Here is a 52,351-nt window from a genome sequence, read left to right on the forward strand (position 1 = left end):
AGAGAGAGAGAGAGAGAGAGAGAGAGAGAGAGAGAGAGAGGAAGCGATGACAGCTCAGGTCTCCCATGTGGAACGGGAGTATGTATGCATCCCCTGAACATTCCATGATGAGACAGTGTACCTAGGGCACAGTGCCAGAGTGGTCCACCTTTCTCTCCAGCATCTGGACTTAACCACATCACTCCTCGACTAATATACTTGTTCATTCCTTTGTGCATTTAATCACTTATTCATTCATTTACTCAACCATTCACTGCTTATCACCTAGCCACCCTCTCACAAATCATCGATCCATTTACCCATCCACCTATGTGTCCACTCATCTACCTATCCATGCACCATTGACTCCTCTGTCCATCCCATCCATCCACGCATCCACCCACTCACCTACCCTTCCTCAGTCCATCCATTCATCCACCCAGCCAGCTTTTCCTTAATTACATGCACTGCCCATGTGTGTAGCCTTTTGCTGGAGACAGACGACTAAGACCCTGACCTCAATGAATTTCCACCCAGAGAGCAATCCCAAAGAAACCAGAGGATGGGCTCCTGTGTCCCATGTTGTTGGGGAAGGTGTGTCAACAATTGCTTTTGGTAAATGGGTCACAGGTAGGCAGAGGAAGTGATGGGCCGCCATGGCTTTGATGCCAGGTGGATGACCACTGTTCCTGGTAAGAATCCTGCAACCACATCCACCCAAGGCTGCTGAGCCGACAGACTGAGATATGTGTGAAGAGCAGAGAGGGGAGGTGCCAGGCCCCCAGGTGCTAGCCTGGACTCTAAAGGCTGTTCCCTAAAGGTCAGTATAGAGGGGGCCAGGGTTACTGCTCAGAGCAGGCTCAGGACACGTAGCCTTCTTAGTGGGAACCATACAGAATATATTCCGTGGTTATTCTGGTCCTGGAAGAGCCCTGTGGTAGACACAGGGGAAGCTAAGGACAGAGCTGTGTATACTAGGCAAGAAGAGAAACAGCACGGGGTAGGACCATCCACCTCCCACTACTTTGATCTGCATTAGATCCAGGGACAGGCCTTCCCTGCCCTAGGACCATTGACTGATGACTTCCTCCACAGATTCAGGCCTGGAAGCCAGGACTGCCTTAGAATGTGGAAAGAATGTGCATTCCCCTGGTCCAAGTTCAGTTCAGTGGGCCACAGGTCTTCCCTGTGGTCTTGATAGTGTTGGGAATGCTGACACATACTGTCTCAATCAATCCATACAAGCCAGTGGGACAGTTAGTGCACAACAGTGAATGTGCTCATAGCTTGGAATTAAAGTGCTTCAGAGTAAAGAGGCCAGGGAGGAGGTGGTGAGCGGGACTAGCTCTAGGGCTTTGTTTTTATACCCTAAAGCACCCAGCCCTGTAAGCCTATCCATGGTCTCCTCCTGCAAAGCAAACAGCACACTGGTCCCTGCTTGAGTGTATTAAAACACCCTCGTGAACCTCAACAAAGGGGCAAGCAGGCCCCACTCCAAGCACAGCACCTGTGGCTCAGGACCAAGCCACCCAGGAAGGAGCGCTGCCTTCAGTTTTGGGAGCATAAGCAGAAAAGCAGTTTCATGCTTCCGATTCCCCTTCATGGGTGCGTGCCTTTCCTGCTGACCTTCTCTTGCCCACTGTACTGGAAACTTCTCTGAGCATCACACGGCAAACTGAGTCACTTTCCCGGCAGCTGCTAGGGCGAGGGTGAGGGATGGTGGCGGAGGGGGTGGTATAGAAACTTGCTGAAGTAAGTCCTTGCATTGCCTGGGAACAGGGCAGCTGAGCATTCCTGGGAAGCCATGGGGACTCTGGGTGGGTTCTCCCACAGAGCCACTCTGACCGTTTAGATTTAAGCTCTAAACCCTGAGCCTGAGGGAAATGCCCTGATGTAAGTTTCAGTGACAAGTGGCTACAGAGTTAGGAACCAGACAAAGCAGAGACTGCCCCAGGGTCACTGGGCAGCCGGGATGGCTAAGAGTAAGGATACCCCCAAGAAATGGAGGCACCTCTGTGGGTGCCTGTGCTAATCTCACCAGCTGTGAGCAGCTAGGATGCTGGTATCCAGAAGGCTGCCGCAGAGGAACTGGGACTAGTGAGACATAACCCTCACAAGCAGTCAGGGAAGTTTTGTTACTCAGTGAAGGCAGCAAGCATTAACAGAAGGCACAGCCCAAGGGGACAGGCACCCAAGGCTCAGTAAGGCAGCCAAGGTAGATAGGGTCTCTCTCAGATGTGGCCACCTTGCATTCCAGAGGCTCTGAGGATGCCCTGCTCTGGGTTTTATGTCCTGAGCACCATGTAGCCCACTGAGCTTATGAGCTGCAGAATGATACCTGATTCTAGGTCAAGGGCTACAAAGCCTGGGGCTTCAGATACCCCGTCGTTGCATGCCGCTTGCTTTCCAGCTTCTGGCTGAGACCTGAAGGCAAAGCTAAGAGAGCGAGGCCTTCCAGCACCAGTTACTGCTCAGTCTGGAGCCTGCACCTGCCCTACTCCATTTGTTCTGCAACACTCTCAGGCTGCAGCCGGTCTTTGCTCTGTGACATCCCCCAGACTGGCTTGAGTCTTGGGTTCATAGAGGTGATACAGCAGAGGTAGCAAAGAACTCATCAGAAGAAACCTCGGGGTCCAGTGGAAGATGCCACTTCTACGCCTGCACTAGAGTCAGCCTTTGGGGCTTAACCAGAAGCCCTTAACCTGGTCTTGCACCTATCTCTGAGAGCATGACCAGAGTCCCTTGAAATTGTTACCTTGTTTCTCACAATGTCATCCAAACTTACCACACTGTGAAGCAAAACGAGGCTTTTCATCACTAGATGAAGTTAGCCTGGGCACATAAATGTCATATGATGACATTATTTTTCCTGAGCATAACACAGAAACAGAAGGTTGGAATGCTTGAAAAATCTACCTAGAGACATAGCTCCAGTTAAGAGCACTGGCTGCTCTTGTAAAGGACCTGAGTTTGATTCCTAGTACCAACATGGCAGCTCACAACTGTCTGCAATTCCAGTTCCAGGGCCTCTGACACCCTCTTTTGACTTCTGTGGGTTCCAGGCAGGCTTGTGGTACACAGACATACAGGCAAGCAAAAATCTTACATACACAAAATAAAATAAAACCACCTGACCAGACAGTCTTGACTGTCTTCCTATAAAGACAACCTTCCTATAGAGATTCTCCTGGAGTTGGTCTGTCAACTTAAGCAGAGCCTCCAAAGAACCATTTGGATCTGTGAGCTGGAGACAAAGTCAAGTTCAGTTGCTTCAAAGGTTTCTGAGAGAGATGAGAGATGAGCCTTTCCTAGCTGCACCAACAACAGAAAGATGAGAAGCAGGGTCCTGGAAACGAGATGCTGTGCATGGGACAACCTGACGTGGAGGTACAGACGCAGGAGCCTGAGTCTCGCCTTCTACAAAGGGAGAATTCAGACCTGTGCATGATTCAACAGGCTAACTGGCTACTATCCGATGCCCACCCTCACAGCACGCTTAGAGAATATGTAGCCTTTCAATAACAACTGAAATGTACCCAAGGACAAGCTCATGAAAACAAAAGTGATCCTGGCCTGAGAAGAATTGCCAAGTGTGACTTACAAGGCAGGAACCTATGTGCTTCTTCATTATAAAGTTAGAAAGAGTTCTGATTTTAAAGCTTAAGACACTTTAAGCCAAAACAAGGCTAGTACATTGCAAGGCAAGGGATTAATGAGGGAAAATAATTTACAAGGAGTGACTACACTTTTCCACTTTCCATAGGTAAAAATGTTTTACAGACAGTTATGCATGGTGGTGCACACCTTTAATCTCAGCAGTTGGGAGGCAAAGGCAGGCAGATCTCTGTGAGTTAGAAGCCAGCAGTCTATGTAAAAAGTTCTAGGACAACAGGGCTATGTAGACAGACTCTGTCCCAAAACCAAACCAAACTAAGAAACAAAAAATATTTTACAGATAAAATACTCGAGTTTAACGGTTTCATTAGGTGATGAACAAAAATGGGGCTGAGGGGAGGGCTCAGTGGGAAAAGGGCTTGCTGCACAAGCATGGAGACATGAGTTCGGATCCCCAGAGCCCACATCAAACCATGTGTGGTAGTGTGTGTCTATAGTCACAAGTGTTCCTACAGCAAAGTGAGAGGGAGAGACAGACACCCACTTGTTGTGCACAAGGGCTCAAACAGGGTGGAAAGCCAGGACTGGTTCTGACCTCCACATGTGCACTGGGGCACACATATACCTGCACTCACACACAAACATGCACATAAATAGTTTTAAAAGAACAAGCTAAGGACAGGCGCCATCACAGGACAGCAAGAACAAATGAGGCTGGGCTACGAGGTGAGAGAAGACATACACAGGTGACCTACTCATGCAGCATCGAAGGTAGGCAAGCCTGCTGCTGTGAAATGCTTCCACCCTGAGGATGGGAAGTCTCCTCCCTTCCTGGGGAAGCAGTTAGGTAGGAGACTTACCAAGTGCATCACTTGGCAGCCTCGGGCTTGTGTGTTCTCACAGATCTGCTGGCGTTTGTGCTTACACAACACAACGGGCCTTTCCTCAGGTGAGAATATTGCACCTAGTACTGATGCGGCTGCCCACTGCTCATGCTGTCTCCACTCCTCTGTGGCAACTTGGTATCCAAAGTCCTACAGCTGAGGGTACAGAGTGAATCCCTGCAAACCCCTTCTGAGAGCTAGCCATATGCAAGGACATAAAAGTGCATATGTGGTAGCCATAGTGAGACTGGAGTGCAAGCTTCTAGATTCACGCCTCTCGGAAGGAGGCTGATAACCTTGGAGGTCCACGTGGCTTGGTAGAGAAACAACCATACCATGCTAACACACACACATGCACATGCACATACAAGCACGTGCATACCATATATACCACACATACACACCACACATACATACATGCATGTACATACCATATACACTATACACACACCACACACACTACAAACACATCACACACACACATGTACACATGCATGCACACACATACACATACCCCATATACACACACACCATACACGCAAGGAGAAAAGCATCCAGAGGGATGCATGCTAACTCGACAGCAGCTGGTGTGATGCAGAGGCCAGTGATGGCGAGCCTTGGGAGCAGAGGGAGGACCACACAGCACAGGTCACTCCCTCTACTCCAACCTCTCCTGGGTGGAAGGGACCTGGAAGGAACCAAAACCAAAGGCCAGTGAACAGGCTCTGTGTCTTATGACACAAGTAAATGAGAAAAAGGTGGCAGTTACTCCCAGAGGTGTGAGGTCACCAGAAACATGTTTTTCTTCTTTGAACTCTGCTGTTGCCCAAGAGCACCCAGGAATAGGCACTGGCTTTACAGGAAGAGACACAGGAGGAGAAAGCAGGGCTTTGATTTCAATACTTTATTGCAATTATTCAAGTCTTTTCTGCTGTTTACAAATGTTTCATTTTTATGGGGCCTTTACAAGTTTGTCTTTAATAATGTGGTGTCTGTCCGTAGGCTCCCACATGCCACCTGCCCCACCCTCGGGACAGAGGAGGGGAGTGTGCATGCACAGGAGCGGGGACCAGGATACACGATTCATTCCTGGATGTCATGTCTGCCAGCTAACAGGACACCCATCCAAACCTGGTTGCCCAGAGAGCCAGTCCCTACCCAAGGGACAAAGATATACCCAAAAGGTAGATACGAAAATTTATGTGCACACATTACAAAAACAAAACAAACAAAAGCCATCAAATCCACCCCACGCCACACATATGCTCTTGGGTGTGTGGGCATGAAATGGAGCATGGTCAACCTACCAGCAGCTACTCTTAAAAGAAAACTGACTCTCCCTCCTTTCAGAAGCTATAGCTAATGATCCATTTTTTTCTCTAATTTGAAATCTGTTGGCACCTCGGCCACCAGGGGGCGCTCTGCAGTCAGACTGCCTGACCCTGAGGACCATGTGACTTATCTTAATGCAGCATTCTACTGACCGTGGACACTTCTGTGATATCCTAGTCTGTCTCTAATCAGACAGTACAGTAACCAACTCCTACACAAAAGCATGGTCAGGTAAACAGGTGGTTGAAATGACCACTGCATGGCAGGATGGGAGGGCACAGACCCCAAGAGCTGGGAGGACCCAAAGGGACCTAAGACCTAGTCCTCATTGTTGGGAAAAGCCATAGATCTAGGTGGAGGGCATCATCTGTGAACACATGGCCCTCATGTACCAAAGAGACTCCAGCTGGCAGGCCCCCATTCGGCTGGACTGGGATTCTGGGAAGGAGCTGAGCCAGGACAGGGTAGGGTGGCTGAACAAGAGCAGGTGGTAGAGGCTCTCTGGCTAAGCAAGCACCTGGGGCTCAGACCAGCCCAACAGAAATGCTAATGGTGTGGGATCCTCCCTACGGCAGGAAGGGATGGCGCGACATGTGCCTTTCAGAAGTGCGACTGGCTATGGCCACTGTAGCAGGGTCATGCTGTGTGTGAATTTGCTGAGGGACACTTGATGGGAACAGATGACACTGGGCATTTCTCCCAGTCATTGACACAGTGGAGGTATCCATGGTGAGCAGACTGGATGTCCTCACCACCACACTCATCTTCTGTGGGAGCACTATCCTCCATGGCAACTTCTGGTGCCACCAAAGGAGATAACATTTTTTTCCCATTAACAACCTTCAAATTACGTCTTTCTGACGGTTCATGGTACAGAGCAATAAGTGACAGGTAAACAGAAGTATGGCAACCCCACGGCAAGGTTAAACAATCAGACAGCAGCAGAGAGAAGACAGCATCTGGAAAATCCTCCACGGATCCCAAAGTTCACCTGAGCAGGTGGCTTTCATTGTGAGCCCTGACTTTACCTTCCTATCTGAGCCCCGAGATAGCATAACAAAGTCCTTTGTTAAATTCCAAGGCCTTCAGGGAGACAAACTGTGCAAACCCCTTGCAAATACTCCATTTGAGGATGGGTACAACAGGCTGACCAGGGTCAAGGAGAAGGTTTAGTGTAAGTGTGGGCATCCTGGTGTCTCTTGGAGCTTCATGTCTGGGTCCAGGCCTCTTTTTCAGCTGTTCCTGCTGTAACCGCCCCTCCAACTGTATCTACAGCTGGGACTTCAGTCTGTTGGCCACACATGTGTTGGCAGTGAACTCAGGCCACCAGGCGGCACGCTCCAGCACACCGCTCTGCTGCAGGACAGCTGCCCACAGGTTTTTATAGAGCTGCGGGAGACACACCAGGTAGAAGTGAAGGGCAGGGACCAGCAGGGTCCTCGGAGGACAAGTGGCCAGTATGATGCCCTCTCGTCTTGAGGACAGGCAATTCTCCACTGTCACTTTTTAGAAAATGTCATGATGGTGTACTTTATTTTTATTTTTCCAGTAGGAAGTAATTAACCTAATTTGATTATAAAGTGCCATAAAAGCAATCCTGGTGGGAACCATCCCCTTCTTGAATATTCCCATGGCAGCCTCTCCTATATCTGTATCCTTCCCCCACCTCCATCCTCACCTCCCATCTTCCCAGGCCATGTTCTGTCTTCTCTGAGCCCTGTCCCCAGCTACCCTACAGCTCAGGATGCACAAGCCAGGTGTGGCTGAAGAGCAGGAGGCTGCGGCAGGGGTGGAAGCATGGGTCTCCAATGGCCCCACTAGGGTCTTAGCTGTTCTTAGTCTCAATTCCTCAGTAGAAGACAGCTAGAATGGATGCTATCCAGGAGGCAGGTCCAGATCACACCTGGCCAGATCCTACACCTGCTACAGACATGGACACCTTGGGCAAAGGCAGCTAGGGCAGAACCACAACAGAACAGATGGCTCAGCTGGCCCCAGGCCATGCATGAACCTGCCCTCCTACACAGCAGACCTGGACCGCTCACCCACGTGTTGTGAGCTTGGCCATGTTCCAGGGTGCTGAGTGCTGCGCTGCCATCAGAGCTATCTCAGATTCCCAGCTGAGTTTGCACTCCTGAAGCCATGTCTGCTGGGAGAGCCTGGGAAGAGTACTGCTTCCTCAGGCTGAGGGGTGTGTGCAGTCATGCTGCCAGGCAGCACCTTGTTGCTGTGGCCTGAGCTGCAGTACTCAGCAACAGAAGTACCTGTCCATCCAGTGTCCATCCCGGGACAGTGTCCATCCAGGGACAGTGTCCATCCCGGGACAGCTCCTCCCTGCCTCTAGCAGTTCTTGACCAGAGAGCATGGGCTCCAATTCCTTCTGCAGGCGACAGGCCCCTGCACGTGGTGGTCCTGCTTGCAAATGCCTAAGAGGCAGATCTGCTTGGGGGGTGGGGGTGGGACCCAAGTGAGGCAAGCCTTACTCCTCAGTGTTCTCTTCATACTCAAAGTTCCTTGTCCATCAGTTGAGCCACAGGACCCAGATCTCTGTCCATAGCTGGCTCTGCTATGCATGGACCACATGGCAGGCTTCTCTGCACCTTGGGCTCTGATCATAAAAAATGGTGTGGTACACCGTGGGCTATTGGCCCTGCCTGTACATGCTCCTGGTGCATCTGGGGACTCTGCCCAGCCCTGCCTCATATCTACTCCCTGGATTCCCACTACAATGCACATGCAGCCTGAGTGTGCCAATCCTGGGGTTCAGACCCCCCCCAGACAAGACCCTCACAGGCTTGTGAATCACTGCATCCAGAGGACAGAGGACTCCATGCCCTCACCACTGATCGCCAGCTCACAGAAGACCAGATCGCCCTGGGTGGGTGGGGAGATTAAACCTGCCCAACAGCTCACAACCATCAGACCTAAGCACATAGCTGGAACACCTTGCAATGTCATGTTGCCAGAAGAATGGGGGTACAGCCCCACGGGTAGCAAGGCATTGCAGAACACCAGGCTGTGAACGTCTCCCTACATGAGCATCACCTTGTGGTGGGGTGTCACACAGGGCAGGAAGGTGCAGCAGGGGTAGAAGAGTCTAGTTGCATCTTGGGTGCCTGGTTGCTGGCAACGGAGAGCCCTAAGCCTACTAACTGCTTCTGAACAAACCATTCTAGCATTTGGTAAGAAATGGACACCAGGAAGCTAAACAAGGGCTGTGGGGCTGTAGAGGGGCACAGAGGAGCAATGGCTCCACAGTTGGGATGGTCAAGGAGTAGTCAACTGGGGTTGGAGGGCAGGGCAGAGGAGAACTTGAAGATGCCAAGGTTTTAAAAACAGACCAAGCAGATGGGGGTCACGCCTGACCACAGAGACAGGGCCAGGGTGGCTAATGTAGCTGTTTTGTCACGTTTATGGCTTTGACACCATGTCTGTGACCGAGCTGTAGGGTCTATGTGGAGGAATGGAGGGATGAGGAGGCTGGGACCTCAGTCCCTGCAGAGGACTGTATGTCACTCCAGGACAATGGTGCCACTTCCCTGTTCTGTGGGGTAAAGGAATGGTACCCAAGACACACAGCTGGAATGACAAAGAGCTGTGACACCACCTGATTTCTCTTGTCCCCCAAAAGCTCCCCAAGTGTGACAATTTCCAGGAAGGCACCCAAGACTGCTCACTACCTTAGGACCCACATAGACTCCAGCTGAGCCTCAGTGGCCACAGGGGGCATTCCCCTTACCTCACCGTCAGCTTTGCCAATTGGAGAGCCCAGAATAAAGTCGGAAGGGGCGATCACGTCCACCAAGGCCACTGCATCATCTTTCAGCTGTTGGGAAACAAAGTCTGTCCACTTGGCGACGCCCTACAGTCTCCAGGGCAACCATGGAGTAACAAAGCCCTGTGGCTGGTTGCTACGGTGCACTGGAAACCTGAGCAGGCCTCACCGGTCTGGGTTATGGATTCCCTGGGTGTGTGTTTGCATATTTCTACCATGTCGCCATTGACTCAGGACAGCCAGCATTTGTTGTTGCGGCAAGGCTGGGAAGCTGGCAGATATAATGAGTGCAGCCTGTTAGCGTGTCTCCCGAGGCTCATCCCCAGCCCACGGCTAAACTGCCGACTGCTTTTCTGAAGCCGGAAAGGAAATCCAGAAGACACAGGGGCAGAAAGTGCTCCTGAGCTCCTGCAAAAGCTATCACCTTCGCAGCTGAGGTGGTGGCTCCGTAACCCCTGCTTCCTCACACAGACTATCATTAAGCCCCACAGAGTAATCTACTGTGGAGATGCCCAAGGACTTTCTTGAAATGCATACATTTTTTTCCTTCATGTAACTATTGCCAAACATATTAATAACGTTTGAGTGATGGCAGAACTTGGTCGGACAGCCTCAGGGTGATGGTAGAGGCTGCAAACTATGGACAGAGAGGATTCCCAACAAAGGTGACGTGACTCACCTGCATACACAGCGTCAGGATGGCGTCCTCCATCGCTCTTCCTGTTTGTTCCCCAGAAATGTAGCCACCTGCAAGCACAGCCTTGTCACACACCCCTCAGCCCTGTGGCCATAGCACATCAGAAATGGCTTTTCCACTTAGCCCCATGAAGCCTTTTAAACAGAGATGTCAGGGTATCACAGCACTGACCAGCCCACTGTGATGTCTGGGAAGAAACATGCTGGCTCTGCACCAGTTCTGAGGCTCCCTGTTCCCATCCCACCCCTGGGTATGTGTCAGGCTGGGCTAAGGAGCCTTGAGGGAGGCAAAGGCCCTGAGGCTTAGGGGCTGAGTGGAATCTGACCACAGAGGGTAGTAACCACAGGTAGGCAGGTGTCAGCATCAGCCCATGCAGGTTCCCAGATGCACTCCAGGTAGATGTGAGGGGGCTGACGGCCTAGAAGGGTCCCGGGGCTATGGTGTGTGGAGCATGTAGGCCTCTGAAGCTATCAGGGGACAGAGTAAGGGACCAAGCTCACAGAAGCCTTCCTGTAGAATCTCAACAGTGGTCTGTGCAGCTGGGAATGTGTTGATGGCAGGAACTACTTTTAGGATGATTTTTCACCAAAGAGAAAGGTACCTGGTCACTATTTTCTCAGACAGTGGTCCAAGTAGCAGCCTCACCTCGGTAGAGCAGGGCCATGTGCTGGCTCAGGCACCACAGGCCATAGAGTGTGCTAAGCTGCCCAAGCACAGTCCGCAGAGATGGAGGGACGCTGGAGCTGTGTATATGCTTGTGGAATCGCTGCATCACAGTGAGCTCCATGAAGGCCAGGGCCAGGGGCTGGCAGCCATATACCTGCAACAGGACAGAGGCCTGGTGTGCTGGAGGCAGCTAATCAAACAACTCTATAGCTGAGTCTCCTAGGGGACATCAGGGAACTGGAGACTGAGGTCCATTTTGGAACACTAATTCTAGGTCAGCACCGTGAGGCTAAGCAGCATGGGGACACAGGATAGCAACCACAAAAAGAACCTCCAAGTGAAGCTTAGCCCTGTAAAGAGAGGCTACAGCATTTACATACTCCAAGATAGCCCACTTTCCCTTGGCCCCATGCCCAGCCCACCACTACAGCACCGTGAGGGGTGCCAGGGCATAGGACCTGTCCTCTGCTGTAGCTGGGGATGATGAAGTACAGGTTCTACTGGACAGGGCCAATGCTTCACTGTTCTTAAGGGTTTCTGAAATGCAAACCTCCCCTGTTCCTATACTGTGTGTGAGACTGGCAAGTAGCCACAGGCCTTGCAAGATTCCCTCTAGCCACGGACAGATCACCTCCCTAGGGAGGCTAGCCACCAAAGACCCTTTTCGGTGGCCTTCTCTGATACTCAAGCTGGCTGCTGGTGACTGCCAGCATATCTTTCCCCAGCCCCAATGCACTGCCTCAATAGAACTTTTAAACCCACAGAGAACTTTAAATCCACAGAGGTGCTGCTTGACTGTGAGCCCAAGCCAATGCTGCCTCTGAGAGTGGGAGACACCCAGTCAGGAGAGAGCAGGCAGCACTACAGCCCATTCCTACCAAGACACGCTAAAGACGGTGACTGAGAAGGAGGGAGGGGTGGGCCGTGGGAGGTGCTGCCCCACTGAAAGCCCTTACTGTGGGTCCATGTTCTTACAACCAACACCCCACTCCAGCTGCTGCCGGTCTGATTTCCAGCAGCCACCACTTTGCACAGTGAATACAGCACTCTTCACCTCTCCCACAGGCACCAAGGCTGGTACTGACACTCTATGGTGCAAGGGCGGGGCCTACCAAGGTGCTGACTTTTCCAAACAGTCACTGGAGCAAACAGGACAGACGTAAATGGTGAAACAGACCTACCTGGCTGTTGTTTCTTGCTTCAAAGTCACTCCCTCTGGACTTTTTCTCTTGACAGTATCTCTGATGACTCTCTCGGAGCAGGTAGCAAACAAGCCAGTGGTAGGCTGCCAGGGGGGCTTTGGAGGGACACAGGAAACAACTGAGAGCACCTATCGCCACATACGTAACCCTGGGCAGACAGCACCACTGGCCACGTGTACCCTGGTGGTCTTCACAAGGACGGCAGAGGATGGGGTGGTTTTGCAGACAGGGAAACCCAGTCACAGAGGGTAGCTGCCCGAGGCCCTTTACCAGGTGGAGTTGACGGGTGTCAGTGATCGACACCATTTCCACACTGCCATCACAGCTTTGAGATAGCAAATCACAGAGCCACTCGGAACCAGCTAAGACACAGTGGCTACTCTTTAGAGGGCGAAAAGGACAGGCACCTGTATTCCCATCCTCAGCCTCACTGGTCAGCTAGGGGGCTGTAGGTTGGTACTTGCCCTGCCAAGACCTTGGTCTGGCATGCTGCTCCCTACAGCTCTCACTGGCAGCAGACAGCCAGTTACAGAGAGGGGAGGGCCAGGGGTGGGTTGCTGGCACCTTGCCTGCTCATTCTCCCTGCCATACCTGAGCAGACTTCCCATACTGCTCAGGACAGACACTGATGAGCAAGGACACACAGCCTTGCATGGGAACTAGGTTCTGACCAGATATATGGTGGAAGCCATGCTCTCTGTACCCACATCCAGGGGGAAAAGGCCTAGGTCCTAGAGATTTGCAGGTTTCAGGGACAAGGAGCAAGGGGACCCCTGCTAGGCACCTGGTCATGACTCAGAGCTCCTGCGGAGAAAATAGGGGTCTAGTTCCCGTCCCTATGAACCATCACTCCATCCTACGCGCTTCAGTCCCCAACCCTGTGGATAGGCCCAGGGCAGTGGAAGGGAGAATGTTAGTACCTGCTGAGTCCAGCCAGTCAGCCTTGCTGGAGCCCATGAACTTCTGGCCCAAGATTCCAGGATAGGCTTCCAGAAAGTCCACTGTCTTGAGAGGGCTTGTGAAGTGAGCTCCATCTAGGGCACACACTTCTGTGACTTTGGAGAAAGACAAAAAGTCCCCATCCACAGAGTCTGGCCTGCTAGCTCATCCATCTCTGGCTAGGCATTCCTACTTGGCTGGCCTGCACCTAGGAAGCTGCCACTAAGTGATGACCTTTATTCATCCTGCAGGTGGCCCGAATTTTATTTTTGAGACAGTATCTTTTTTTTTTTTTTTTTTTTGCGGGGTGAGGGTTCAAGACAGGCTTTCCCGTCTCTGCCAAGTGCTGGGATTAAAGGCATTTACCACCACTGCCTGGCAAGACAGTGTCTTGCTTAGTAGCCCTCTAACTTGAGATGTTCTCACCTTGGCTCCTGGGCTACTTAGATTATGGGACTGTGCTACCTACTATGCCTGGCTTAAGGACACATCTGACCACAAGCTTGAAACTCCCAAAGGCTGAGAGTGTCCTGTGCCCTGCTGAGCTCAGCCACCCACGGAGGTGCCTACCTTGAAGAGGATGCTCCAGGAGGCTGAGCAGGTAGTTGCTGGTCTGCTGCAGCAGGACGTTGTTGTCACCTTCATAGGTACAGTTTGGATCGTTGTCATTTCTGAGGTCACCAAGCCGGTTCACTATAAAAAGCACCATGGTGTCACTCAAGATGCTCTGAGAGGTGCCCCTCCCAGAGCCCTGCCCAGCAGGGGGCAGGAAGTGCTCTCTGACTCCCAGCTCCCTTAGCCCACATTTGCTGGCTGTGCCTCTGCACAATCCTTAGAGAAGAAAAGGTACCTCCAGGAAGGTTGTGGGATGACACGTGAACATTCAGCACAGAGTTGGTGGCAGTGAGGATTGTCACCTTCCTGCCTATTGGTATTAACAGCAGTATCTCCGTCCACCCCTCTACACACACAAGCACGCGTGTGCGCGCACACACACACACACACACACACACACACACACACAGAGCCTGCCAAATGTGGGAACCACTCTCGAGACAGGACATGGGGCTACTCTCCTATAGCTAAATAAAGCCTTTAAAAGGCAATTTGTAACTCTGAGATGGCTCTCAAGTTGACACCACTCTCCTGCTACGTGAGCAGCAGGGGCCTGCATTCACTTCACTGGATGCACTTTGCCCAGGGCCTGCCTGAGGTGAGCTGTCCAGAACCAGCCTCTCAGTCTTCCTCTTCTGACAGAAAACATTCTCTTTGAGTCTGATGGAGGAACCAGTGGGGGAGGGCAGAGCCAGTCCAGCCCCTTCATGCTCTGGCTAACCCACTAGATAAAGAGCTGGGTGGATCTGATGTGGAACCAGAAAGCTGGCGTTTAACCTTGATGTGGTTCTTTACACTGCTGTCGATGTCTCAGCATCCTTACTGGTAAGTTGTGAGCTGTGGGTCAGTCACGTTTGCGTCTACAGTACTTCAAGATGTAATTTCCTTTTTCTATTTAAAGCCAGAACAAAGCTACCCTGTTTGTGTGTTTCCATGAGTTAGAACAAAAAAAATACAAGCTCTACCAAGAACACTGCAGAAAGGACAAAAACATGCAAATAACTCAAATACGGCCACTGGGAGCTAGTGCCAGTAGGAGACAGCATGTGGGGGAGTGGAGACCAGGCCAAAACACGCTGAGCGGCTGGGCCAGGCTACTGGGAGCATCAAATCAGACTATCTTGGGAACATGCACTGCTCCACAGGAGCCTGAATCGTCTCTTGGGCCACTAAGGGGCTGGTTCTGCGCTGTCTGCAGCAGCAGTGGACACCGTTGAGCTGCCAGTTATTACTGATCATTTATGACGTGTATAGCACTATATACTATAGTGCTACAGGCCAGGTCCTCTAACCATTTATATGCACTGACTCCTTGAAAGAACCTATATGCTGTGCATATAATTCTACCTCCTAATAAGAAAGCTGAGGGAGTAGTGAGGGTAACCTGCCCAGTTACCATGGAGACCACACCAGGTGCTGACCTGACCATGTACTCACAGTTATGTACTAGGTGCATGCCTAGTGGGTATGGCTGAAGTGTGTGCATGAGTGGGTACAGCTGTGTCCCAAGAACACCTTATCAGAAAAATAGGCGGCACTTTGTGGGACCCTGGCCCAGTAGCCCATGGGAAGACTGAGGATGAGAAACTCCCCCAAACTAACCCAAACTTACTGGCCAGATAGCCGTGTCCCCCACACGCCTCACGGCACTCCTGAATTCCCCGTTGGGCTGTCCATGAAGCTAGGGGCTTGCCAGCTGAGGCCAGTACATGGATCTCACGTCCGAGTTCTGCCTGTGGGGGAGAACCCAGTGAGAAGAGGCAAAGACAAGCTGGCACTGCAAGTCAGGCCCCAGCCTCAGCGCTAGTGTCAAAAGAAAGGAAGCCCAGCTATGATGAAGGGGGTTAGGAAGCACAGGAGGACAGAGCCGAGATGGATGTGCTCCATCGCACAGGCTCACAGCATGAAGATAAGTGATTTTGGCTCTTTGTGGAAACGCATCTGAAGGCAGCACATCTACCACAGGCACAGACTGCTGGAGGACGGCCATTAGACTTGGCTCCTACCAAGGTCATGGGTATTTAGTGAACATGACCATCTGCAGAGAGGGCAGCAGGGGCATAGACTGGCACGACACTGGAGCCAGTGCAGCCCTCTGAGGACCACAGCCATGCAGATGTTTGGCGACGGCTTGGCACCATGGCGCTCCTGGGCCTTCTTTCCTGGAGCTCACACCCGCTTCTCTCTACCTCACTGGGTACAACGGCTGCTACACAAAATGAGCCATTTAGCCAGCAGCATCCGTCTCAACTAACGACAGCTTCGGCTGCCATTGTGCCTGGCTGGGTTTCACCACAGGGTTTCAGAAAGAAGAGGAACAGGAGAACTATGTTGTCAACAGGCAGGTCAGAGACTTGCTAGCGGAAGCATGTTTGCCCCTTCATCTCGGCAGCACCCCTCAACAGCCTGTTCCTCCCAAGGGAACCGTGCCAACATGTGCGATGCTCCAGCTCTCATTCCAGACCTGCACTGTGCACCCCAGTGCAGCATCTGACAGGTGGGTTAAGATGGTGTGCGGAGCCCCAGTCTGCGGCACTAACCTGCTTCTAGACCCATGGCTTTTGATTGACATCTGATTTCCACTGGGGGGTGGAGATAGCACAAAGCCAGCAACGGACATCCTTGTGCGGAGCAGCTGACCAGTGGAGCTGCAATGCTCACTTCTGGCACAAATCCTGGGCTGTCAACTCAGAGAGCGTTTTCAGACCTCTGCAGGGTTGTTTATCAAAATCAAGAGCTGAGACATCTTCTGAGGGTGGCAATGTGGGGTGTGAACACCATCATGCTCTCTAAAGAAGCTGTGAGTTCTGCTCTGCCAGCACAGCCCCCAGACACTGGATGATGGACACAGCCCAAACTGCAAGACACTGGGCAAGCCAAACCCTAAGCTGGTGGGCAGCTGAAGGAATTCGCGCAGGCTCGGTTCCCACAGCAAGCTGCTTTTGTTTGGCCTCAGAGCTGAAACAGGGCTGCTCAACCTTGGCAACAGTAAAACAGATGCCTCACCAGCCTGTCACTGTGGTCTCCCCTCAGCTGGGCACGCTGTAAATCCATCAGGTCCAAGAAGATTGTCTTAGAGAAGTGGTCCAAGGCATAGGCAGCTGCCAGGTACGGAAGTAGGCGCCATTGCTGGGGGAAACAAGACACAACAGATATCCAGAGCGGCTGGCACAGACAGACAGCCTAGCCCTGACCACGGGAACCTGGAGTCAGCTTCCTTAGGAATGAAGGACACCTGTTGCCAATGCAGTCCGAGACAGGTGCCATTTTTAAATGCTAACTTACTAAATGTGTATGAATGTTTTGCCTGCATGTATTACATATATGCATTTTATGTGTGCCTGGGACTCAAGGAAGTCACAAGAAGGTGTCAGATTCTCCAGGCGCTGAAGTTACAGATGGTTGTGAGGCACTGTGTGGGTGCTGAGAATCAAACCCAGATCCTCTGGAAGATCACCAAGTGCTCTAAACCACCAGGCCATGTCTCCAGCCCTGGCACTGTATTCCTTGAACCTGTGAAAGGTGATCAATCACCTGGGGTGAGGGGACTCACACACCAGTACCTGACACACACAGCATACACTCACTGCTGGGTGTAGACAAAAGGATGAAGAGACAATGGACTGGAGGACACAGGTGGAGCCTGAACGGGACCCGATAAGCCACCACCATGGCTGTCAGTTGTTACCATGTGCCAATTCTGTCAGCACATCACAGCCCCTTAGGCAGTGGCAGCACCATCGAGGACCTGGGTTAGAGCTCCTTAATCACTGGACTTCCCTGGGCACCCAGAGTAGTTAATATGCTGTCACCATGAGGAACAAGGATGATAGCAGGGCACATGGGCCACCCAGGTATGGTGAGACACTACGTTTCAACATTCACTTCCTAAATAGGAAAAGCTCACTGCCAACGTAAGGCAGAAGTTAAGAGAAAGGGCAATTCTGGCTCATTTTCCTCTGACTGTCACTCAAACACCTACTTACGCAGCACTTGGCACAAGGCCTAAGCCAGATATAGCGATCAGGCTACCAACCTGACCCTTGTGCCCATAAAAAGGGGCCATGACTGCCTCTCTGGCTGCAAAGGGCACCCGAGCAGGGCAGGCAGTCAGACTCTGCTGGGGAGCTCAGGAGGTGGCTGTGACACGCCCCTTTCCACTCGTGGCCTCTGAGGCTGTGAGGCTGGGTGTCCCTTCTACTACTTTAAATGTCATAGTGTTTAAAGCACTGAGCTCACCTGCTGCTTCCAGAAATGGGTTCTTCAGGGCCATTTCTTAGGGATGGAACAGATGAATCAAAGAATGTGGCCTGATCCAGAACAGTCTCCCCTGGCAAAGCAGGGTGACCTCATCTGCACATTCAGCAGGCTTGTACCTGCCACCAGAGTCCTGGCTCTCCTCCTCCCACGTGCCTCCTTTTGAGCATACATACGCCTTTTTAATTAAAAGCCACCCCAAGGCCCTGCTGCCTGGCAGGCCCACTCCTGCCCACTATCCTGTTCTCAGGGCAGTCCCTGAGAACTCTCACCTACTCCCAGGGTCCAAGAAGAACAGAAAGCAGAAAACAATGCAGATGGCCAGTACCTGAAGTGGATATTCAAGGACAGGAATCTCTTCCTTATCCGTGGGTCCAAACTGACACCGTGTGGCTGAGAACCGGATGGCTATGGACACGGCCAGCTTCAGGTTGACCACAGACATGCTAATGATGGAGATGCGTCCTGAGGACAGGCTGCCCAACGATGCTCCCAAACGCTGCCGGACATCCTTGGGAAGAAAAACGGGTGTCATGCGTCAGTCAGATGGTGTGTGGCCTCAGAGAACATTCCAGAGAAGAAGGTGTACACTCAGATGTACCGAGAAGAGAGGGCTCCCAGCTGCCCAAGGAGGGAGCTTTGAGAAGCACTGTGGCTCAACTGTGCAAGCTTTTCTCCTTTGGCCACCTGAGGGCGCTGTGCCTTGTCTTTTCCTAGAGGGACACCAGCTAGATGCAAGCGTGGTCCAGCACGGGGGCTCTACACCCACTAGGCACTCTGCTGGTGCACTGACTCCTTGGACACCAGCTGCTGAGCTCCTGGGGACTGTGTTCTAGCCTTTGGTGTCAACACCACATCTATCCTGCCCTTCACTGTTTGACGGAAGCTTGGGCCGCTCTGTGGGGATGCTTTGGGATAGTCTGGTGTTCTTGCTCCCTGGACCCTGCTGCTGCCCTGCGGATACTGTTTGGGTCCTTCCTCCAAAATAGGGTGTCGTGTTCATGGCAGTCTTCCAGACAGGGGACATCTGTCATACTTTCATGTTGAGAGGACAGCTTTGTTGGTGTTAAAAATGTTCAAATTCAGTGTCACATCTGAGGCATCAAGGTAATAATGGTGGTTATCCACCTGTATCAGAAGCACAATTTCTGAATCCTCTAATGACCTTATTTCCCTCCATGTGTCAATAGATAGCTTTTCCTTGCTTTTCCTCTTTGGAACGACAGAGATCCTTTACATAAGTCTTTCTCTAGCTGGGGATATTGGATTGTCATTTCTCTGGATCCCTGCTGCCACAGCAGGGCACTCCAGGGCCTTCCGCTGAGGTCTTCCTCTCAAGCCTTTCACATCTTGGTAAATTTCTAATTGGCTGTCTTCATATTACTGTGTGTCCTGTGTGGCTTCTTCCCCCACAGGGCTAATTTCTCTTAAGTAACTTGGCTGGATTGATTCTTGGTTTTTACCAGGCAAAGGGTAAGGGTTGTCTGTGGAGTGTCCTTCCTGGGAAGTCTCTTCCTGGAGCCCTGTTCTCAGGGTCAGCCAACTGTCTGTCTGTGTGCTCAGCACTCCTCAGAGCTGTGGGCTGCCCCATGGTTCATCTCCACCTACAGCCTTAACACTCTGTTATCATGGCATCTGGTTACTCCATCTGTACATAGATTTCCACGCGCCCCTCCTGTGGGACTATGAATGAAAATGGCCCCCATCGGCTACATTTGAATATTGTCAGTGGAACTGTTTGGGAAGGATGGCCTTGCTAGATGAAGTGTCACTGGGGGTCAGGCTTTGGGGTTTCAAAACACTCTGCTGTTTCCAGTGTGCCTCTGTCTTGTAAATGAAGATGTGAGCCCCATGCTGTTCCTGCTGTCACGCCTTTTCTCTGCTGCCACAGACTCTAACTTTTTGAAACCACATGTTCCAATTTAAAATCTCCCTTCTGTAAGTAGCCTTGATCATGGTGTCTGATCACAGCATTCATAGCTAAGACAGTTTTCCCCTGTATGCTGTGGGAGAGTAGCCCCCTACCCGAGCAGTCATGGATATCCAGGCATAGCCAGAAAATGCTGCCAGATCCAGGCCACCCTTGCCCACCAACACTGTGGCTAAGTCCCTTCTCTGCTGAGGGCACCAAACCCAACCAAGAGAGCTGTGTGGTAATCCCAGGGCCAGCTGCTCCTGGGGTGGTCTTAAACACCACAGGAACAGACACATGCAGAGTTCTGTCCACAAATACCCACAGCTCACTGGTACCTTAAAGGAGGTGTTGTAAGTGCCCTCAGAGGTGACAGACCCAGTCTTGTCCAGCAGGTTCTGGCGAGGAATTCGAACTTTGTTGAACATGGCGAATCTGTGCAGGAGAAAAGGTGGGCTTTCATCATGCAAGTCTTCCAGGAGCCTGTCACATGGTTCCTGGGCCTTCCCCCTCTCCCCAAGAGCAGCTGAAAGTCACATCACCCCCCAAAACAAGGGGCATGAGTGTGATGGGGCCATATGGGGGCCATTGCAGCCCGCCTTTATTTCCTGGGGCAGATGTGCTCTCATGTCACTGGCAAAAAGAAGTTCCACACCCACCACCTGCCTGTGCACAGCAAGGGTCACACACCACTGACCGGAGGACAGGAACTGGTTCTAAAGATTGACACCTCTGATCCCCAGTACAGAGAGATACAACCAGCTGATGGTAGTTTCAAATGCTAAGTCAAGCTGGCAGTGGTAGCGCACACCTTTGATCCCAGCACTTAGGAGGCAGAGGCAGTGGATCTCTATAAGTTTGAGGCCAGCCTGGTCTACAGTGTGAGTTCCAGAACAGCCAGGGCTGCACAGTAAAACCCTGTCAACAAAGCAAAACAAAACAAAAAAATAAAAAGAATAAACAAATAAATAAAATGCTAAGTGAAATTAAAGAGCCTGTGGTCCAGTCTCTTCCTCTGAGTAGCTAGGACAAGGTTCTAGTTGCTATGGACACTGGGTACTAACAATCTAAGGCGCTTCGTAATGGATTAAGGAAGAAGCTTATATAAGGCTACATACAAATCTATGTCAACTGCACAGTAAATCATTGAAAATTTCAATGATTCCAATAGCAGTGTGACTAGTGGCTAAAATACTATGCAAACAGAGAGAACCCTGTCACTTGACAGCAACCACCTGTGCTGTCGGCCCAACCGCCTGCCGCTTTTCACCCGCATCTGACCTGCAGGCTCTGGCACCCTTGCTCCACCTGAGTTGCTCATTAAACAGTAGGGGTGAGTGAAGTATTTCAAAAGGGACACACCCGACTCAAGACCACCAGGTGGGTGTGACTTTTCTGCCCATCCTGCAGGGATCCTGAGGCAGACCTCTCTCCAGGGTAGCCCTGTGCAGAGTAAGCACTCAATTGTCCCTCTTTCTCAATGAGTCTCTTTCCTGCCAGTAGATTCTTGGAGTCCACAGCACCTGGTCCCTACCAAAGCACTTAATGACCAGGAACAGAGGTGATGGCGTAGGATGATCCTCCAAGGTGACAAAGCTATCCCCCAAAGACCATTTCCTGGGAAGACACAGAAGCCCTTCTCAGTACTCACAAGACAGGGCTAACAAGAGCCTTTGGGTGGCAGAATCTAACAACACACCTAGCTAACAGCGCACTGTTGTCGGGCGGCCACCTGGCCCACGCCCAGCCTGCAGGCTGCACATAATGCCTCATTTTTTAAGGAAACCCAGCCTTGGTGCCAACCCCGAGGTGCTCCAACTGTTTACTTGAAAGCCAAGGAATGCCTTTCAAGTACAATGCTATCAACGGAAAGCTCGCTTTTTAAGGAGTGGAAAATCTTCACCCCTTCTTGCCACCGAGGCAGAATGAGTGTGAGCACACTTGTGCTTCTGAAGTTTCTGCTCTAGCTTAAGCCTCACAGGTCATCTCTGGGTCACTTTTACATTCACGGAAAAGTCAGATGTGTCCAGCTGGGGAGTTGTTTGGCACGCTATGGTTATGGTCTCCAGGGGTCAGGGGATGTGTGTACAGCACAGTATGACACAGGGAGTGTGCAGCACAAGGTATGTGCACACGTGTGTGGTACGGGACATGTGTGTGACATGGGGCATGCACAGGTTCAAGTAAGTATAGTGTATGGGGATATAGGAATGGGGGCTAAGGGGGCTCCAGGGTGTGTGTGAAAATGAATCACAGGACAGTGACGTGGGTTATCTTTATGGTAAGAGGCATGTGGTGTGGAGAAGGATAGAGTAGGAGGCTAGGGAGAGTGTTGTCAGCAGTATGGATGACACAGGCGTGTATACAACTTGAGGCACGTGGACTGAATGTGAAAGGAAGTTGGAAGGGTGTAGAGGGCGTGTGTGTGTGTGTGTGTGTGTGTGTGTGTGTGTATGTGTGTGTGTGTGTTGCAATACCTTCCACCCGGGTCTCCTGCTGCAACTTTCTTCCCTGGAGGCCCCTCCAGCAGCCACCAGACGATCCCACCCCATGCAGATCTTCATCCTGGGGCTCCCTCTCCATCTTGTCAAGGAGGACTCCTCAGGCCCAAAGGCCCAGCCTCATCATGAAAAGTACTGTGGGAACACTGAGGTTCAGGCTCTAAGAGTCCCTGGGAAAGATTCTTATCAGTAGAACACGTGGTTGGAAATGACCCATGTAGCTGACTTGCTCTGGATTCCTAACAGTCATGACAGGTTTCAAAACGACAAAAGTTAACTCAGAAACGGTCCCCAGTCTAAAAGCTCACTAACTTATTTATGGTGCTGCTCCTGGAGCTGAGGCAAAGCAGCCACTCAGCTCTGGAGCTCTGGTGTCCTCTGCTGGTGGCCTGTGGTCAGTGCAGGCAAGAAGCTTAATTTAGTCTGCTAAGGACTTTTGGGTCTAAGAACTCAAGAACCTAGTGGCTAAGCATGTCATCGAGGTAACAACCGGCCATTAGCCTGGCCTCTGCTTTGCTAGAACAGCTGTTCAGGCTGCCCCACAGCGTGTCCATGGTGACTCTCAGCCAAGCCTTTGCCACATCTACAAGTTGGGACTCCTGTAAGTGGGATTTGGTACCTGTAAGATGTATCCCAGGAGACGATCCATTCTTTAAAGACAGGCACTGCTGTGACAGGGCCAAACACGTGCTCTCTGTGATATTCCAAAGTTACTCTAATGGCTTTAATGAGCACAAGCCAACGGTGCCTGCCAGGCTGCACACAGTGCCCTCAACAGAGGGGATGACAGCTCTGTGATTTCTGAGCCTTGATCCTTCTCCTTAAGCCTGGACTGCTAGATATTGGTGCTCCTAGCCCCCTCTACACTGTCAAGTACTGACTGCAGGCTAAGGAGGCTTCTGCCCTCCCCTGGCCCTGCCCCAGCCTTCTAGTGATAGCTAGACAGTGGTGTCCATCAGAGCCTTGGGAAGCCCCTGGCCCAGGTCAGGATTCTCCCTCTGAAGGTGGCTGGTCTTAGTAGCCAGCCACAGCAGTTGCTTGCGGTGACTCTAAGAGCCCAAATCCACACAGAACTGAGGTGGGCAAACATACTTAATGTGTCATACTTAATGACACCCTATTTTAGCCACTTCCATAGTCGTAAGTTATCTTGTGGGAAGAGAGGGGCCTAAGTGCACTGGGCCAGGCATCTTGGAGCTGGGTGGAGCCTGTACACACTGACCCAGGGGAAGGCGGGAAGGCCACGTAGGCTGCTCAGCAGGTCCTTTGAAGGCTAAGGATGAAAGCTGGACTAGGAAATATAGAGATGAAAGTGACCCCTACTCTGGGTGCCATGCAGCTGCTGCTGCCAACCTGGGTGTCAAAGACAGATGCTCAGAAATGCTGGGACCCCTCGGGAGCTGGTGACTATAAACCTCAGGCCATCCAGGTGTCCTTCTGAGCATGGGCCTCAGCCTGGTTAAGGAGTTAGCTAAGGTCCTTCCGGGCTCCATCCAGCCCCAGGTCTTCACTCCCATCTGAGAGCTCAGTGCACAGTGCTGTTTCTGAGCGGTACTAGGATGAGTCAAAAGCATCTCACTGACCATCATATGGTCCAGGACTTTGCCAATTATTGCCTTGTGGACTCTAAGCAAATATCATGGCTGGTTTCATGGTGGACAGCTAAGGTTGATTACTAAGAGACCATACAGAGGGAGGAAAGTCCTACATAGTTGGGCACCTCTGAGCCTGAGGTCTCTCCAGGAAGCAGAGGGCACCTCTAGTCTGACCTGAGAGCTGGAAAAGCCATACTCTGAGAAGCTGACCCATAGAGTGTGAGGGCAAGGTGGAGCTCTGGGAACTGTGCTCATGCTGGCCATGGCTGCTGTTCAAGTAAGTGCCCCATTGGTACCTACCACATCCACGCCAGGTCCTGAGGAGCCTGCACTCCAAAGTGAGTGTGGCACTGGCAGCCCACCCCAGCCTGTGGCTTAGGAACAATCCTGGAGCTCCAAAGAGGTAGCATTTGTCTGGTAAGGCCAGTGACACTCACCCATTATCCAGGCCGTTCTGTCCCAGCTTCTTCCCCATGTCACCGACCATCACCCCTGGCATGGGAAGCAGGGTCTTTGGGTCCCGGATCTGCACAGAGCCACAAGGAATAATGGATGCTTAAGTCTGTCAGCAGAGAAGAAAGCATGTCCAGACAAGCTGACCATTGACAGAGGTGACTCTGAATAGCTCTGAGTCATACTGCGTCCCCTGAAGTGATACGCCCAGGTCTAGAGATGGGGCCTTCTGTGGAAAATAGACCTCTGCAGCTGTAATGCGGCATAGAGCCCAACACAAGATCATTTGGATTCCTGAGTGGGCCATAAATCCATGATAAGAGTCTTTACAAAAGAGAAGTTTCATAGAAAGGCAGTGTGGAGGGGAGGCAGAAGCTGGCATGACACAGCTACCAGTGAGGGAAGCCAGGAGCTGGGGCAGGTAGGAGGGAGCTTCCTGAGCTATCAGAGAGCACCCAGATTCACGACTGCAGCTTTAGTGGCCAGTGGCTCTCCTGTCTTAGTTCTGGCTACAGTGTGACACTGTTCACACTTCAGACAGAGGACCTGCAGTGGTCTTCCAGTATGATAATACTGGCTGAGCACATATGTGCTGTGGGAAAGACAGTCAGGGCAAGGCAAGCTATGCCAATCTCCTCTTCCCCAATGGGTGTCCACTGAACATTCCCTACAGGAATGCAGACATGGCTGGCTATAGACTCCTGACCTAGGGGCACTGTGAAAAAGCAGGGTTCATCCCACATAAAGCAGGATCACCAACCTTAAAGCAGAGGCTCCACTGCTTCCCTTCCCATCAAGGGGATGAGGACGGTATCTAGAGATGCTGTTGTTCTAGGTGACAGATAACAGTGAGGACCACGGCTGCCACTTACCCGCCCAGAAAACACAGACACCTCAGGTTAGAAGGCCAGAAGCACTGAGGTGGGGAAATTTGGAGACTGAGATTAGGACCCAGGGTATAGTATGTGCTTAGCATGTGGGAGACATTGGGTCCAAACTGCAGAACCAAGGGAAGAAAACAGGGAGAGGGGGGAGGGGGTTGGTTGAATCCAGCATTTGGAACTTAGCTATTTGTTAAGAGCGACTAGCTTTTGTTTTGTATACCTGATTTTTATTGGAAAAAAAATACTCATCCATAAGGCTTCTTTTAATTTTCTAAAATCTTGCAATAAAGCTAGCTAAAAATTTAGACACAAACTTCTCTTAAACCTTTTTAAATAAATGCCATAAAATCCAGACAGCTGGAGAGAGAGCAGTGATGACCAACAGGAAGTTTTGAGGTTTGGATCCTGGTCCTCAAGGTAAAAGGTTTGGGCTTCAGCCAACGACACTGTGGGGAAGTGGGACACGGGTGGAAGAAATCAGACCACCGAGAGTACGTCCTTTAAGGGGCTATTGAGACCCTGGTCAGTTCTGTTACTTCTCACTTTGTCCCCAGACACAGCTTACTCAGTCACACACTCCTGTCAGGGTACCTGGGCTGCCACAGGCCCACAGCAGCACCAGTGTCATGACCCCATGGACTGAGACTTCAGAAACTGAGCTAGAACAGACCTTTTTGCCTTTGAGGTTATTGAGTTAGGGATTCTGTCACAGCAGCAGGAAGCTAACACCAGAGGAATAACCAGCAGGGTAAAAGCAGTTGGTGGGTTTTGTTTGTTTGTTTGTTTGTTTTCCAAAAGATCAAACAAAAACCCACAAGCAATGGCTGGAGGGATGGCGCAGTAGTTCTTACAGATAACACAGGTTTGGTTCCCAGCACCAACATCAGGCAGCTCACAACTGGCTGTGCTTCCAGTTCTAGGGCATCTCACTCCCTCTTCTGGCCCTCGCAGGGACTGCCTGTATGTGGTGCACAGACGTATATTCAAGCGCTCTGTACATACACACATAAAATAGATAAATCTTTAAAAAATAATGACTAGTGGCAGCTTCCAGTTCATCTGGAAAGAATTCCAAAGTGAAAAGCAACAAAAACTAAGGCCATGCTTAACTCAAAAATATTAACTATGCGAATTCACCTGTCCATTTCCTATGACATACACAAGACTGCCAACCCTACAGGGCAGCACAGGCGTCTACACAGGTGCTCAGGGGCAAGGGGATGGTGCGGTGTCACTGAGATGTCCTGAGTAAAGATGTGTGCCATTACAGCAGGCCTGCTCTCAGCATCGCTCACAGAGACTCTGGCATACTGCGTCCTTGTGGGCTGAAATGGAAGCACACTATAGGAAGCCTGCAGGAAGCCGAGTCAGCACAAGTGTCTTCCATGGCAGTACAGATCGCCTGAAGACACAGTTCATGTGTCTATCCATGTCAGCCCCGCCCAGGTCTTACCTGCACCAGGAAGGAATGCAGCCCCTGGCACTGGCCGTCTGGCATGTACAGCTGGGCAAACACCACTGCATGAGTTGCCGTCTTGCCCAGGTTGCCCACCCAAAATTTGGCAGCCTCGAAATCCGGGGAATGTAAGATGAATTCCTGTGAAGGGGAGATTGGCAGCCTTGTAGTCAGCAGGTAAGAGCAGAGAATGGGCTTTCCCTCTACAGCAGGCTAACCCCTATGCCTTGGAGCCAACAGGAAAAATGGACTAAACACTGTATTTCCTGCATGGGCCAAGCTGACTTTATTTTTGTTTCAGGATCACCTTACAAAGGAAATGGAAAGTGAGGTTCAGTCTCACACGATGAACTACTGGTTGTTACCCATAGAGGCTGACACTGGCCACATTCTCCCAGTAGAGTCTGTTTGACCTCTTGCCACATCCCCTTCTGACTGCTAACACATTGGCCTGCAAGGTCAAGTTCTGCTGAGTCAGCAACTGACCCACAGCCTCGGGGCACTGTCCTTGGCCAGCAGCCAGCACAGGCTTCCCACAAGTAGCACAGAAGCCACAGGCACCAAAGTACAATGGGAGCAGACAGGGTCAAGGAATCAGAAAATCCAAGATAAAAGTCTTTGTCAAGAAGCAGGCAAGAAACTATGGGGGCTTATGTGCTGGCAGGTATGACAGCCTGCACACTGGTCCTGCCCTGGCAGACTGTGCATGGTACGGTCCACTCCACAGCAGCCCAGGCCAGGGTCCACAGCCAGCCACGTGGATAAATGGACAGTGTGCAAGTGCTGAACTCTAAGCTTAATTTTCTGCACATAGACCTCTCTATCACATGCCAGCTACTAAGAGGGGTGAGTCCCCCACTCAGCACATGAAGGAAAGTGGTAGTGGGACACAGTCCTCAGATGAGTGGGAAAAGGGGCTTCCATACATCATTCAACACTGACCATCTCTGACATTTGAGACCTGTGGTGGCTTGAGTAGGAAAGGCCCCCTACTCATGTGTTTGAATGCCTGGCCCATAGGGAGTGGCACAATTAGGAGGTGTGGTCTTGGAGCAGTAGGCATGGCCTTGTTGGAGGAAGTGTGTCACTGTGGGGATGGGCTTTGAGGTCTCATATGCTCAAGCTACACCTAGTGTGGCTTACAGTCACTTCTGTTGCCTGTGGATCAAGATGTAGAACTCTCAGCTCCTTCTCTGGCACCATGTCTGCCAGCAAGCCACCATGCTTCCCACCATGATGACAATGAACTAAATCTCTGAAACTGTAAGCCAACTCCAATGAAATGTTTTCTTTTATAAGAGTTGCTGTGGTCATGGGGTCATGGTGTCTCTTCACAACAGTAAAACCCAAACTAAGACAGAACTTGTTACCAAGAGTGGGGTATTGTTGTGGTAGGCCTGACTGGGCTTTTGTTTGGTGGAATATGAACATTTTGGGACTTTGGGTTAGAAAAGCAATTGAACACTGTACATGGGGCTTAATGGACTGCCTTAGTGTGAATATAGAAGGCAGTGGTGCAGATGGTTACTTGAACTGTGGGGGCCCAGCTCAAGAGGTTTCAAAGGAGAAGAATTTTAGTATGTGGCCTAAAGACTGTTCTTGTGATATTTTGGCTGAGAATGGGAGTCTCTTCACAGCAATAAGATAAGACTCATGTCCCTCCCACCCTGAGAATCAGGAATTTCTAGAGGATCGGGCGTGGACTGTCTCCACAGTGCCTCCCTGCAGAGAGCAGTGCCCACACACAGCAGTGCACAGCAATGCTCCACAAGTGGTCAGCAGCACAGGTGTCACACGGATGCCAGAAATGTGGCAAGGAGCAGAGCATCTGGGCAGCAGTGGGCAGAGCAGCCTGCTCAGTCACCAAGAGGCCTACAGGAATACAGGAATAGGCAAGGCAGGCCTCAGGGCTGGGGATTGGGGAGAATCACCCTCCTTTGGGACACCTCACGAAGAATGAGTATTGTGGGTTGAAGTCTACCATGACAAGATGACCTTTGACAACTCTGGATATTCCTACGTCCCAAAACCTACATGGCCATGCAAGTGACATAGTTCCCACCTCTGGGACAGAATCAGCAGGGTGAGGGCTTCCATGAGTGTTCACAATTATTGTGAGTATAAGGTTTGTTTATATAGTAATGTACATATTCTCATGTTCCTCCTTCCGGAATGTTCACTCTGCCAAGGTTAATGAACTCATGATAATCAGAGACAGCACAAGTCCAGGAGGCAAGGGTGTGTCTAATGTCTTAGCAAAATGGTAAACACTGAGACCTTCAGGACAGCCCTTAAGGCTGTGGGAAAGAACTCTGAAAATATAAGTTCAAGAATATACAATTTCTCAACTATGCAAAATATAAGGATGCACTATGAATTGCATAAGGAGCTTCATAGACTTAAAGGAACAGAGGCAGCTGCACTATCAGTCAGCTTGTCAGAAAGATACTCAGGAAGGAACTAAAGAGATCTAGGGAATGGTGATCAAGGAACAAGATCCCACCCAGCTAAGTTTATTGTTTGTGCTTACAGAGGCAGGCAGATTCCTGAGTTCAAGGTCAGCCTGGGAAAGAGCAAGGTTAGATCCAGGCATGGTAGGAATGGTGATCTCAGAGCAAGATTCCACCCAGCTATCTTATTGTCTGTGCTTACAAAGGCAGGCAGAACTCTGAATTCATTTGCAATGTTTAGAAAGAAAAGAAAAAGTAATGTACTTGCTGTCTTTTTTCCAAAAATCAGGGCTCTGGGGTCAGGGGATGCTGATTCATAGAATAATCAAAGGGGAACCTGGGATGAACAATCAAATTGATATGTAAATAAAAGACTGGCCTTTTGGTCTACAATCCGGATAGATGAGCTATCCAGAAAGATTTTAGAATTTTTTTTTCAGATAGTCCACTTGAGAGCTGCCTCAAGAGGACTATCTGGAAAGCTGTCTCGAGCAAATCACTGACTTAGAAGAAAATTTTTCACTGCTTTCAAACATCTCTTCTCTCAGGAACCACTTTTCAAGCTGATGCTGGTCATTGGCACCCACCCTTAGCTCCCCAAAACTTTATAAGCCTTGAATCACCCGAAATAAAGTTGATCTCCTCCTGATCCGATAGCTGGTCCCAGTGTGGTCTTTCACTGAACATCACAGGGTTTCTGAACCCTCGCTCACCCATCTCTGTTCCTTCTGCTCTCGTGGACTGAATCAGCCAGGGATCCGTGAGAGCAGGGAGACCCACAGAGTATCTGACTCTCTATGGGTTCTCATACCCGTTTGCTCAGTGTGGAAGGTAAAAACGTCATGCCTCAGTACAAGGCCTGTTTTCAGTGGCCTCTGCAGTGGCCTCTCTAATGAAAGTGTGTAAGGGACAACATGCTTTATTAACTATTGTCCATTTACATTTCCTGTGTTCCACAGGGCCCAGGGGAATCCAGAACCTACCTGGGTAGCAGGATCATAGTGAGCTGTCGTTCGCATGGCCTTGGTATTACTCCCATGACTCAGTTCGGTGAGAGCAAAACAGCCAAAAATCTAAATGTCAAAGCACACAGTGACACCAGGTAAGAGGTGTGTTCCTGTGTGTAGTCCTACAAGGACCTTCCCCCCCCCCCCCCAGCCCTAGAAGACTGAAGCCAGGAGCCCAGCCACACCTTCCCACATAACCAGACTAAGGCATGAGTGAGACATCCTGTTGCACTGGATATCACTCCCACCTGCTGGCATAGATGCCATAGCCTGTGCTATGTTGACCATAGGCTGCAAAAATCTCTCCAGTCAGAGGAGGCCAGAGAGGCATTCAGTCAGATAGGAAAGCTAAGCCTACCGGCAGGCAGGGTGGACAAGGAAAAACACCAGCCTGAGAACACTCCTATGAGCAGGGCCTGGCCCCCCAGTCTCTCCTGTGGCCTGCCCTGTCCATGGCTAAGTATGGTGATGACACTGGGCTTACAGCTCACATGGCCAACTAACCTCCAGGTTATAGATCTTCTCAAGGTACTTGAAATGCTGCTCAGAACCGGAACTCAAAATTGTGGATCCAAAAACCTGAAATGTAGCACAGGTCAGGGGTGAGGATGGAGGTGGGTGCTGCTGCTCCTGCCTCAGGGCAGGCATACCCCACCCCCACCCCACACCTACCCAACACCCATCCCAGGCACACGTCTTCCTACGGACTGTACATTCTGAATATACATATTTTATCCAAGAATGCATGGGTGCAAATTTACGTCAAAAGCCGAAAATCTGATCTTGTCATTGAATCTTAAATGCTGCATATTTTAGAGCCATGTGGCTGTGGTTTGTGTCTGATGTGTGTGGCCCTGTGTGGACATGGGTTCCCTGCCCTCTGCCACACACTCACCAACATATGGAGTACACATTTGTTGGCCAGGGACCAGTCGTACATGCCCAGGGAGTTAATCAATACTAGAATCTTCAGGGGGTTCTTTAGCAGGTCCTCTATGTTGAAGAAGCCATACTCAAAGACCCGCTTGCAGCGAAGGAAGTTCAGTTCTCGCAGCTTCTCTAGAGGCAGATCGGCCCCGTATGAGCGGGCAAAGAGAGGGTCATTCTCCAAAGTGGAGAAGATGGTTTTCTGTAAACACAGAGCACAGGGTGCTAATTTGAAAGCCAAAGGTGGGATTTCACATGCTTCTATGCATTTGGTTTCTCTCAGAGCCACTGACTGCCTAAGACCTAGTCTGACCCAGAAATCCCCAGATGAAAACATCTATCCCAGCTGAAAGGAAGACATGGGGATTTCAGAGTCTTGAAATTCCTTCCCCTGGCATCCTAGGGACCATCCTTGGGAAGGGATGTCCCACCCATCCCTATCCTAAGATCTACCCATCCTACAGAACAATCAGGGCCCAGAAGGTCACTGGGCTATGTCAGGGAGCAGAGACATGACCAGGCTCCATGCAGACCTCACCTTGAAGTGGAGTACATCCTGGCCGTCCCAGAAGAGCAGCAGCTCCTTGGAATTGAAAGAGGCTTTTGCTCGGTAGGCACTAAGGGGCCCCTTGGGGATGTCTGACCATAAAGCACTGTTTCTTTTTTCCGGTGGGGATCCCATGGTACTGTTACCTGCACAGAGAACCAAACCCACTGTGAACAGCCACACAACATCAGAACAAGAGCAAACCCAGGTGTTGGGAGTGAACTTGCTTATACATTAATGGCCTAAGTCAGCCACAGGCCTAAGTCAGCCATACATGCCTACGGACACAAAGTCTTGGTCTCTATGGGAAAGCACTAACCCTAGAACAGATACCTATAGATCTTGTAGACAGGTAGCCCTGGTGGGAAAGTACCAGCCTAGATAAGAACAAATGAATAATAGATCTTATGGACAGGTAGCTTTGGTGATGAAGTACTAACTTAGATAAGAACAAATGAATAGGTCTTATGGACAGGTACATAGTGACCTGTTCCACCCTGCTTCTTCTGTGAACTCTTCACCCAGCTAATATCCTGTTTTGAAAGACATCTGCACTCCCCCTGAGAACACCTGTGCCCCCAGAAACAAAGAAGACCCTATGTCATCCCCCTCCCCCATATCCTGATTCTATGTGTATATAACTCCCATGTGGAAAAACTAAAATTTGACAGCTTGATCAGACTCTAGACAGGCTGTCAGTTTCTTGCATCCCTCGTCCCCCGGTTCTCTCTTCCAGGTCTTCTGATCCCAGTTCAATGCCCCATGGGACTGGGGCACCCAGGGGGTGCAAAGCAACAGCAGCAAGGATAATGAAGCCTAGAAGCACCAGTGTCCAAAAGGGAGGCGAGGTAGCCCCCCTCTCCTGGACTGTACTCTGAGCAGGCAATGAGGACACAGGGCACAGCTGAGCCATCTGCTGATGGAGTGAGAAAGAGGGCCAGGGAAACAGACGGTAAGAAACCTGGTAGCTATGGACAGGCCAGCCTGGGGCTCACTCTCACAAGTACCTGCCTGAGGACACTGTGATCTTGCGTCAGCAGGAAGTTCAAGACCCTCTGGGTCACTAGGCCAAGAAGCAGGAAACTGTCCCTCTGGGATCTGGCCACTCATAACACTCAATGTTCCTGTTCACCTGGACACAGGCCACTGGACAGAGAAGTTGTGACTACAGGTTCCTGTGCTGGTCTGTATTAAACACTCAGGCATCCCACTCACAAAGCAGGTAAGTCCTGTTCACTAAAGGACTGTTCTGGAATTTTCTAAATAAACTGGGTACTCTTCTAGAGATCTGATTCACATTCAATAGAGGCAAAGGGCTTATGCTCTAACCAACAATAGTCTGAAAGCCAAATCTAGGTACGAGGCTCTAAGACCGTTGGAATCCACTGAGGTAACTGTTCAAATACTCTAGCTCTAAGACCTTTGGAATCCACTGAGGTAACTGTTCAAATAGTCTAGGGCAAGACTGTTGTAGTCACAGCGCTGGTTGTTTGGTTTTTGCTTGTTTGTCTTTTTTAGTGTACATTGGTGTTTTGCCTGCATGTGTCTATGAGGGTGCCAGATTCTTTGGAACTAGAGTTGTGAGCTGCCATGTTGGCAGGGGGTGGAAGGGGTTGAATCTGAGTCCTTTGGAAGAGCATCCAGTGCTCTTAACCACTGAGCCATATTTTCCTATGTGACAGGGACAGCAGGTACATGGTGGGACTGAACACCTGGCCTCTGACAACCAAATCCTACAAGACTCTCTCCAACTCTAAGCCAAAAAGGTTGTCCCTACAGAAACATGGGCCACTAAATACAGGGCCAGAGGGAGGAAACAGTCAAAACTGAGAGCAAGGGCCCAAAGCAACAGAAGGACAACAGACAAAACCCCAGGAACAAAACCTATGTCCTTATAAAGACTGACAGGACTGGAAAATGTACACCATCTGCTCCCAGAAAAGAGAAAGGCCAGATTCTGATTAGGAGGCAGAGGGGACATCAGCACCCATCACAAATTAAAGGGACTAAAGGAATACACAAGTGAGAGTTAGCCCAGAGGCAGTAAGCAGGAAAGGGCCATGAACAAGACTCCCAGTTACCCACATATGCTACAGTGTGAAGGGACGCCAGGTAAAAGGGGAGTGTAAGGGTTAGAAGAAGGAAGCCAGAGCTGGACCCATGGCCTGGTGTTCTGAAGTGCTTACTGCTCTAGCAGAGGATACAGATTTCGTTTCCAGCATCCACATACTGGCTTGCAATTGTCTCAAATTCCAGAGCATCTAAAACTTCAGACCTCCTTGGGCTCCTCCTGCACGCATTTAGTTGGGGCTGGCTTAGAGGTTCAGAAGTTCGGTCCATTATTATTAAGGTGGAAGCATGGCAGCATCCAGACAGGCATAGTGTAGGCAGAGCTGAGAGGTTTTTACATCTTCATCTGAAAGCTGCTAGTGGAAGACCGGCTTCCAGGCAGCCAGGATGAGGGTCCTAAGCCCATGCCCACAGTGACACACCTATTCCAACAAGGCCACACCTCCTAACAGTGACACTCCCTGGGCCAAGCATATACAAACCAACACATGATCCTGCCTCAGTTTAAGAAAGATATTCAAGACTATCCTATAGACCAATGGTTCTCAACCTGTGGGTCTTGAATATTTTGGGAATCAAACAAGCCTTTCACGGGGGTCTCTTAAGATAACTGGAAAGCACGGATATTTACATTATGATTAATAACAGCAGCAAAATTATAGTTATGAAAATAATGTTATGGTTGGGGATCACCCCAACATGAGGAACCGTATTAAAGGGTTGCAGCATTAAGAAGGTTAAAAAGCACTGCTCTAAACAGACAGCCAAGATTTTAGCACCTGTGAGAAGGGAGATTAATTTAATTAATAGCAATTAGAACACCTTCAAAGTCAAAATGACTTAATGACCTGACTTAATCAGCCTTCTGGCAAAACCAGCCAGTAACCAATGGCTAGCAGGTAAGATCACTAACTAACAAAGCCATTGTCAGACCTGAGCAATGGGGGCTGTGACCAGCTAAATGTGTAGGCAGCACATGAAGAGCCTCAGGCTAGTCTAGTTTGACAAAGCTGGTGAACACAAGTAGCCTCCTCTGCTTTCACCTTCTGGGATGGTCAAACCTTACAGCTTGACCTCATCTGGAATCTTGAGAAAAACAAAACAAACTCCAACTTATCTCGGTGTGTGCTGAGGTTATTTCCAGAAAGCTTTAACTGAGGGAAGACCTAAGCTAAGTATGAGAACATCATGCTATGGACTGGAGTTCCAGACTTAGTTTATAAAAAAGGGGGTGGGGGTGGGGGCTGGCAAGATGGCTCAGCCATAAAGGCTGCTGTCAAGCCTGAAGTTCAATTCCAGGGGCCCCACATAGTGGAGGGAGAGAACCAACTCTCCCAGTATGTTCTATGACCCCCCCCACATGCATGCTATGACATGAGTGAGCCTCTGCCCCAGGGGATAAATGAATAAAACAGAAATTTTAAAAAGTTTAAGGGGGCATGGATGCTAGCCATCAAGGCTGATGCATGGAATTTCATCTACCTGCATGGTAGGAGAGGGCTGGCTCGGACAAGATGTCCTCTGGCTGTACACACACACACACACACACACACACACAGAGGTACACACGTAGGCACATGCACACAGGTGCATACACACAGGTGTACACACACAGGCACATGCACACACATACACACACACACTTATACCTGCATACACATACAGACACACATGCACACATGTACACACAGTGAGCTAAAACAAAACTTCCTTAAGTCATTTCTGTTAAGTGTTTTGTCACTGCAACAAGAATAGTAACTAGTACACCCATATTTCTTTTTTTAAAATATACATATTTATGGGGCTGGAGAGCTGGCTCAGTGGTTAAGATCACTAGCTGCTCTAGGAGAGGACCTGGGTTTGGTTGCCAGTCCCCACAAAACAGCTCACAACTCCAGTTCCAGAGGATGTAACCCTTTCCTGGCTTCTGTGTGCATTGTACCCACAAGGTCACATACATACATGTGAGTGAACACATAAAACAAACATATATTATATATATATGTATATATACCATATATATACATATATATGTGTGTGTGTGTGTGTATATCACATGAATATATATGATATATATCATATATGGGTATCATATATATCTGTATCTCCTACACCAGGCATGGGTGTACACCATAATCAAAACACTTCTGTGGCAGAGGCAGGAGGATCAGGCATTACAGGCCAGCTTTGGTCACCTAGTGAGTCCAAGGCCAGTCTGAGCTACATGAGACCCTGAGTGAAAAAGGTAACCCTTGTACTTGTTGTCACTCGCTTCTTAATTAGCACACCAAAGTAATTCAATGAGAGGAAGCCATTTTTCAACAACTGTGGAAAGGACAAGGTTCTCACATACACAAAATCACCTCCCCATGGCACAGATCCTACCTGTACAAACCAGACCAAACTCTCAGAAGATAAAGGAGAAGCCAATCTCTGTGATCTTAGAGTTGCAAACTCTTTTTGGACAAGGCATGTTAATGCTAATTTCCAGCTTGACTACATCTACAAACAACTAAAGCACAAGCCTCTGGTCATGCCTGTGAAAAAGTTTCTTCTTCAGATAATCTGAAGCAGGAAATCCCTTCTGGTGGCACCTCCCAGCTAAAAGGAAACAGGAGGAAACTTCGCTTTTGTCTGCTTGCTCTCACTCTCACCTGCAAGTGCATCTAGTCTGCTGGGGCACTCCTCCCCAGTATCAGAGCCACTTCTTCAGAATTGCAATGTAGACTAAAGACCAGCAGCTCCCTGGAAATCCCCCAGGACCACAGCCCCAAAGCTGGGACTGCTGTGACATTCAACCTCATGGACTGAGCAACTACTGGATTCTTGGCCTCTCAGAGTGAGGCGACCATTGTTATACTGCCCAGGCCACATCCTGTAAGCCAACTTAATAAATTATACATATAAATATCAGATATGTATATATTCATTCTATCAGTTCTTTTCCTTTAGAAAACCCTGACTAACACAGGCCATCATAGGCAATGAGAAAGTGGATTTCTTCTCAATTAAAAACATCTGTGGTAAAGGAGCAACGTGCTGTGGTCTAGATCCCAGAGCCTCACCAGCTCCCAAAGGTTCCCAAGCCACATGAGGCTACCAATACATCCACATTGGTACAAATTAAACAAACACAGCCCACAGAGCCAAGCTGCCTGTGCTCCAACCTCAATAGTACAGTTTACCAACCAAGTGAACTTACCAAGTTGTTCTGCCTCCCTATTTCTCAGAAGCAATGATAACTGTGCACACAGGGTAATAATGTCTGCCACGAACGTTCCTGGGACTCAAATCAGGCACTTGTGATGCTTCCTGAGGTAAATAGCAGCTTCATTATCATTGTTCTGACACAACTTTCCTCCAGTCTTTTAGTCTATTAAAAACTGAAAAATTATGAGGCCCTAGTTTTGGTCTGAAGTCCTATATGGATGTCCCCAACAGACCAGACCCAACCAACGTGGAGTCATTAACATCACACATTCCATTATCAGACTGAAACTTTCAGGACGCCTGGGATATTGGTACCACCTGGCTTTATGGTAAGATTTCCTCTCTCTGTTTCAGTCTTACAACAAAAGTAGCCGATGACCAAACCTTCACCAGTTTCTGTTCCTTGTTTCTGTTCCTCTTCTTGTTCCCACTTTTAAAAGTCAGTGCTATGCTGGGCATAATGGATTGGTCTATGGTCCTGACTGATGCCAAGACTGAGCCAGGAGGATAGAGTTCAAGGCCAGCCTGAGCAACGGTCTCAGGTGTAGATCAGCGGTAGAGCACTTCCTAAGAATGCTCTAGGTCCAGAGTTCAATGCACTTGAAGAAGTATTAATAGTGTCCTGCCTGGGCACAGTGGGGAGCAGTCCTCGAACACTACAAACAAATTCAACTTACAGCTAACTTTGTCCTGTCTGTCTTGGAATATCTCTGCGCCGCGGGGTAGATTCTAAAAAGCGGTCAGTTCGTTCTCCCACTAGCGAGTATGATATCGGGCAGAGTGTAAACTCCAGCAGTCACCCCAACCTGGACTCCTGCAAACCCAGTCCTGTCTGAAATCTCCCGGGCCTGGCATGTCCTCACCTCCCAGATCCAGCTTGGGTGGGGTCCGTGGTCCTAGTCAAGCCGGTGTCCGACGGACACAATTTACCAGGAATAGCCTGGCCTCTGAGGGCGGAGCAGGCTGGTGGTGCCGCCCCGGCCCCACCATCCCGGGACGTGACGTCATCCCTCCCTTGACTCGGCTTGCTGCTGGCTGAAGCCTTGCGTCATCATTCCGAGCCGCCTCGTCGCCAGGGAAACGCGGACGCTTCCGAGAGCTCAGCTTAAAAGCGGTTCCGGGTTTGGAATTAAAGGATTTCATGCTGGTTGCCTTCTTCCTGGTTAGAGGCCTCGGGCTTATTCAGAAACCGCCTTCGGTCAGAGCTGTCGTATTTTGGTCCAGGCCTCTCGTGGCTCTGGGAGCACTTCCGGGAGAGTTGGACCGCGGCTCCTTTAAGGTGCACTTTACTCAAAATTGTTCCTATTTTCCCAGGTGACCTCCTTGCCGGGAACTCCTAGTGCTCTGGTTGGCAGATTCCCGAAGTCACTGCAAAACTGCTCAGCTCACTCCTTGGCTAGGCGTTTCTGAGCTAGCAGTTGCTGGCGAACTTTCATCACTGGTCCAGCCAGGACTTTTATCACTGTGGTGCGGCTGAGGGGAAGTTTGTGCCTGAGTGGGTACGACTGAGAGGAAGTGTGGGTTCAGCGGATGCCTTTGAAAGGGACTAAAATGACGGATAATGGAGCTAGGGTGAAGAGAAAGATGCTGAATTCCGTTTTAGAGACAGGTTTAAGGCATTGGGACCAGACACAAGTGGACTCTACCGCTGTCAGCTGAGGCTAGGAGCTGCTTGCCTAATTGCATAACTACTTTGTCCGAAGCAGTTATCGAATTTATGGCTCTGACTCAGAACACACTTACAGTCACAGGTGTCAGTGGAGCTTTCCTATTGGAAAGTAGGGCATCCTGCACATGCCTCATGAACTCATAGTGGAGAGGACTGACTCCAGAAAGAGGTCCTTCAACCTCCGGGAGTATTCCCTAGTACATTTGTGCCTGCACACATTACACACAAATAATTATAATAATAATAACAACAACAACAACAGCACAGGGAAATGACTGAAGGGACAGCCTAAAGAATGTGATTGTTCCCATCATAAACACACACCAAATAGACTCAGATAAACCAATAACAAATACATCCTTCCCACCTGGTGTGCAGTTGTCACAGTGCCTCCCATCACCAAGTAGGGGAACCTGGCAGCAAGGGCAGAAGACAGCAGCTACCAACCGTGGATGCCCTGCTCTAGTCTACCTAGAAGTCTCCAGAATCAGAAAAGCACTCCTACTCAGTCACATTCATAGTGCCTGAACAGCTCGTTAGAATGTCTTCTGCATTACTAAACAATCAGAATGGACATTCAGTCTCCACCAGCATTTATAACTTGAACTCTGTCATTGCAAGGAGTCCTTGAGTTTATAGGGCCGCCCAGAATGGCCTGCAAAAATATATGCTATTGTTTTTCCAAAGTTAGAGAGTAATAATGTACCCACTCATTACAGAAGTCATATGTAGCTCACAAGTTTTGTCCAAACCCAACTAAAAAGAAGTCTGATTCATGTGTTAACATGAGGAAAACATTGCTTCCTTGGGAATTATCCGTTTCGATGGGCAGTGGGGAGATTGACTCCCTAAAATTAAGGTTTTCCTTGGCAACAATGGAATTGCTATCTAGGATATGAGCCATGATGGGTCATAGGGTATGAGCAGATCAGGAGTATATGGACTGTTGTGTGGGGTCTTTGGGAAAGTGGGCTCTTACCCCTGAGGACAGATAAGAAGTGTGGTGTCCCTCTGAGGCTGATGGCAGTTGGAAGACCAGCATTCTTAGGGAAGGATTTGTGTGCAGTGCTGTGATTTTGTTAAGAGGCAAACATTACCTAGAATCATCCCCAGGTCTCCTGACTCTGTTTTATTGGAAGTTTGTTGACATAAATGAACTCCATTTGATTTTCATTCAGGCTCCCTCCAGGAGTAAGGGTGAGAAGAGACATTTTCAAGCAATTGTGGGAGCCGGAGGAAGGGTCAGAATTACTGGTGAGCTGGGCGGCCTAAGACAATGCCTGTGATAGTGGAGTCGGATGGGTGGGAAGAGAACTGTTGACTGTCAGTTCCATGGAGAATAGGCGTCATTGCAGAAGGTAAGCATGTAGGGGAATCTTAGAAAACATGCTTCAGATACCCTCCCTCCAGTGTGCATGTTCTCTGTCTCTGCTCTCCCTACCCAGCTTCTGCTCTCAAAGTTCTCCAGTTCTCCACATCTGCCCATCCCTTCTTCTCAGGGCAGACTCAGCAAGTTTGGATCCCATTGTTCCACTCTTTATTTAGTTCTATGGTAACTGGGTTAAAGACTTGCCCCAATCCAGTCTGATTGTGACCTTCCTTGCAATACCAGCACTAGGGGAGCGGAGGTAGGAGGATCATAAATTTCAAGGCAGGCCAGCTGACATAACAAGATCTTGTCAAATCAGTCTTTCTCACCTCTGGTCTGGTTTACTTCAAGATTTCCTGGTGGCATTTGCCTATGTTCTCCAGTTTCTTTACAACTCCAAGCTCCCATTCCTGGGTCCTAGGATAAGCCCAAGCTCGTGTGCGACCAAGAATTCATTGGACACCTCTGTGTTGAACCCAGGGGACAGTAAGACTGCAGGATGATGTTGAGGAGAGGAACTGTACCTTGCTGTTCTCAGGGGCAGACCGCTAAAATTGGAAGGGTTTCATGTTACAGGAAAGAAAGGGGTTTGCCTTGTCTCTTTAGCTACATCCTGATGTGACTGCCAGAAAGAAGCTCCAAGTACAGTGGCACACAGCTCCAAGGGAGATGGGGTGACAGCAGGACTCATCGGACAGTGACCCGGCAGTGTGTGCAGGAGCCCTGCCGGCAGACCCCACTCCTGCTCTGTGGGTGCTCACCCTCGCCTCCACCTCATTCCAGTGCTTGCCATCCCCTGCTGGTTTTTTAGTCATTTGTTCTGTTGGCTGTCACTGGCACCTGCAAGGATTTTCATATTTTGTTTGTTGGTGCCGTTGCTTGAGATGGTCTCATGTAGCTTGGGCTGGCATCAAACTTGCTGTATAGCTCAGGATACCCTTGAACTACTGATCCTCCTGCTTGGTATACAGGTATGTGACAACACACCTGACTGTACATTGTCACAGGTTATTCCCACACTCTAGTCACTTGTCTTTCAACATACCCCCTGTCACCACCACACCCCCATAATTAGTTCAAGGTTCCCAGTAATAGGGAACAGTCACCACATCACTCAGTGAGAACATGAGGTGAGCATTTAGTACCAACCATGGCTGGTGACAGCCCTGCCAGGACCACCCACACTGGCTTCCAAGTTGTAAACTCCTATACAGCAGTGGGCAGCCGAAAAGAGTTCTGGGCTGTAAGACACACACACACACACACACACACACACACACACACACAGGTTAAAACCTTTTAGTCATGGTGAATGTTCCTGGTGTGAATCAGTGGAGGGGAAAACCACACTGTAACCCCAACCAATCAATCCGAAGGGTTATCAAGATGAAAAGAAAAGGGAGTCAAAAGAGTTTCTGTGGGAATAGGAGAGCTTGCAACCTGGCCTTGCACAGTCAGATAAGCCTGACTGATCACAGCTTATCTGATAAGGTGGAGACCACAGGGAACTTCACATAAAGCATCTGTAACAAGGGCTTGCTGCAGGGCTTGGCACCAGCTCATTGGTGAAGACATACAGATGTGTTTGCGCAGGCTCCTTACCTGGATTGCTGCAATCACAGGCAATATTTTCTCCATAATCTTTATTCCAGGAAAACACAAGGTGGGAAGAGGGAAGTGGGAAGCCATGTCTTTAAACATGGGCATCATGGAAACCATGAGGAAGCCCAGAGTGTCGGGGAAAGTATAGTTAGGCTTTCGGCAGAGATCCAAAAAGAGAGAGAAAAAGAAGGAAAAGAAAACAAATGCTTAGCACCAAATCACAGATGTCAGTTCAGTGGTCACAGGGGTGCACTGGGGACACATGCTCAGAAATATTTTTATTTAAAAAGGGGGAGGAGTGGGAGAGATGGCTCAGCAGTTAAGTGGGTCTCTTTTTTTTCTGGACACTTTCTGGTAAGTGGCCCAGGAATAATGAAGTCCAAGGAAGAATGTGTTGCTAGCTTGCCCAGTGCCATCCTCAGAGGGCAGATGGAAAAATCGTCACCATCACTACCACCACAGGTTCTAGTCAGGAAGTAACTCTGACCTCAGTCTATCCTGGATCTTGCTGGTTTCTTCCCCATGAAGACTAGGATCTGCTTCTCCCAGGAGCTGTTGCAGGGCATCTCTGTGCTCCACAGTTCTGTCATACTTCCTAACCATGGTGGGCTCCTATGTGCCACAGAGGATCCTAGACCCATAATGCTGCAAGCTAATGGTGTCCCTTTGTGAAGGAGGGGAAGCAAACAAAATTGGGTATAAGAAGATACAACAGTGGGAGAAGTGTCTCGGGGGTGTCTAGTTGGTGTGGGGAGCCCTGCCTGGGGAGGGACAGTTTAACTAACACCAAATAGGAGAGAAGATCTGGAAATGTGTAACCCAGGAGGAAGGCCTAAGGCTGGAGTTGCTCTTTGGTTTGGAAAACCAAAGACCATGTGGCAGGATTCCGTGAGTGGAGGAAGAAGGCCAGAGGTTGGGGTTAAAAAGGGAGATGGACTGTGTGTGATGCTGGGGAGTGAGAGCAGAATAAACAGACACCTAGTTCAGGGAAAGTCTCCTATAAGAAATCTGCATCATCTGCCAGGACATCAGTCCATGTCAATAGATGGCTCTTCCTCCTCCCCAGGCAGTGGCTTCTGGATTCCCCAACTTTGCTCCAAACCTAAGCCTACAATTTTCTTAGGTCTCTTGCATACCCTTGACATGTTTTAGTGAAATAGGAACTAAAAGATGGTGTGGTGTCACATGTGTAATCCCAGCACTCAGGAGGAAGAGTCTGGAGGATCACTACCTCCTCCGTGTGTAGAAATGCACTTAGCCTGGGAGGAGTGAATATTTCATTCAAATATGTGTGTTTCTCTCTCTCTCTCTCTCTCTCTCTCTCTCTCTCTCTCTCTCTCTCTGTGTGTGTGTGTGTGTGTGTGTGTGTGTGTGTGTGTGTGTCTATGAGCATGCACACGTACATAAGTGCAAGCACACACTGAAGACAGAAGGGGGCATCCAATCCCTTGGAGCCAATGACTGGTGTTTGGAAGCTGCTAGATCTTGACGCTGGACTCTGAGCCCCAGTTCACATGATTGAGCATCAAAGGTTCTTTCTTTTTGTGGGGGTATTTTTTTGTTTGTTTTCTTTTACAAAACATATTTTCTCTGTGTAGCCCTAGCTGTCCTGGAACTCACTCTATAAACCAGGCTGGCCTAAAACTTGGAGATCTGCCTGCCTCTGCTTCCCCAGAGATAAGATTAAAGGAATACACCACTAGCTCCCATTAGTTGTGTTCTTAACAGCTAAGCCATTTCACCATGCCCTCTAGGAGTGAAGATATTCAAAAGAGACATTGTGCCCTCTAATTTGTCTGTTGGACAATAGAAAAAACGGTGCCCAGCTGGGCCTTTAAGCCCAGCATTCAGGAGACAGAGGCAGACTGATCTCTGAGTTTGAGGCCAGCCTGGTCTATGGAGTGAGTTTCAAGCCAGTTGGAGCTACACAGGGAGATCCTGTCTCAAAAAAAAAGTGTGAACTGGGGATTCTAGGTGTTTCACCACACCATCTTTTAATTAATATTTTACTGATGCATGTCACAAGGGTATGAAAGAGACCCGAGAAACCTGTAGGCTTAGGTTTGGAGCTATATTTGGAAAGCCAGAAGGCATTGCCTGAGGAAGAAAAAGAAACATCCAACAAGTCAGTATCCATGGAGCCTGGAAAGCAAAATTGTGTGTGTGTAGGGGTGTGTGTGCAGAGACAGAGAAAGTTGTGCATGTGTAGGGGTGTGTGTGCAGAGACAGAGAAGCTAGTGACTCACCGTGGCACCTCCAGTCTGATGTGGGCTGGTGTCCTGGCAGAAGATTATGCAGGTTTCTTGTGGGGAAACTATCCCACTGAGCTAGATAGGTCTGTTTACTCTGCCCATGGATCTCAGTGCCAGCACCACGCCTTGCTGTGCTGTAAGGAATAAATTACATAGTCTCTGCCCATTTTCCCAAGCCCTGACTTGAGCATCTACCAATCTTGGTCTCCTAATTTGTTTTGGTAAATGTGATAGGATGTCTAGGTCTTGGTAACATGGCCTGTTATGGCTTCCAGGGCCCAGGAAACTTTGGAACAGAAAGACCCTGACTTAACAACAAATAGACAAACCCATCCCCCAAGTAACAAATAAGCACTTTATATTCTAATAGCAACTAAAATGAGGAGTGATATCCAGCTTTATGCCACCAGCCCCAAGCCAGCAAAGTCTTTCCTGTAAACATTCATACCCTGTGGAAAACTTTGTCCTTTCCTCCTGGCAATGACAACAAATATGTGTGCTTGCTTGTTTTCCCCACTGTGAAAGCTACAGTGGCCTGTGAACTATTTTGTTGGGTTCTGAGACCTTTGGACTTGGATAGTCAGGTCTTCTGGAGTCCAACTTTTGGGAAAAGGCACAAATCAACTCTCTTTAAGTCACATGTCATTGAGCTCTCGCCACACGTTTGAAATTGGAGGTGCCACAGTGAGTCACTAAGCTTCTCTGACTTAGCACCACCGCCTCCCCCCCACACACACACACACACAAGCTTTGCTTTCCAGGCTCCATGGATACTGACTCATTGGTTAGCCTTTTCAGCTGCTTCTCAGATACAGGGTCTGTTTAGCCCTGTGCCCTCAGTCCCCACAAACATCTACAGCTAACATTGATCTTTGCCAACTATAGCACCACTAAACACCTCCCAGTCGGTTAGTATTACCATTCAGCAGGCCGAGGTCCTTTCCTCTAACTGGCTAGAGGCAAAAGGAAGCTCTTCAAGGGCTCTCTGGTTTTGATGGCTTTTCTATCCCTTAGCTTATGCTAACCATGAGTTCTTGGGAGCACGCAACGTAAGCAGCAGTCGTCTGCGCCCTCTAGTGTTACATTTGTGTAAGTTTAAGGTTATGGTATCCTTAGTCCTACAATGTCAAGTGTGTCAGTTCTTCTACAGGGCTAGAGTGTCAGAATTCCACAGCCTTATACTGCACGAGTGTTAACAGTTCCTGGATGTGGGGTGTCTGAGTCCCTTGGCTCTTAAGTCCCGACCGCTCTCTGAAATCCTTCAAGCTCTTCACAGCTTTCTGTCCTTCAATCTCAACTCTCCACACACACACTCTCTCTATTCCTGCTGTATGGTTTCTGCTCTGGCTGGCCTCTAAGTTTTTGGCTGCCTCTCCTGCTATGACCACTGCCATGGCTGTTGCTACAGCTCTGTTTTGCTGCTTCTCATGCTGTCCTCATTGATGTTGCAGCTGCTATCATCATTCTCTGTCACCACCCACGACCAGCTCCCGCCACCCCTCTGTTGCTTCCACTGCTACACTCTGTCCCTCCTGCAGTTCCTGTTACTTCAGCGGCAAGCAGCCACAGTTGTCGTTTAGCTGCTGTAAAGTGTCCCTGGATCTGCCTGCCTCCCTAAGGGCCTAGTGAAACCCAGGATTACAAGGTGAAACTTTGGCCTACATGGATGTTGCCAATAGATTGGGAGGTGAGGTCAAGGGATGAGGGTTTGGCTCTTTGGAACACAGAGCAGAGTCATGCTGTTGAATGTGGTCATACAAAAACACAGCTTTTACCTTAAAGGAAATGAGGAGGCAGTCTGGAGACAGATTTGACTATGGTTAAAATACTATGTTCATACATGGTGACAGTTTCATGATTTTTTAAAAAATAGTAACGGAATCCATAAAGTATTTTAAAAATACACGAATGAGTACCATCAGGTAGATGGGGTAGAACAAAAAAGGGAAATTGCTGGTGATATTCTTAGCCTTCATGTTGGTGAAAGCTAATAGTTTGTACATTCCAAAGGATCTAACAAATACTTTGTTGGGGACCTCAGGTAGCAAAGTAAGAACGTCTCTGCTATAGGTTTCTTATGTTTTCTGATGACAGCCTTATCTTTTGGGTTGCCAGGAGGTAATGTTCTGCCAAGTTAATATATTTCAGTCAAATATATATTCCAGTAAAGAATTTGGAGTCAGACACAGAGGTGAGCAGTGCATGGCTATGAAGGAGCTAAACAATTGACCAAGGTAATGCTGGCTTTGGGTCCACATTCCAATTCTTCACAATCATGAAGTTGTAGTCAGCCAGCTTTGTAGAATCCTCCACATAAGTGTGGCTTTCTACTGAAAGCATCAGTTAAGTCTTATTTGCTCAATAACTCGTCTGCTTTGCCGTGGGCGAGGTAGAAACTATGGGGCAAAACTTCATTTGAGGGGCGTGAGACGGATTTACCGCTTGGGAACTCTTATTTTCACGCAAGAATGCAAGCGGAGGAGAAGCCGTCGGTTCAGTCTTGGAGGATCCCAGGAGACTGTATCTGCGGCAGCTTACACTCTGCTCCGCCCTCCCATCCTCCACCAGCGCCTCGCCGGAGGCTACCTCCCAGCGAACAAAACAGAGGGAGGGCCTTCCGGTTTCTGGTTCTAACTCCCGTGAGTCAATGCGCTTCCGGGTCGCGTCATCCCAACGCGCCGAGCGCGCAGACATGGAGGAGCTGCGTACAGTGCGGCTAAGCGACCCTGATGCTCTGCTACCTGCAGGCTTCTGGGCCGCCGTGACCGTGTGGCTTGAGAAGCCACAGGTGGCCAACAAGAGGCTGTGCGGCGCCCGCGTAGAAGCCCGCGGGAGAACTCTGCGGCCCTGCGCCCAGCCGGAGTGTGGACCGCGGCAGGGACAGGGACACGGGCTGGAGAGGGAACCCGGACAGGATTCTCCCAAAGGAGAGCCAGAATTGGGACTTAGTACGGGCCTCGAAGGCACCGCTCCCGCAGCTGACCTGGACTCGCTATGGGACCGAGTCTCCCAAAGCCTCGTCCACACCAATCCGGAAATGCTGGTCTTCCTCCATGGCCCCTCGTTGGGTTCTCAGCCTGAAGCCACGCAGGAGCTCGACCTGCTTCTCAGAACCGTCATCCCGAAAGCGAGCCCGCACTCCCCCCTTACAGAGCCTAAGAAAGAACTGGTGGTGCAAGGTAGGAAAAAGAGGGAAGAGCGCAAACAGACTGAAAAGCTTTCGCTTTTTGAGACGGGGCTTTATATGGCCTGCAATTCGCTATGTAGAGCAGGCTGGCCTCGAACTCACAGATACACCTGCCTCAGCCTCCCAAGTGCTGGGATTAAAGGAGCGTGACACCACCTTCTGCCCAGCTCTGGCCTTGTATGTTCTAAGTGCTGGCTATGGTATGTCCAAAGTGTAGAGCCCTTCTCCCCAGCTCTGGACAGCCACCAAGGATTGGAAAGCATCACTCTTCTGTCCATTGCTGCTCAGTTCTAACTTCCAAGGGATCTGTTTAGAGCGACTATGGCCTTGTCTTTTCCCCTCAGATGTCTCCAGTGGGAGTGTCACCTTTTTGCCCTTGGAAGAAGATAATGAGGGGAATTTGGAGGTTAAAATGAGCAACGTGTATCAGCTCCGTCTCCACCACAGCGAAGGAGAATGGTAAGAGCTGGATACTGCTCTGTTGCACCACTATGTGATGCCCATCATGGACGTTCTATCTGCAGACAACTGGAAGGTTCTGGGGTACAGAGAAGCTGAGGCCTTGTGTTGGCTGGCTGATCTTAGATGTATGCTATAGTCACCACCCTGCTGGTTCCTGGTGCTGGTCCTGGGTTGGGGATCACAATGTAGCTAGTAGCCAGAGTCCTCCATCTCTACATTCTATATGCCATTAGGGGTCTACAGCAACTAGCTGGGATACTCTGTTAGTCAACTTTCTGTTGTAAAATCTCCAAGGGAGTCAAATTAAGGATGGTTGAGGACCAGTGAGATATCTCTGTGCATAAAGGCGCTTGCTTCAGATCTTACAAGCTGAGTTTGATCCCTAGAACCCACATGTTCTTTGAGCCATCCTCTGTCTTTTACACACACACACACACACGCACAGAGAGAGAGAGAGAGAGAGAGAGAGAGAGAGAGAGAGAGAGAGGTATATATATAATTTTAAAAGGGTCTCAGGTTTTAGTTTGTGGTCACTGCCCTGTTGGTTTGGGGGTCTATAGTGAGGAAGTAGGAGCATGAGCCTGTCACTCAAGGCAGCCAGAAATCAAGAGGGGCCATGGACAGATTCAGCCCTTAAGAGCCCACCTCCACCCCACCTCCCTACTTTCCCCAACAGAGCCTCACTCACCCTCTGAGTTCCCACCACCCCCAATATCCCTTAAGCCGAGTGTGTCTGTGAGTTAGCCTGTTGATGAGGTTGGTCCTGTCATGGTCCATTCACCTCCCAAAGGCCCCACCTTTGAACTCAGCTGAATTGGGGACTGAGCCTTCACCACAGGAGCCTTTGGGGGACTTTTAAATCTAGACCAAACTCACATGAACTCTAATCCCATTATCACGCTGCTGTTTGTGTATCTTGGTCTAGTGGGTGGCGTAATCTGTCATAGTTTAGTCTCCTTCTTATAAAGTACAGGTTTGTCATTCAGTAGTAGAACACCTGCCCATTTTGTGCCTAGCTAGGTCCTGGGTTTGATACCAGCAACAACAACAACAACATGCACATACACGCACATACACACACTGAGAGAAAGAGTGTTGTAGTTACTGCTCCCTTCTGGGAAATCAACATGTGATTTAGGAATAAGAATTGAAGCCAGCACCTCTCATTGGTATTTCTCTTATTTTTGAAGGTTCATATCTGTTTTAATTTTCTGTCCAGAGAGGTGGCATTCAGATGGTGTTGTCTATCCTAAGCCTGCCTGGCTCGGAGAAGAACTGCTGGCCAAGCTGGCCAGGTGGGCGGTGGAGAACAGGAAGAGCGAGTTTAAAAGCACACTTTCCCTGGTGTCCATCCTGCGGTATAGCAGGATGTACCAGGAGCTCAAAGAGAAGTACAGAGACATGGTAAAGGTAATGCTAGAGGCGTCTCCACATTCCCCTCATTTAATAAGTGATATGACCAGTGCCTGCCAGGGAACCACACCAAGATCCAACTATGGGTACAGCTATGTAAACCAAGCGCATGTTTGAGTACATTTTTAAAACCAGAAGTAAACTTTTTTGCATTTTTCAAGAATTCAAAAGGGGAATCTTAATCTAAAAAAATCAATAAACATTGTGTTAGTTTACTGTATTATAAAGTTTACATTTTGCTTAAATTTCATTTTGTTTTTTGAGACAAGGTCTCTATGTAGCCCACATTAGCCTGAAACTCCTGGTCCTTCTGCCTCATCCTCCAAGTGCTAGGGAATGCATGCATATGCCACCACGTGGGTCTGGCTAGTTTAAACGAAATTATTTTAATTTTTTATTTGTGTGTGTGTGTGTGTCTCTGTGTGTGTGTGTGTGTGTGTGTGCATGCAGTTGCCCATAGAGACATAATGAGGTGTCAGATTCCCCTGGGGCTGGACTTACAGGCAGTAGTGGTCGGCTGCCTGACTTGTGTGCTGAGAACCAAACTCAGGTTCTTTGCAAGAGCAGTAAGCTCTCATTGAGCTGCCTCTCCAGCCCTAGCCTCATTAACTTAAAGGTATCTCTAAGACAATCACTCTAAAAAAGCAGTGTACTTCATGACAACATGAATTTAGAGTTAGTCCTTGCAGTGTAAGGCAAAGTAGCCAAAGGCACAGGCCTGGAGCCTCAGAGATTCATTATAGAGATACAACAGCTGAGTTCCCTTGTCCTGAAGACCTGGCCCTGAGAGGGTCTTCTGTCTCCCTGGAATTCTAAATACCTTTAAGGAGGTACTCCTGGTTTTCAGCTTTTAAACTGTTCCCAGGACGTGGTTTATGCATTGCATCATTCCCTGTACCTGTCACTGTGTAGATGGCTGGCTCTCAGGGTGTCTAACTGTCCTGCCTGTCATCATCAGAACCTGGCCCTGTGCACTTAGCTCAGTCTTGTGAGTCCCAGTCTGTGGCCATCTGTACCACTCTCACTATTGCTTCATCTGAATGCTTGTGTGAGTATGTGTGTAAGGGTACATGCACCCATGCATGCACATGCAGAGTTGTGGCCTGCTCCATCATGAGGGTTTTACACTGGACTGGGAGCTAGGCTGGCAGTCAGCAAGCCCCAGTGATCCTCCTATTTCTACTGACCCAGGGCTGGGACTACAGGACCCCTCGTGACCATACATGGCTTTTTATGTGGGTACTGAGGATTTGAACTCAGCACTCTACCCACTGAGGCACCTCCCTAACCCTACCCTTCTCCCTGGTTTCATTAGTCATTATTTCTATCCAGATAAGCTGGCTTTTTTTTCTGTGACTAACATCTTCAACTATATTGTTGATGCTTTGGATCACTTTGTGCAGGATACAATCTGTCCTTAACAAGCAGTGTAATAACTTTTTGTGTAAAGGGCTTATTGCAAGAAATCAACTGAGCTTGCCTTTGAAATGAAAGTGCCCTTATTCATTGTGTGGTTAGTTTGACCTAGGCTGTTTAGCGATACTTTAAGTTGTTGATTTCACAGCTATTTACATATTCTCTGAAAACATTTAGGTTTGGCCTGAAGTAACAGATCCTGAAAAGTTTGTCTATGAAGACGTGGCCATCGCTACATACCTGCTGGTAAGAATCCTTGCAGTGTTCACGGTGTGTGTGGAGCTTGCCTCTGGAAGATGCTACTAGTTGGGGGTGGAGCATTCACCAAGTCAGGACTTGTGCTTTGCCCTGCTGTGAAATGGTTCCACATCCTGCTTTTTATTTGTGTGTGTGTGTGTGTGTGTGTGTGTGTCTGTGTCTGTGTCTGTGTCTGTGTGTGTGTGTGTGTGTGCATGCAGTTGCCCATAGAGACATAATGAGGTGTCAGATTCCCCTGGGGCTGGACTTACAGGCAGTAGTGGTCGGCTGCCTGACTTGTGTGCTGAGAACCAAACTCAGCACTTTTGATTTTCTTATCTGTACAGTGTTTAAACTAGAGCCTCCTCGTTTGTTTCCCTTTAACTTGTAGTTCTCTTAGTTGAGAAACCATGGTTATTTTGGTTGTCAAGGTATGTAGAAGTTACAGGATGAGGAGAAAGTATGAAGAAACCCTGAGTTATCTTAGCATGCTGGTGCCTAGAGATGACCACTGGATGTAGATGCCCTTTTTCTAGTGCATGGAAATCAGGGTTTCCATTTGTGCTGGCCTTAATCTACCATGGGTACCACTAAGCTGTACCTCAGTCCTAAATGAGTACAATATCAGGGCAAACAGTGTGTGTGTGTGGGGGGGGGGCTAGTGTCCCTGGGGCCAAAGACCCCATGTATGCAGCTCATTTGTGTCACCTTCCTGGGAGCCCTGGGGTCTTGGAAGACGTTACTCCACCCCCAGGTCCCATCCCCCAGTGGCATTAGCATTTGGGTCTTTCCTTTCTTTTTTTTTTTTCTTTATAATCCTTGGGCTGGACTCCAGGGCCTTACACACGCCAGACAAGTGCTCTGCCACTGAGCCGTTCATCACCAACTGAGACAGGATCCCACCATGTCTTCTGGGCAAGCCTTGAGCTACAGTTCTTCTGCCTTATCTTCCCAAGGAGCTGGGTTCATGGGTGTGTGCCTTTACCCTGCTAGGATTGTTCTGGAATAGGATGAGTCAGCGTGTGAGTTGGCTTTACTGTGTCTCTTTCCTCAGATCCTATGGGAAGAGGAAAGGGCTGAGAAGGGAGTCACCACCAAGCAGTCTTTCGTGGACTTAGGATGTGGAAATGGCCTTCTGGTCCACATCTTGAGCAACGAGGGGGTGAGCATAGCTCTGTTGCCTTTGCTTAAGGTTTCTCTGGGTTGGGCAAATGGGGCCCCCATGTTTCTTATTTTTGTTTGTAATTGTTTTAAGGCAATATTTTAGTGTGTAACTTGACTAGTGCTATATAATCCAGGTTAGCCTCAAATTCACAGAGACCTACTGTATTCAGCTACACCTAGCTCCAACAACATTTCTTGATGCTGCAGCCTAGCTCAGAGCCTGGGAAGCTGAGCTTTCCTGTGTCTACAAGGGCATTTGCAGTGGCATCCCTGAGAAGGCTTGGGGCTGAGTACAGGGTGATAGGAAGGTCCTTAGCTCTGCCCCAGTTAGGGAGGAGTAAGGTTGTAGTCAAGGTGCAGGGACCTTGATAGGGCTGATAACACACTTGCCTTCCCCGCCATGTCCCCTGAGCGCTGGCCCTGGATGTGTTCTTAGGACACAGGCTACTCAGGTCCCTTTTGAAGGTCTATGGTGATGGCTGGTGGAGTGCAGGTTCCCACCAGCCATGTGGGTGCAGCTTTACCAAGAACACCTGCCCTTTGTATGTGGCAGTGCAGTGCCTACAGGTTTGTTAGTTTTGCTGACTTAGCTGTAGTGGCCTAAACT

At 49.5% G+C, this 52,351-nt stretch overlaps 2 protein-coding genes across 5 annotated transcripts in view; one reads left to right on the forward strand and one right to left on the reverse strand.

Moving 5' to 3' along the window:
* Positions 1 to 5,367: 5,367 nt before the first annotated feature.
* Acox3 (acyl-CoA oxidase 3, pristanoyl) lies at positions 5,368 to 37,976 on the reverse strand. Of its 3 annotated transcripts, none has more exons than XM_028758125.1 (19): positions 37,837 to 37,976; positions 36,966 to 37,075; positions 31,685 to 31,839; positions 31,115 to 31,348; positions 30,724 to 30,798; positions 30,196 to 30,285; positions 26,760 to 26,903; positions 24,407 to 24,495; positions 20,212 to 20,308; positions 18,290 to 18,472; positions 16,711 to 16,833; positions 15,317 to 15,437; positions 13,660 to 13,782; positions 13,071 to 13,184; positions 12,130 to 12,245; positions 10,928 to 11,102; positions 10,265 to 10,332; positions 9,550 to 9,636; positions 5,368 to 7,199 (listed from the first exon to the last, which is right to left on the reverse strand). In XM_028758125.1, exons 3-19 carry the CDS (start codon positions 31,826 to 31,828, stop codon positions 7,080 to 7,082), a joined length of 2,103 nt encoding a protein of 700 aa, XP_028613958.1. In that variant the 5' UTR covers positions 31,829 to 31,839; positions 36,966 to 37,075; positions 37,837 to 37,976; the 3' UTR covers positions 5,368 to 7,079. The 3 variants fall into 3 exon arrangements, with proteins under 3 accessions (XP_028613958.1, XP_028613959.1, XP_028613960.1); XM_028758126.1 differs by having other exon boundaries at positions 36,966 to 37,146; XM_028758127.1 differs by lacking the exon at positions 36,966 to 37,075.
* Positions 37,977 to 45,433: 7,457 nt separating this feature from the next.
* Positions 45,434 to 52,351, forward strand: part of Trmt44 (tRNA methyltransferase 44 homolog) — an 18,696-nt gene continuing 11,778 nt past the window's right edge. The window contains exons 1-5 of one of the 2 annotated variants that reach the window (XM_028758187.1): positions 45,434 to 45,510; positions 47,397 to 47,511; positions 48,705 to 48,924; positions 50,521 to 50,589; positions 51,635 to 51,742. In XM_028758187.1, coding sequence (XP_028614020.1) covers positions 47,465 to 47,511; positions 48,705 to 48,924; positions 50,521 to 50,589; positions 51,635 to 51,742 — 444 coding nt within the window. In that variant the 5' untranslated portion in view covers positions 45,434 to 45,510; positions 47,397 to 47,464. Of the gene's footprint in view, positions 45,511 to 46,554; positions 47,045 to 47,396; positions 47,512 to 48,704; positions 48,925 to 50,520; positions 50,590 to 51,634; positions 51,743 to 52,351 lie in introns of those variants that run through there. The other variant, XM_028758186.1, reaches the window with a different exon arrangement.

The sequence above is a fragment of the Grammomys surdaster genome, unplaced genomic scaffold, assembly GCF_004785775.1.
Source record: "Grammomys surdaster isolate TR1022 unplaced genomic scaffold, NIH_TR_1.0 126187, whole genome shotgun sequence".
NCBI lineage: Eukaryota > Metazoa > Chordata > Mammalia > Rodentia > Muridae > Grammomys > Grammomys surdaster.

Coding starts and splice junctions, on each gene's coding strand:
- Acox3 (XM_028758127.1), bottom strand. CDS start 31,828: ATGGGATCCCCACCGGAAAAAAGAAACAGTGCTTTATGGTCAGACATC. Junction 20,309..24,406: donor CAGAACGGCCTGGATAATGG/GTGAGTGTCACT, acceptor TCTCCTGCACAG/ATTCGCCATGTTCAACAAAG. Junction 13,783..15,316: donor GGGACACGGCTATCTGGCCA/GTAAGTTTGGGT, acceptor TGCTTTTTATAG/TGAACCGGCTTGGTGACCTC.